The sequence below is a fragment of the Triturus cristatus genome, chromosome 2_1, assembly GCF_964204655.1.
Source record: "Triturus cristatus chromosome 2_1, aTriCri1.1, whole genome shotgun sequence".
Taxonomy (NCBI): Eukaryota; Metazoa; Chordata; class Amphibia; order Caudata; family Salamandridae; genus Triturus; species Triturus cristatus.
In genome coordinates, this window is record NC_140581.1 from 762,271,475 (window position 1) to 762,343,563 (window position 72,089).

Here is a 72,089-nt window from a genome sequence, read left to right on the forward strand (position 1 = left end):
TTATTACCAATTCAAAGTACTACCACTGCTCCCAGGGTATTTACCAAATGTCTGGCAGTAGTCGCAGTACATCCGAGAAGACAACACATCCATATCTTCCTAAACCTCGACGACTGGCTCATCAAAGCCAGCACTTACCAAATGTGCCTCCAAAACTCTCAAACCACTATTCACTTACTTCACTAACTAGGGTTTACAGCGTAGCCTCTCCCAATACAGCCAGGATTCACAGTATTCGGTCCCTTCTCACTCCATTTCAGCCCAACTAATCATTACCAGCAAAAGTATTCATGCAACTGCTAGGGATGATGGTGTCTTGCATTATAATTGTTCCCCACGCAAGACTTCACATGCGCCCTCTTCAAGAATGTTTAGCAAGTCAGAGGAACCAGTCACAGGGTCAATTGACCGATCTAGTGTTAGTAGATGGCGCACCCATCGCTCTCTGCAGTGGTGGAACCCACATAATTTACCCAAAGGGCTGCTTTTTCTCGACCCTGTTCCACAGACAGTGCTAACAGCAGACGCATCACTCTCTGGTTGGTGCGCTCACCGACAAAGTCACACTTTCCAAGGATTATAGAGTCTAAAGTGCAAGAGTCTCCATATAAATCATTTGGAGCTAATAGCATTGTTTGTAGCACTCAAAGCTTTTCAAACTCACCTAATAGGCAAAGCTGTCCTAGTCTGCACAGACAACTTGACAGCTATGTATTATATACAAAAACAGGGCGGGGGGCACACTCACTCCAACTGTCACGCCTAGCACAAGCCATATGGAAATGCGCCGTACATCACAGAATGCATCTCCTAGCAGACCATCGTCTAGGAGTAAACAATGAAATTGCAGACCTTCTCAGCAGACAGATACAGCAAATACACGAGTTGGAACTTCATCCCCAGATTCTTTTCCCCTACTTTCAGGAATGGGGATTTCCTCACATAGACCTGTTCGCCACGGTAAACGGCGTTTAGTTCGCATGCTAAACCACGCATGCATAACGTGGTCGTTAAAACAACCGCGTTATTTCACATACCGTTACAATGCAAGTTGGAACAACGACTTGGGTTAGGGGGCAGAAGGTGTTGGATTTAAAATCCAACACCTTCCCTAGTGTCCGCACAGACTGGAGTTGGAATAGTAAATTATACTATACCAACATCCAGCGCCCCCTAAAAGCAAGTCGTTGTTCTGACTTGCGTGGTAACGGTAAGCGAAATAATAACGCAGTTGTTTTACGACCGCGTTATGGCACGCGTTGTAAACGCATGCGAAAAAACGTCCTATACTCGTTCACCACAGCTCAAAACGAAAAAATGCCAAAGCTTTGCCTCCAGGTTCCTACACCGGCTCTCCAAAGGCAATGCCCTATGGATGAACTGGTCAGGGATAATTGCCTATGCTTTTCTGCCTCTCCCACTCATTCCGCTGGTAGTTTGGAAGCTCAAGCAGTCATCGCTCAATCTCATTCTCATAGTTCCCACATGGGCACGTCAACCTTGGTTCACCACCCTGCTAGAGCTCTCAGTAGTTCCACACTAAAAGCTGCATCTCAACTCCAGTCTCCTTACTCAGAGCCATGGAGGAATCGGGCATTGGGAGATTACTGCTATATAATCTATGGAAAGCATGTGATCTACAGCTCACATGCCTCGAACGGATAATATTACTTACCCAGTAAGCATCTGTTCTTGGCATGTAGAGCTGTAGAGTTACGTGTGCCCCCCTGCCTCCTCAGGTACCTATACCTGTTGTAGTTTTCTTACTTTGCATATATACGCATGAACATCTCTAGTCTACCATTTCTAACTCCATTTCCACCCTCTGAGGGAAAACAATCTAACAATGGAGAAGATGCCCATGCGCACCATCACCGAAAGGAGGAGTCACCTACCTTCGGACTGAAAAGACTTCTTCGAAGAAAAACAACTTGCAAACATCTGGACCCATCACTAGATGGCAGGAGTATGCAAAGCATGTGAATCTACAGCTCTACATGCCAAGAATAGATGTTTACTGTTGAAGTAACATCCTTTTCTGATACCAGAAGATTATGTCACAATAATGCAAGGAAAATGTGTGACTATAGTCACATTTTGAGGTTTGCATGGCATTGTGAGTAAAAAAGAGTTGTTGGGATCCATGAGAAGCACACCACCCAGTACTCCCCATTTATTTTAGTTTACAAAAATATCTAAAGTTGGTAGATTTTCCCTAGAGACTAACTACACCTTAGCACAGAAAGACAGACTAGACAAATATAACAGCCTATCTATCTGTTCCTCAAGTACACACACATACTGGTTGGATTTGGCACGAGGGTGAGTGAAAGGTTCAAAATGTATATTTTATTAACAAGAGATTTCACAAAAAGGAAATACACTGTTAATAATTAAAAGGTTAAAAACTTAAGCCAATGGCTCACAGCTCATGAGCTGTAAAGCCACGTCAAGGCACCAACCTCTTTACAGGCCATTCTCACACCTTTTATACTTGACAAACACGTTCACACCGCCAGCCGCGGGCCCCGCACATTACAACATTCACATCAACAGACAGTGCCATTCCAGGGCCCATCACTTTCATACGCCCACATGACTGACACAGCAATCACAACGGCTGGCGATTGATGTAGTGTGTGCAGTGGTGTTTTGCTAGCAGTGTGTGTAAGGACCAGCAGCAAGTCACTACTCACACACTGCCAGTCAAGCGCCAGCCCACGCACACTGCCAGTCAAGAGCCAGTCCACGCATACTGCTAGCTGAATGCCAGTCCATGCACACTGCTAGCCAAATGCCAGTCCACCTACACCGCAAACCAAATGCCAGTCCACCTACACTGCCAGCCAAGCGCCAGTCCAACACTGCCAGCCAAGCGCCAGTTCACGCACACCGCTAGCCAAACGCAAGTCCATGCATACCACCAGCCAAGCGCCAGTCCACACACACCACCAGCCAAGCGCAAGTCCACGCACATCTCCAGCCTAACACCAGTCCATGCACACCGCCATCCAAGCACCAGTCCATGCACACTGCCATGCCAAATGGCAGTCCACGCACACCGTTGTCACTTTTTTCTTTTTAGCAAGAAAGAAAACCCAAACCAATTGGGACTGGATACAAAACTAGAACTACAAATACAACATCAGTAACTAAATACATCATTGTAATGCCAACCGTGAAACAGAACTACAAATATAAAACCACACAGACCACGCAGTTCACTATTAGATTCACGGTTGCTCTAAAAACCTCTTTTGAGTGTGATACAATCTGAAACATGTAGGCACACTAAGCCCAGGATTAGAAGGACTATCAGCACCGTGCATACGACTCTCCTTCCGCATACCTCTTTGCAAACAGACTCTAGATCTCATACAGGGATTGTTTTTTTGGGCATGGGAGGAATTAAATTGGTAAAGTGGCGATCTTTCAATCTAACCACATCCTCCACCACTCCAACTCTAGGAACACTTGCTTGTTCCACTACAACAAGGCTGCCTATCACACCCTCCTGAAACTGAACAAAAGTCATCCTTAACTCTGGAGAGCACTCCTTGAGCACAACAAAAGCATTAAAGGTTGCTAAGTTGAAGAGATGGATGGCCAACCTCTTATACCAAATGTAAGACTTCGAACATAAGTGTAAGGTTCCAACCTCTGATCTACGCTATCTACACCACCCATGCGCTTATTGTAGTCTACAATGCACACAGGTTTGCGCACTTCAGCAACCTGACCCAAAACAGTCACAGGTGAAGTACTTTCATCATAGATGGTAGTCAACATGTAGACATCCCTCCTGTCCACAAATTTCACAGCTAGCAGTTCATCACTACGCACTGTCCCCTCTGAGCTTTTTGCAAACAAGCTCTTTTGGGTAACCTTTATGGTTAGAGCGGATTGTGCCAAAAGCAAGAGTGTTCACTTTAAACAATTCCTTAAACAATTGCACAGCAGTGTAGAAGTTATCTAGGTACAAATGGTGACCTTTGTTAAAAAGTTCCTAGCCAGTTCCCACCAAATTTTCTCTGAAACTTCTAAATTAAATGAACCAATAAGGGGGGGGGGGGGTCAATAGTGGACTCCCTTCCAGTGAACACCCAGAAATTATAGACCTATCATGTCCTACTCTCAGACAACATATACATCTTAATTCCCTAATGTGCCCTCTTGCTAGGAATGTATTGCCTAACAACCAAATGGCCCTTAAACAGGACCAAAGCCTCATCAACAGCAATTTCTTTCCCTGGAGTATAGATCTCTGAAAATCGATCTACAAAGTGATCAAGGACAGGCCGAATCTTAAAATGGCGGGCACAGTCAGGGTGATCTTGTGGCAATGCCGAAGCATTGTAAACAAAATGTAGCATCCAAAGCAAAAGTAAATACCGATCACTACTCATAATTGCAGGAATTATGGCCGTTGCCATCAAGGGACTGGTAGACCAATATGAAGCCAGGGACGGTTTCCTTATCAAGCCCATCAAAAAAGTTAAACCCAAAAACTTCTTCATCTCATCCATATTTGTTTGAGTCCACCGGGTAGCTCTAAAGCAGAGGGTACGTCTGGCACTGATGTCCCTCAAATACTGTTCAGCATAAAAATTAGTCTGCTCAACAATCTCAGACAAAAATACATCATCCATAAACAATTGAGAAACCTTTATAGACAAAAAGAAAAACACAATTCACTCTACACCCTGCATCACTACTAAAGGCAGGCAACACCGGCTGCACCATGTTTGGATCAACCCAGAGTCCAGCACTTCGAATGGGAAGCCTTTCAGCCCTAGGCTGCAATCCAGATGCCTTTTGCTGCACCCTTGACACATCAGTGTCCTCCTCTAAAACAGGCACGTCATCCGCACTGAGAGTAGCTTCATCCTCAGATAATTCCTCATGGACCGAAATCTCAATGCCAGAATCTTGCACTTCCTCCTCAGACGCACTGCCGGGCTCATAATCATGGTCAGAGGAAGATTAAAAAAAATCATACCAACCACCTTCTGAGCAGTAATTCTGCGGCTAGCCATAAATCCTTACTAATAAAGGTAACGTGTCAAACAAGTCAGCAGCAACAAACACTATATACTTCACAACAATTCCACTCACTTGCCAGAAACGGCTAGACTCACCACAATCTACTTTGCACAGACACAGCAAGGACCAACAATATCCTACTAAAAACAGAAAAAAGAGTGGGGCGTGGCCAGCTGTCGACGGGAATGGCTGCACGGTACCTGAGCTCGGTCGTGCCACTCCCGGAAAATCCGTCTATCACCGTCTGCCACGGCCCGATCTTCACCCCAGGCACCTACATGACCTCTGGTGCCTTCACCCGTGGTGTGGAGTAAGTTTTGGACCTATCGGGGGCCGCCGGGGTTGGACGCTCCTAGATCCGAACTCGCCAGCCAGGTCCGTGCCTACCAGAAGTGCACCCCTGCGGCGGTGGACACCTACTTGACGCCGTGGATGTGGCCTGATCCAGCGTGGTTGCATGGATGCCACCTGTCCTGTCCCACGCTCGGAGCTTTACCGGGAGTGCCTGACCACCTGCTGGGGCACGATCGCTGGCTCGAGGACCCTGCATGAAGACTGCAGCCACCTCACCTTTACGCTGCACCGAGCTGCAGCGCTTCCTCATTCCCAGCACGTCGCGGGGCCCTTTGTTTATACGGTCCCCACCAGCTGCTTCCCCTGCAGGTGATGCCATCATGGAGGGGGCCTGGACAATACGACACTCCTCTGCCTTGGGGATGCCCACACCAACGTTGCCGTGGGCCCCTCGTGCAATCAGTCTTTTTTTCAGATCCTCCCCATGTTTATCATAGTCTTTAATATTCGAACAGTTACGTCGAATACGCAAGAATTCTCCGAAGGGGATGGAATCTTTTTGGCTATTTGGATGATAACTTGCGTGTGCCAAACATGGGGAGGATCTGAAAAAAAGACTGATTGCACGAGGGTATCCTAGACGCTTGATCAGATCAGCTTATAAGAGGGCACGATATTACAACCGTGATGCCCTGTTAGTAGGCAACACGCGTCCGAAGAACGACAAATTAGTTTGCGTAGTGAATCACTCAACTCTTAACTTCAAACTGAAAAAAGTATTGAATAAAAACTGGCACATTCTCAATGCAGATGAGAATCAAGAGACCATCCAAAAGCCTATCCTTGCATTTCGCAGAAATCGCAATATTAAGGATAGTCTGGTCCATACAAGGCCCAAACAGAGAGAAGTTAACTCGCAAACTACACTAGTAGGACCACCAATCCTAGGAAACCACAAGTGTGGCTCATGCGTTGCATGTGAAAGCGCGCTAGTCACTGAGTCATGGAATTACAAAGGAAAGGCAGGCAGATTGCGTGATTTCACAAATTGTAGAAGTTCTACTCTTGTCTATCTCATTCTGTGCCCCTGTGCTCTCGGATATGTAGGGGAAACAGGACGTGAGTTTAGAATTCGGTATAGTGAGCACAGATCTGCCATAAGAACTAAAAAACTACTCAGCCCTATGGTTCAACATTGCATAGATCTGGGCCATAATGAAAATGAGCTAAGATGGCTGATTCTTGAAAAAGTAAGAAATATCTCGGGCAAAGAAACACAAAAAGTGAGAAAAACTCGTGAGAACTATTGGATTTACACCCTAGACACAGTGAAAAATGGTCTAAACGAGGAAATAGTGTGGCATACCGGTTAAGGATGATAACAACTGATGCTGGTGGTGAGTATGCTATGGACCAGTCACTGTCTATATAATGTATGAGAAAATTAGTGTGGTAAGGGTAGGTATTGGACGCCATTTCACAGGATGTACATAAATATGTTCCTGCACATTAGGTACAATTTGAAATTACAGCACGAGTATATACCTAGGCATTGTAAGTTAAAATACATCATCTACTCACATATATCCTTGTTCCATCTACCCCGACTTAGGAACTTGGAGACTAGTTTCGAATTATAAAAGGGCGTTTATGTTCCATCTGGAAGATTGTAGTAGATCCCAGCAAACCTCATTTGAGGTTTATACACACTAATAAAACCTAACTAGGTTTATCAATAAACCCAAAAAAGATACATTCCCTTTGGCAATGGAAATTTACTCCAGCACTGATAAAGAGCGGCCAATAAACATTTTTAACTCGGTTGGTATTTGGTATAGATACCTGCTCTTACAATATCTCATTGCAATCAGATTTGCAATATATATTCCCACGTTTCCTATGGTAGTCAGTATGTCGATTTAGAGAAGTCTTACTAATACTCGTCCTGTAGTATGTACCGTGATCGACCCTTTCCAATATGGCGCTAAAAGTTTAACAGATAACAAAATAGGGAATGTTTACATTTGGGCCGCACGACTTGTAATACATTTCCTGTATTTATCATACTTAATTTTTATGTCAATTTAGATACGTGGCATAACCATGTATGAGATAAATATATTGGGATTGACCCATTCCAACATGGCGCTATCACTTTTCCGACAAAAACAAAATAAACGTTCATACTTGGTTAGTCGGATAGAATTAACACGGATATTTTGATCTATTCCAACATGGCGCCTTCATTTTTCCGAACTAAAACAAAAACAAAATTAACGTTCACACTTGGGTAGTCGGATAGAATTTTTACCGACATAATCCCTAATAAATATAATATACATAATTTCGTATTTCAGGTTCCATAGTGGAATATGGCAGACAATAGCTGAGATTAGCCCAAACTTGTAATAGGGCTTTATATATTCAAACACCACTCCAAGATGGAGTCTATTCTAGCAGGACAACCCTATGAAGCACACACACATCGGAAAATGACGTATAGATTGTCGGCAAGAGAGCCGCAGGTGTCTCGTATCTACCAATTATCCCTAAATTGGGCCGAGGTGAAAGGTATAAAAAACGGCAGTCCGAACTGAGATTTGCATGGAGCCGGACCACGCCAAGATTCCCTGGAGAACGCCGTACAGCATCGAGTAATAGGTGAGAAATCGTCACACGAATTCGTGCGTAACTTTGGGGCTGAACCAAGTTTCGAGGTACTGGGAATTTAATCTATCACAAAATCATAGCCCGGAATATCGTACCGAGACGCAGTGTACTGATAGAGACATTAAACTTTGAGGTTTGGGAGTGGATTATCACATTGGAAGGTAGTAGCGCACCAACCCTAACCGACGAGCACTAAGTTGCCAGGCAGGGGTAGTAGCATCAGGATAATACACATCTTGACATGTTTGTGGGCCATAAGCAACGAGATTGGAATTGACAGGATAATTAAACCAAGAATCTTCTGTTCAAACAATCTTACTTCGGGGCAACAAATAATAACTATAGCTAGTTTGATTCCCTTTTTTCCATTCTAACTTAACCTATTATTTTTTCTACATCAGCGGTCGTAATGGCTTTGAGACTCAGACGCTGAACTCTGACTAAAGAAAGTCCCAATCGACAAAGGAATACAAACTAAGACTGATCGCCACAACAAATACTGAGGACAGCATTGAAAAAGTAGGTGTAGCCTTATAAATAGTCTGTATTATCTCTAAGTAGGCACAACCTGCCCACTTGATGACTATGAGCAATTGCTTAGGTAATAACCACCAGTTTCTATGACTATACACAGGTTCAATGGGATATCGTGAATGAAATCAATTCCCTTAAATAAAGATACGGCGTAGTGATAACGTGTTAAACCGACGGCTCCATTAAACAATTTTCAAAGTGATTTAAACTTATATGAGGTATGTTGGATAATGATTTATTGGACAAATATGCGGTCATATAATTCAGAAATAGATGACCCTTTAATTATCTTCTTTCAGCAATAGCCATAATCAAACCAATATCACATGATTTCCAGATGACCATACGTCCCCGCATCACTGTCAGTGAGCCCACCTGATAGCAGGTAGAGTCACATATGTCTCTCTCGCATCCATCTAATGTAGTAGGTGTAAAAATACCTCAGAATGTGAAAGTAGAAGCCAAGACTATATATTCTATCCATCTTCTATCAACTCTGTTCTTCTAAACTTTTTCTTCTTTTCTCTATTTAAGTATACCAACGGTATCTTTTTAAGGGCAATGAATTCAGTAGCGTTTTTGCAAACCTGAAATGGGTCATTTAAACTAAAATATGTATTGGAGATAAATTGTATATTCTCCGGTAGGATTGACACATGGTACTTGCGACTATACAAAACTATGTTTAGTAATATTTTCCTATTGATTTTTAGATAATTCAGGCCCCCACCCTTGCCCGTGATTAAACACACGCAGCAACAGGTCCTGAAGAAGGTGGTATTTGAAGAGTGTTAGGCCACCGAAACGTGCGTCGACCAGAGAGTTTGAGACACCCCATCGTTTAACAATCCATCAGAGGATCCAGCAGCTTGCCCTGTTGGACAAGCGCTAATTTTGCTGTCTTTCCTTGTCTTTGGGGTGCTGTTTGTAAGGTGTTGTATGAATGTGATATGTATGTAGATACTTTAGAGGTATGACTGGTGTGGGGTTATTCTTTACTTTGCTGTTGTGAATCATTAATGAAATTTACAGGGTATGACTATTGAAAAGACGTTTGTCCACACTCTGTATTTTATAAAAAGATAAAATCTTTTACAAAAGAAGCAATGAATTGTATTGTATAATGTGAAAAAGCAACTGATTATGAAGAAATAATGTATAAATAACTAAAAATACAAATAAAAAATCTTTTTTTTTTATATAAATGCACACATAGCAGTGGTATTTATCTCCATGTGTCTCCACATTAAATAAAATAAGATAGGTCTAGAGGGATACTGCTCAGTATAGTTGATATTTTCCTTGTTCCCCCTGTTCCCTGACCTCAAATTAACCTTTTAGGGGGTTCTCCTTTTTCTGTATGACTAATTGTGGTTGTTTAATCACAGGTATTCACTTTGAGAGTCTCACCCACCTGTTAAGGTAAGCAAAAGCGCTCAGTAATTGGATGCTCTTTAACTCTCACACATTTTTTCTACTGACACATATTCAGTGTTTTCTCTTAGAACTAAAGTCACTCACTCAATTTTCCTATAAGCACTCATCCTTCCTCTTTATGAGCATATTTATTGTCTTAAATATTAATTCATGATAATTTGGTTTTTTTGCAATCGCATCTTATTAATTGATTTTACATTAGTGGAGGCAAGGATAATCATAGCACTCCCGGGTAAATTGTGTGTACTGTGACAATGGAAGCTCTACAAACTTTTGGCTTTACGGATGCTGACGTTATAGCACTCATTGGCAATACCGGTACCACCAATCAGAGTATCTCGTCAGTCAATGTGGCCAATAATGAATGGCACACACTGTTGAACCTGAGGAAGAAATGTAAAAGAATGGAATCCCATGCTACATTTATGCTTGAGTATCTGAGGGCAGGAGTTATCCCATCGGGTCTACGGGTCCGCAATGTCCCTACGTTATTTGTGGAACTACGCAAATTGTTGGAGAGATGGTCCCATATTAGTAATAGGTGTTCAAGAGATTGGATGATTTTAATCATCGAAACAGCAAAAGAACTTGTTGCAGCTCTCAATGTACAAATTTTGGAATTAGAAGACAAACTAAAAACTAATACAGCCGTAGACGAGGCAAAGGAAAAATTGGAGAGTTTGAAAGGTGAACTACATGATTTCGAAGAATATATCATAAAGAAAAAAACGGAAAAATTGAGGAAGGATATAAAATGGTTCACCCAGGAAAAGGTATACCCATACCTCAGAAGTAACTATTACCAGGAGTGGCAAAATGAAAATGAACCATACACCCATGCCAACAACAATAAAAGAAAAGTGGTCACATTTTCAGATACCAACTCATCTGAATCTGAAGGAGATGTGCCCAATAACTACGAAGACCCTTATCAAGGTCAACGACCATATAGAGGCAGAGGTGGAGACCACCAATCCTATTATCAAGCTCCCCCTCCTTTTTTAGGGAGAGGCCGAGGCCGCAACAGAGGCAGATTTACGAAGTCAGACAGGAGAGGTTACCAACATATGGACCCTCAACCTCCTCAAATGTACATGAGGACCCGCAACCAACAATATTGGAAGAACTGAACACTGTAGCCAATATAGACACCATACCTATTTTTAACATCTCCACCCACATATTGAAACCAGAGGAAGAAGCCATTCTAAGCAGAGGATTATCCTTTGTACCGAATACATACTGCAATAAGTTTAAACTTATGCAGGCCATTTTCTCCTTTTTTAGGAAAATTCGCCTAAAAAAATTTTTTTGGGGCAAAGACGATGGGGACCTTGAGACCAATCTATCAGGTTGTAAGTTAAAATCCATGTTTACACCTACGTTAGAAATGGTGGGCCCTGAGGTCGCCATTTTCGAAAAATTGGTGCTAAATGATATTAGCAAGATTATGAAATATAATCATCAGAGCAAACCTAACCTTACAACCTCAGAAAGAACTGCTCTTTTAAAACTCCAAAATGCACCCGAACTTACAATTAAACCTTGTGATAAAGGTGGGGGCATTGTCCTGATGGATACTCACAAGTATGACGAAAAGGTTCAACAAATGTTAAATGTGGCTGAGCACTACAGGCCCATCAAAGCAGGAGCTCTGACTAAATTGAAAGAACTTGTCAATCGTACTACCAGTAAAGCCTTTGCAGATGAAATTATATGTGAAAAGGAATTTTTGTTTCTTAACAAAACCAATGCTATTATTCCAGCACTGTATGGGGTGCCTAAAACACATAAGAACGTGTCGGATCCTCCATTAAGGCCGATTGTCTCTTCCATCAATTCCATAACCGAACCACTATCGAAATATGTGGACACTTTCTTATGCCCTCTTACAACTCAGTACAAATCCTATATTAAGGACACACGAGATATCATCAACAAACTCGAACATGTGCCCTATGACCCCAATAATGAGATCTTAGTCACGCTTGACATTGAAGCGCTTTACACTAATATACCACAACAACAAGCGGTGGAAGCAGTCAAGTCCCTCCTAGAAAGAACACAGGGAGAAAGACCAAATGACTTTATATTAGAATGCCTTGAAATAGTGCTAAAAAACAATTATTTTGATTTCAGAGGGGATCTTTATCACCAAATCAAAGGAACTAGCATGGGGGCTTCCTGTGCCCCCAGTGTGGCCAATATATATATGGGAGAGTACGAATTTAAACATATCTTCAATGAAATAGCCCCTTTTTATGAGAATGTTTTAAAATGGCATAGATTCATTGACAATATCTTTTTCATTTGGCGAGGAGATGACGAAACTTTAACCATGTTCATAGAATGGCTAAATGTCAGTGACAAAAATTTGAAATTCACTAGCCATAGAAGCACGGTCTCAGTGGAATTCCTGGATATAATGATACAATCAGATGATGGCAAAATCTCGGTTAATTTTTACAGAAAACCAACTTCTAAAAATACAATTTTGGCACACGCAAGTTATCATCCAAATAGCCAAAAAGATTCCATCCCCTTCGGAGAATTCTTGCGTATTCGACGTAACTGTTCGAATATTAAAGACTATGATAAACATGGGGAGGATCTGAAAAAAAGACTGATTGCACGAGGGTATCCTAGACGCTTGATCAGATCAGCTTATAAGAGGGCACGATATTACAACCGTGATGCCCTGTTAGTAGGCAACACGCGTCCGAAGAACGACAAATTAGTTTGCGTAGTGAATCACTCAACTCTTAACTTCAAACTGAAAAAAGTATTGAATAAAAACTGGCACATTCTCAATGCAGATGAGAATCAAGAGACCATCCAAAAGCCTATCCTTGCATTTCGCAGAAATCGCAATATTAAGGATAGTCTGGTCCATACAAGGCCCAAACAGAGAGAAGTTAACTCGCAAACTACACTAGTAGGACCACCAATCCTAGGAAACCACAAGTGTGGCTCATGCGTTGCATGTGAAAGCGCGCTAGTCACTGAGTCATGGATTTACAAAGGAAAGGCAGGCAGATTGCGTGATTTCACAAATTGTAGAAGTTCTAATCTTGTCTATCTCATTCTGTGCCCCTGTGCTCTCGGATATGTAGGGGAAACAGGACGTGAGTTTAGAATTCGGTATAGTGAGCACAGATCTGCCATAAGAACTAAAAAACTACTCAGCCCTATGGTTCAACATTGCATAGATCTGGGCCATAATGAAAATGAGCTAAGATGGCTGATTCTTGAAAAAGTAAGAAATATCTCGGGCAAAGAAACACAAAAAGTGAGAAAAACTCGTGAGAACTATTGGATTTACACCCTAGACACAGTGAAAAATGGTCTAAACGAGGAAATAGTGTGGCATACCGGTTAAGGATGATAACAACTGATGCTGGTGGTGAGTATGCTATGGACCAGTCACTGTCTATATAATGTATGAGAAAATTAGTGTGGTAAGGGTAGGTATTGGACGCCATTTCACAGGATGTACATAAATATGTTCCTGCACATTAGGTACAATTTGAAATTACAGCACGAGTATATACCTAGGCATTGTAAGTTAAAATACATCATCTACTCACATATATCCTTGTTCCATCTACCCCGACTTAGGAACTTGGAGACTAGTTTCGAATTATAAAAGGGCGTTTATGTTCCATCTGGAAGATTGTAGTAGATCCCAGCAAACCTCATTTGAGGTTTATACACACTAATAAAACCTAACTAGGTTTATCAATAAACCCAAAAAAGATACATTCCCTTTGGCAATGGAAATTTACTCCAGCACTGATAAAGAGCGGCCAATAAACATTTTTAACTCGGTTGGTATTTGGTATAGATACCTGCTCTTACAATATCTCATTGCAATCAGATTTGCAATATATATTCCCACGTTTCCTATGGTAGTCAGTATGTCGATTTAGAGAAGTCTTACTAATACTCGTCCTGTAGTATGTACCGTGATCGACCCTTTCCAATATGGCGCTAAAAGTTTAACAGATAACAAAATAGGGAATGTTTACATTTGGGCCGCACGACTTGTAATACATTTCCTGTATTTATCATACTTAATTTTTATGTCAATTTAGATACGTGGCATAACCATGTATGAGATAAATATATTGGGATTGACCCATTCCAACATGGCGCTATCACTTTTCCGACAAAAACAAAATAAACGTTCATACTTGGTTAGTCGGATAGAATTAACACGGATATTTTGATCTATTCCAACATGGCGCCTTCATTTTTCCGAACTAAAACAAAAACAAAATTAACGTTCACACTTGGGTAGTCGGATAGAATTTTTACCGACATAATCCCTAATAAATATAATATACATAATTTCGTATTTCAGGTTCCATAGTGGAATATGGCAGACAATAGCTGAGATTAGCCCAAACTTGTAATAGGGCTTTATATATTCAAACACCACTCCAAGATGGAGTCTATTCTAGCAGGACAACCCTATGAAGCACACACACATCGGAAAATGACGTATAGATTGTCGGCAAGAGAGCCGCAGGTGTCTCGTATCTACCAATTATCCCTAAATTGGGCCGAGGTGAAAGGTATAAAAAACGGCAGTCCGAACTGAGATTTGCATGGAGCCGGACCACGCCAAGATTCCCTGGAGAACGCCGTACAGCATCGAGTAATAGGTGAGAAATCGTCACACGAATTCGTGCGTAACTTTGGGGCTGAACCAAGTTTCGAGGTACTGGGAATTTAATCTATCACAAAATCATAGCCCGGAATATCGTACCGAGACGCAGTGTACTGATAGAGACATTAAACTTTGAGGTTTGGGAGTGGATTATCACATTGGAAGGTAGTAGCGCACCAACCCTAACCGACGAGCACTAAGTTGCCAGGCAGGGGTAGTAGCATCAGGATAATACACATCTTGACATGTTTGTGGGCCATAAGCAACGAGATTGGAATTGACAGGATAATTAAACCAAGAATCTTCTGTTCAAACAATCTTACTTCGGGGCAACAAATAATAACTATAGCTAGTTTGATTCCCTTTTTTCCATTCTAACTTAACCTATTATTTTTTCTACATCAGCGGTCGTAATGGCTTTGAGACTCAGACGCTGAACTCTGACTAAAGAAAGTCCCAATCGACAAAGGAATACAAACTAAGACTGATCGCCACAACAAATACTGAGGACAGCATTGAAAAAGTAGGTGTAGCCTTATAAATAGTCTGTATTATCTCTAAGTAGGCACAACCTGCCCACTTGATGACTATGAGCAATTGCTTAGGTAATAACCACCAGTTTCTATGACTATACACAGGTTCAATGGGATATCGTGAATGAAATCAATTCCCTTAAATAAAGATACGGCGTAGTGATAACGTGTTAAACCGACGGCTCCATTAAACAATTTTCAAAGTGATTTAAACTTATATGAGGTATGTTGGATAATGATTTATTGGACAAATATGCGGTCATATAATTCAGAAATAGATGACCCTTTAATTATTATCTTCTTTCAGCAATAGCCATAATCAAACCAATATCACATGATTTCCAGATGACCATACGTCCCCGCATCACTGTCAGTGAGCCCACCTGATAGCAGGTAGAGTCACATATGTCTCTCTCGCATCCATCTAATGTAGTAGGTGTAAAAATACCTCAGAATTTGAAAGTAGAAGCCAAGACTATATATTCTATCCATCTTCTATCAACTCTGTTCTTCTAAACTTTTTCTTCTTTTCTCTATTTAAGTATACCAACGGTATCTTTTTAAGGGCAATTAATTCAGTAGCGTTTTTGCAAACCTGAAATGGGTCATTTAAACTAAAATATGTATTGGAGATAAATTGTATATTCTCCGGTAGGATTGACACATGGTACTTGCGACTATACAAAACTATGTTTAGTAATATTTTCCTATTGATTTTTAGATAATTCAGGCCCCCACCCTTGCCCGTGATTAAACACACGCAGCAACAGGTCCTGAAGAAGGTGGTATTTGAAGAGTGTTAGGCCACCGAAACGTGCGTCGACCAGAGAGTTTGAGACACCCCATCGTTTAACAATCCATCAGAGGATCCAGCAGCTTGCCCTGTTGGACAAGCGCTAATTTTGCTGTCTTTCCTTGTCTTTGGGGTGCTGTTTGTAAGGTGTTGTATGAATGTGATATGTATGTAGATACTTTAGAGGTATGACTGGTGTGGGGTTATTCTTTACTTTGCTGTTGTGAATCATTAATGAAATTTACAGGGTATGACTATTGAAAAGACGTTTGTCCACACTCTGTATTTTATAAAAAGATAAAATCTTTTACAAAAGAAGCAATGAATTGTATTGTATAATGTGAAAAAGCAACTGATTATGAAGAAATAATGTATAAATAACTAAAAATACAAATAAAAAATCTTTTTTTTTTATATAAATGCACACATAGCAGTGGTATTTATCTCCATGTGTCTCCACATTAAATAAAATAAGATAGGTCTAGAGGGATACTGCTCAGTATAGTTGATATTTTCCTTGTTCCCCCTGTTCCCTGACCTCAAATTAACCTTTTAGGGGGTTCTCCTTTTTCTGTATGACTAATTGTGGTTGTTTAATCACAGGTATTCACTTTGAGAGTCTCACCCACCTGTTAAGGTAAGCAAAAGCGCTCAGTAATTGGATGCTCTTTAACTCTCACACATTTTTTCTACTGACACATATTCAGTGTTTTCTCTTAGAACTAAAGTCACTCACTCAATTTTCCTATAAGCACTCATCCTTCCTCTTTATGAGCATATTTATTGTCTTAAATATTAATTCATGATAATTTGGTTTTTTTGCAATCGCATCTTATTAATTGATTTTACATTAGTGGAGGCAAGGATAATCATAGCACTCCCGGGTAAATTGTGTGTACTGTGACAATGGAAGCTCTACAAACTTTTGGCTTTACGGATGCTGACGTTATAGCACTCATTGGCAATACCGGTACCACCAATCAGAGTATCTCGTCAGTCAATGTGGCCAATAATGAATGGCACACACTGTTGAACCTGAGGAAGAAATGTAAAAGAATGGAATCCCATGCTACATTTATGCTTGAGTATCTGAGGGCAGGAGTTATCCCATCGGGTCTACGGGTCCGCAATGTCCCTACGTTATTTGTGGAACTACGCAAATTGTTGGAGAGATGGTCCCATATTAGTAATAGGTGTTCAAGAGATTGGATGATTTTAATCATCGAAACAGCAAAAGAACTTGTTGCAGCTCTCAATGTACAAATTTTGGAATTAGAAGACAAACTAAAAACTAATACAGCCGTAGACGAGGCAAAGGAAAAATTGGAGAGTTTGAAAGGTGAACTACATGATTTCGAAGAATATATCATAAAGAAAAAAACGGAAAAATTGAGGAAGGATATAAAATGGTTCACCCAGGAAAAGGTATACCCATACCTCAGAAGTAACTATTACCAGGAGTGGCAAAATGAAAATGAACCATACACCCATGCCAACAACAATAAAAGAAAAGTGGTCACATTTTCAGATACCAACTCATCTGAATCTGAAGGAGATGTGCCCAATAACTACGAAGACCCTTATCAAGGTCAACGACCATATAGAGGCAGAGGTGGAGACCACCAATCCTATTATCAAGCTCCCCCTCCTTTTTTAGGGAGAGGCCGAGGCCGCAACAGAGGCAGATTTACGAAGTCAGACAGGAGAGGTTACCAACATATGGACCCTCAACCTCCTCAAATGTACATGAGGACCCGCAACCAACAATATTGGAAGAACTGAACACTGTAGCCAATATAGACACCATACCTATTTTTAACATCTCCACCCACATATTGAAACCAGAGGAAGAAGCCATTCTAAGCAGAGGATTATCCTTTGTACCGAATACATACTGCAATAAGTTTAAACTTATGCAGGCCATTTTCTCCTTTTTTAGGAAAATTCGCCTAAAAAAATTTTTTTGGGGCAAAGACGATGGGGACCTTGAGACCAATCTATCAGGTTGTAAGTTAAAATCCATGTTTACACCTACGTTAGAAATGGTGGGCCCTGAGGTCGCCATTTTCGAAAAATTGGTGCTAAATGATATTAGCAAGATTATGAAATATAATCATCAGAGCAAACCTAACCTTACAACCTCAGAAAGAACTGCTCTTTTAAAACTCCAAAATGCACCCGAACTTACAATTAAACCTTGTGATAAAGGTGGGGGCATTGTCCTGATGGATACTCACAAGTATGACGAAAAGGTTCAACAAATGTTAAATGTGGCTGAGCACTACAGGCCCATCAAAGCAGGAGCTCTGACTAAATTGAAAGAACTTGTCAATCGTACTACCAGTAAAGCCTTTGCAGATGAAATTATATGTGAAAAGGAATTTTTGTTTCTTAACAAAACCAATGCTATTATTCCAGCACTGTATGGGGTGCCTAAAACACATAAGAACGTGTCGGATCCTCCATTAAGGCCGATTGTCTCTTCCATCAATTCCATAACCGAACCACTATCGAAATATGTGGACACTTTCTTATGCCCTCTTACAACTCAGTACAAATCCTATATTAAGGACACACGAGATATCATCAACAAACTCGAACATGTGCCCTATGACCCCAATAATGAGATCTTAGTCACGCTTGACATTGAAGCGCTTTACACTAATATACCACAACAACAAGCGGTGGAAGCAGTCAAGTCCCTCCTAGAAAGAACACAGGGAGAAAGACCAAATGACTTTATATTAGAATGCCTTGAAATAGTGCTAAAAAACAATTATTTTGATTTCAGAGGGGATCTTTATCACCAAATCAAAGGAACTAGCATGGGGGCTTCCTGTGCCCCCAGTGTGGCCAATATATATATGGGAGAGTACGAATTTAAACATATCTTCAATGAAATAGCCCCTTTTTATGAGAATGTTTTAAAATGGCATAGATTCATTGACAATATCTTTTTCATTTGGCGAGGAGATGATGAAACTTTAACCATGTTCATAGAATGGCTAAATGTCAGTGACAAAAATTTGAAATTCACTAGCCATAGAAGCACGGTCTCAGTGGAATTCCTGGATATAATGATACAATCAGATGATGGCAAAATCTCGGTTAATTTTTACAGAAAACCAACTTCTAAAAATACAATTTTGGCACACGCAAGTTATCATCCAAATAGCCAAAAAGATTCCATCCCCTTCGGAGAATTCTTGCGTATTCGACGTAACTGTTCGAATATTAAAGACTATGATAAACATGGGGAGGATCTGAAAAAAAGACTGATTGCACGAGGGTATCCTAGACGCTTGATCAGATCAGCTTATAAGAGGGCACGATATTACAACCGTGATGCCCTGTTAGTAGGCAACACGCGTCCGAAGAACGACAAATTAGTTTGCGTAGTGAATCACTCAACTCTTAACTTCAAACTGAAAAAAGTATTGAATAAAAACTGGCACATTCTCAATGCAGATGAGAATCAAGAGACCATCCAAAAGCCTATCCTTGCATTTCGCAGAAATCGCAATATTAAGGATAGTCTGGTCCATACAAGGCCCAAACAGAGAGAAGTTAACTCGCAAACTACACTAGTAGGACCACCAATCCTAGGAAACCACAAGTGTGGCTCATGCGTTGCATGTGAAAGCGCGCTAGTCACTGAGTCATGGATTTACAAAGGAAAGGCAGGCAGATTGCGTGATTTCACAAATTGTAGAAGTTCTAATCTTGTCTATCTCATTCTGTGCCCCTGTGCTCTCGGATATGTAGGGGAAACAGGACGTGAGTTTAGAATTCGGTATAGTGAGCACAGATCTGCCATAAGAACTAAAAAACTACTCAGCCCTATGGTTCAACATTGCATAGATCTGGGCCATAATGAAAATGAGCTAAGATGGCTGATTCTTGAAAAAGTAAGAAATATCTCGGGCAAAGAAACACAAAAAGTGAGAAAAACTCGTGAGAACTATTGGATTTACACCCTAGACACAGTGAAAAATGGTCTAAACGAGGAAATAGTGTGGCATACCGGTTAAGGATGATAACAACTGATGCTGGTGGTGAGTATGCTATGGACCAGTCACTGTCTATATAATGTATGAGAAAATTAGTGTGGTAAGGGTAGGTATTGGACGCCATTTCACAGGATGTACATAAATATGTTCCTGCACATTAGGTACAATTTGAAATTACAGCACGAGTATATACCTAGGCATTGTAAGTTAAAATACATCATCTACTCACATATATACTTGTTCCATCTACCCCGACTTAGGAACTTGGAGACTAGTTTCGAATTATAAAAGGGCGTTTATGTTCCATCTGGAAGATTGTAGTAGATCCCAGCAAACCTCATTTGAGGTTTATACACACTAATAAAACCTAACTAGGTTTATCAATAAACCCAAAAAAGATACATTCCCTTTGGCAATGGAAATTTACTCCAGCACTGATAAAGAGCGGCCAATAAACATTTTTAACTCGGTTGGTATTTGGTATAGATACCTGCTCTTACAATATCTCATTGCAATCAGATTTGCAATATATATTCCCACGTTTCCTATGGTAGTCAGTATGTCGATTTAGAGAAGTCTTACTAATACTCGTCCTGTAGTATGTACCGTGATCGACCCTTTCCAATATGGCGCTAAAAGTTTAACAGATAACAAAATAGGGAATGTTTACATTTGGGCCGCACGACTTGTAATACATTTCCTGTATTTATCATACTTAATTTTTATGTCAATTTAGATACGTGGCATAACCATGTATGAGATAAATATATTGGGATTGACCCATTCCAACATGGCGCTATCACTTTTCCGACAAAAACAAAATAAACGTTCATACTTGGTTAGTCGGATAGAATTAACACGGATATTTTGATCTATTCCAACATGGCGCCTTCATTTTTCCGAACTAAAACAAAAACAAAATTAACGTTCACACTTGGGTAGTCGGATAGAATTTTTACCGACATAATCCCTAATAAATATAATATACATAATTTCGTATTTCAGGTTCCATAGTGGAATATGGCAGACAATAGCTGAGATTAGCCCAAACTTGTAATAGGGCTTTATATATTCAAACACCACTCCAAGATGGAGTCTATTCTAGCAGGACAACCCTATGAAGCACACACACATCGGAAAATGACGTATAGATTGTCGGCAAGAGAGCCGCAGGTGTCTCGTATCTACCAATTATCCCTAAATTGGGCCGAGGTGAAAGGTATAAAAAACGGCAGTCCGAACTGAGATTTGCATGGAGCCGGACCACGCCAAGATTCCCTGGAGAACGCCGTACAGCATCGAGTAATAGGTGAGAAATCATCACACGAATTCGTGCGTAACTTTGGGGCTGAACCAAGTTTCGAGGTACTGGGAATTTAATCTATCACAAAATCATAGCCCGGAATATCGTACCGAGACGCAGTGTACTGATAGAGACATTAAACTTTGAGGTTTGGGAGTGGATTATCACATTGGAAGGTAGTAGCGCACCAACCCTAACCGATGAGCACTAAGTTGCCAGGCAGGGGTAGTAGCATCAGGATAATACACATCTTGACATGTTTGTGGGCCATAAGCAACGAGATTGGAATTGACAGGATAATTAAACCAAGAATCTTCTGTTCAAACAATCTTACTTCGGGGCAACAAATAATAACTATAGCTAGTTTGATTCCCTTTTTTCCATTCTAACTTAACCTATTATTTTTTCTACATCAGCGGTCGTAATGGCTTTGAGACTCAGACGCTGAACTCTGACTAAAGAAAGTCCCAATCGACAAAGGAATACAAACTAAGACTGATCGCCACAACAAATACTGAGGACAGCATTGAAAAAGTAGGTGTAGCCTTATAAATAGTCTGTATTATCTCTAAGTAGGCACAACCTGCCCACTTGATGACTATGAGCAATTGCTTAGGTAATAACCACCAGTTTCTATGACTATACACAGGTTCAATGGGATATCGTGAATGAAATCAATTCCCTTAAATAAAGATACGGCGTAGTGATAACGTGTTAAACCGACGGCTCCATTAAACAATTTTCAAAGTGATTTAAACTTATATGAGGTATGTTGGATAATGATTTATTGGACAAATATGCGGTCATATAATTCAGAAATAGATGACCCTTTAATCATTATCTTCTTTCAGCAATAGCCATAATCAAACCAATATCACATGATTTCCAGATGACCATACGTCCCCGCATCACTGTCAGTGAGCCCACCTGATAGCAGGTAGAGTCACATATGTCTCTCTCGCATCCATCTAATGTAGTAGGTGTAAAAATACCTCAGAATGTGAAAGTAGAAGCCAAGACTATATATTCTATCCATCTTCTATCAACTCTGTTCTTCTAAACTTTTTCTTCTTTTCTCTATTTAAGTATACCAACGGTATCTTTTTAAGGGCAATGAATTCAGTAGCGTTTTTGCAAACCTGAAATGGGTCATTTAAACTAAAATATGTATTGGAGATAAATTGTATATTCTCCGGTAGGATTGACACATGGTACTTGCGACTATACAAAACTATGTTTAGTAATATTTTCCTATTGATTTTTAGATAATTCAGGCCCCCACCCTTGCCCGTGATTAAACACACGCAGCAACAGGTCCTGAAGAAGGTGGTATTTGAAGAGTGTTAGGCCACCGAAACGTGCGTCGACCAGAGAGTTTGAGACACCCCATCGTTTAACAATCCATCAGAGGATCCAGCAGCTTGCCCTGTTGGACAAGCGCTAATTTTGCTGTCTTTCCTTGTCTTTGGGGTGCTGTTTGTAAGGTGTTGTATGAATGTGATATGTATGTAGATACTTTAGAGGTATGACTGGTGTGGGGTTATTCTTTACTTTGCTGTTGTGAATCATTAATGAAATTTACAGGGTATGACTATTGAAAAGACGTTTGTCCACACTCTGTATTTTATAAAAAGATAAAATCTTTTACAAAAGAAGCAATGAATTGTATTGTATAATGTGAAAAAGCAACTGATTATGAAGAAATAATGTATAAATAACTAAAAATACAAATAAAAAATCTTTTTTTTATATATAAATGCACACATAGGAGTGGTATTTATCTCCATGTGTCTCCACATTAAATAAAATAAGATAGGTCTAGAGGGATACTGCTCAGTATAGTTGCTACTCTGCCGGCCGCCATCTTGCGGTGGGGAGACTGTCAATTTGCCAGGGTTAAGGCTTGTCGTGGATCTCTCTGGGCCTGAATGCTGACTCACCATTTGTCCTGTGCCCTGCTCACGGCGCCGGAGCCTCCACCTTTCTGAGTCCTGATTGTGTCACTTGATCTACACCCTTGCGGGTTTCAGCGGGGAGGGAGACACAAACGACAGGCCGCGTGGGGTCTCCTGCGGCAGCTGGCAGCGACTGGCTCCTGCATCTCACCCCTTCGTGGCCTTCCTCCTGCGGAGGCGTCATGGCGACGGGCCAGAGTGGGCGCAATGCGGCACAGGCCAAGCTGGAAAAGTTTGCGTGCAGAGGAGCCACGAGGACAAGCAGGGCACCGCTGTGACTCCCGACAGTGATTCAGAACCCACCAACAAAGTCCTCCCGGTGGCAATAACCACGGTGCGGACCTCTTTGGTGCACAAAATCGACACGGTCACAACAGAGGTGGCCCTCATCTGAGAAGACATGTGAAAAGTGGCTGACAGTGTCTCGACTGTCGAGACCACCACATCGGAGTTGGTCACCGACACCACCCTCCTCAAGAAGCAGGTGGCCGAGCAGTTCAGCTTGATGACTATGAAGGTAGAATGCGCCGCAACAATATCCGCATTCTAAGCATTCCGGAGCGGCCTGCCGCTGATCCCTATATTGAGGAGCTTATCCTGAAATGTCTACAGCCTAGGGGTATCTCCAAGTGTTTTTGGATTGAACGTGCCCATCGGGTGCCTGGTGGCAACTCCAAACCAGGGGCACCCCCCTGCCCGCTCCTTGCCCGGGTGTTCAACTATAGGGACCGAGACTTGATCCTTCAAACAGAAAGAGTAGCCCCGTGTGGCTGATTCTACGTTTACATGGACTTTGATGCACAGGCTTTGTCACCCGCCCTGTTTTCGTACTACTTTCATAAGGCTGCACTATGTGTTTTTTGCTTGGGGCGTTGGGGCCGGGGAGGGCGTTTGTTTCATTGTATTCTGCTTTAGGGAGTGGGGCTGTACACGTCCCCGAAGTTGTTGTGGGTGGGCGACAGGTGCTCTGCACGTTTGGGGTGGCGGTTGGTTTCAGGCCCATATTGCAGGGAGGCAGGGTGGGGGGGCCGTCTGGGGGGTTGGGAGGATTGTTGTTTGGTTTTGTTCTGTTTGGTACCAGTCTTTATTAATGTCCACCTCTTCACTCTTACACCCGTATTTGCTGCCACTGACATACGTGATACTGGCCTCAGCCATTCACAGCCATGCTTTCTTACCCGCACTCATTTGATCCCCATTGAACCGACGTGATGGCACGGGGTCTGACACTCAACATGTCTACATGGAACGTTAATGGTCTGGGAGACAAAATAAAGAGAGGAGTGGTGTTGCAATACATCAGGCGTAATGAGCTTGATTTAGTGCTCATGCAGGAGACTCATCTGGTTGGGAATTCCTGTGGCACCTTGAACAGGAAAGGGTACAAAATGGTGGTCCACTCCGGTAACTCCGGGGAAGTGGGGGTCTTGCTTCGCAGGGGTTGTCCTTGTGTCATTCATAGCACCTGGACTGGTCCCCAGGGTAGATACGCCGCGATCTCGGGCTCCTGGGAGGGGCGAGTTGTTAATGTCGTGTCTGTATATGTGTCCCCCCTGGATTGTAGCGCTCAACACTGCGTGACCTGGGTACCCTGCTTATAGAGCTGCCACTTGGGGTGTTGGTAGGGGATCTCAATCTTACGATGGAGGGCTCTCTTGACCGCCTCCCTCCCCGGGGGGACCCTCCGAGAGGTTCACACTTGTTGGAGTTTGCGAATGCCCTGGGGGGCGTGGATGTCTGTCGGTGGTTCCATCCGTCACTTGCCCGTTTTACATTTCAGTCAGGGGTGCATGGCAGTCAATCGCGAATTGACTATATATTTACTCAGGCTCAGGGCGTTCATCCTTTCACCACGGCCAGTTGCCTGGCCCGTGGGATCTACAATCACTCTCCCGTCCTGGTGACTTTGAGTTTTTGGCGCGGGGGTCTCCCCACCACCATTTCCATACACCCCTGGGGCGCTATAAATTCTGTACATCAAAGATGCTCTCCGTAAATACACCGAATATTACTTTACTGAAAACACTGGCTCTGTTGACTCTGCAGTGACATTGTGGGGGGCCTTCGGGGCAGTCATAAAGGGCAGGGCTTTAGCGCTCATGGTGGGACACAGGGCAGAATGTTCCAAGAGAGTGCAGGAGCTGGAGGTGGATGTCTCTGCTCTGGAGTAGTCGGTGGCTCAAGATCCCGACCAGGCCACATGTCATAGCCTGGTGATTAAGAGACAGGACTATCGGCAGCTTCTCTTTGATGACGCTGCGGCCCACTCCCTGGCCTCCAAACAACGGATATACGAGCAGGGCGAGTGAACGGATAAACTTCTGGCGTGTCTTGAACGACGGGAGCAAGCTACTAGGTGGGTCCGCGCGATAGTGAATACTGTAGGCAATCTTTGTACTGGCCCTCAACAAATCGCTGACACTTTTGCTAGTTATTACGTGGATGTCTACACTAGCTCTCCCACGTCCCAGGCCTCCCTGTCGGCAGACCTCCTGGCTACTATTGATGTCCCCACTATTCCCACACATGAAGGGGAACTCCTGGAGACAGACATTACAGTACTTGAGGTCCAAAAGGCCATACAAGACGTCCGTTCAGGGAAGGCTATGGGACCCAACGGGCTTCCTATCGAATTATTTAAACCCATGTTGAATCTGTTGGCTCCCCACCTGTTAAATCTCTACAATGAATGTTTTGAATCAGGGGTCCTCCCCGCCGAGATCTGAACTGCGGCCATCGTGGTTATTCACAAACCAAACAAAGCTGTCGAAGAGTGCAAATCGTATCGCCCCATATCCCTTTTGACGGTCGAGGCCAAGATCCTGGCCAAACTCCTTGGGAATCGACTTTTCCATTATATTACCAATCTGGTTCACCCGGATCAATCAGGGTTTATGCCAGGGAGAAACACGGCTCGTAATCTGCGTCGTGTCCATGGGGTCCTCGGCAGTCTCCATACTATAGAGGAGGATGCGATGCTGTTATCCCTGGATGCCTCCATGGCATTTGACACCATTGAGTGGGACTTCCTTTTTGCGTGCTTGATCGCCTGGGGTTTGGGCCTAAATTGATACGCTGGATCCGACTATTGTATACTCGCCCAACGGCTCATGTCGTGGTTAATAATCATCGCTCCGCCACCTTTGAGCTTCACCGGGGCACGAGGCAGGGTTGCCCCCTGTTGCCGTTACTCTTTGCTCTTGTTTTAGAAACCACTTGCGGTGTGGGTCCGGGGTGACCCCGAGATACAGGGGCTCAAGTGGACGGCGAGTCATGAGGACCATATCTCGCTTTATGCGGATGATATTCTCCTATACTTGGCTTCCCCTGCGCGATCGCTGTGGCGGGTGCTTCATATTTTCCATATCTTTGGCGCCCACTCTGGATACCAGATAAACTGGTCCAAGTCCCAGATGTATGCGCTATGGGGTCACCCTGGCGAGTCCGCGGGGTTATGAGATACCGGTGGCTCCCTGGGGCTTTCGGTATTTGGGCATCTTCGTCACTCCAGACGCCGATCTCTTTTTCAATACCAACCTACTTGGCCCTCTTCAGCACTTTAAATCCGATGCCGCACATTGGCGCTGTCTTCCCCCGACACATCTTAGGCGCGCGTCCCTGTTTAAAATGCTTGCCCTCCCGCGATTTCTCTCTGCTCTGCAAAATACCCCCATCCCAATCCCAGATTTGTACTTTTCCCAAATCGACGGTGTATTGCGAGACTTGTTGTGGGAAGGCTGTACGCCACGTATAGCAATGACTAAACTCACTATGGGTTGGTTTGATGGGGGCATCGGCCTACCTGATCTCCGACTGTATTACCAAGCTTCCCAGTTGATCGCTGTCAATAGATGGGTGTTCGAACTACTCGGCGAGCCGTAGAGCACTCTACGCCGATCCCTGCAAACTCAACTTAACTGGGCCTACAGCGCGTACGGTCGAGATTTGGCACAGTGTCACTAAACGTTTGGGATGGCACAAACGGCTGACGAGAGCGTCCCTTCTCTGGGAGCCTGAAGTTCTCGGCCGTCTGAGCTCTTGTCCCGGGTTTGACAAATGGGAGTTAATAGGTATTTCCACGGCGGGAGACCTCTGGGTTAAAGGGAAACTGGCCTCGTTTACGGAGCTCCAGGCTAAATACCAACTGGCTCCATCCGAGACCTTTAGATATCTGCAGATTGCCCATGCTGTGTCCTCTGCCCTGCCGAGGGAAGGCCCCCTCCCCGATTCGTCCCCCCTAGAAGACCGGCTATTATTGGACCCCATGGTTCGGAAAGCTATCTCACTCACATATAGGAAGTTGGTCAACAACCACACTCACCGGATGCTGAAATTGACGGGGGGTGGGAGAGGGATTTGGGAGTGTTGGAGGATGACATGTGGCGGGATGCCTTGGCCTTGCCCCGAGAAGTCGCCATCCCCATGCGGCTCCTCCAGTTTAAGATCCTCCACCAGGCATACTTTGATGCCAGATTGTTGTCCAAATTAGGCAGATGCCCTGACCCTCTCTGTCTCCACCACTGTCGCCAAGAGGGCACTTTCATTCATTTTTTATGGGACTGCCCATGAATTCAGGATTACTGGGGGAGGGTTGTTTGCCAACTCAAGAGGGCGGGGGGGGGGGGGCAAACCCATCGGGCTCTCTCCCCAGTTGTGTTACTTAATGTTTGGGAGGCGACGGACCTTACACACGCAGAACAATCATTGGCCTCTATGGGTTTTATTATAGCGAAACGAAATATTGCGCGGAAATGGGGGGTGGAGGCAGTCCCGCTACTAGTGGACTGGGCAAAGGATATGGACATCGCCATGGTCACTGAAAAGTCTGTGTTCGAGGCATATGAGCTGCAGATTACACACTTTTGCATAGATCGCCATCTGGTGTTGGGCCCGGATGTTTGCAGTTTGTTTTTCCTCTTGGAAAGTCTTTGGAAGTCACGAGGTCGGTGACTCCTCCTTTGGATCGTATTGCGCATGGGCTTCGGCTCCATCCTCAGATTGTTTTTTTCCGCCATCGGGCTCAGATGTGATACTTCGCGCTCCGGTTCCGAACAGCTTCCAGTTCGACGATCGACGCACAATCCTCACCCCAATCGCTATATTGTTTCGATCACAATCTCTTCAATCAACGCGCCTTCTCATCTACACAAACCTTCGGTTCCAGTCGTCAACGGCGGCTTTCGGGCCTACCCAGGCTCCGGTCCCGGCTCATGGAAAGAACTCCATTTAAAAAGTGCCCTCGATGTGGGTCCAAATTTCCCCACACCGATCTTCATGAGGTATGCAACCTTTGCCTCTCCCCAGAACACGAGGCTCGAGACTGTCAGGCCTGTAAGTCTTTCCGATCTAAAAAGACCATTCGGGACCGAAGAGCTAGAAGGAACATGGCACACTCCTCGACGTCCATTCCAGTCGATATCTTCGGAGACGACATTGACGATCCGGAACATCATCGTACCGAAGAGGACCTAGTCAGCGCTTCCGAGGCCGACGAGTCAGATGTGGAGGACATCACCGCAGCGCAGAGGGTCGTGAGTACCAATCTACCCCCTCCCACACCCGCGCCGACACCCAAAAAGGCTTCGGTCACGCCTTCGCCTCCGGGCCTAGGCAAGACCAGAGACACTGCTTCACACACCCCACCTTCGGGCCCGGTGAAGAAGCCAAGTAAGCCTTCCGGCAGCTCGGGCTCGAGCCAGCCTGCCAGCGGTGCCGAGAAACACACCGAAAAAGAAGACGGCCTCCACCTCGACACCGAGCTCCACACCGAAGCCCTCTGGGTCGAAACCCAGCCGTTCGGCACCGACGCCATCTTCGGTGCCGACCAAACCACACAAGGCCACCGGCACCGACATTCCCAAGCCGAAGCCTATCTTGGCGCCGACCAAGAGACCGGAGGGTCCCAAGCCGGGTTCTAAACATCAAACCGGCACGGAAAGACCTAAAAAAGCATCGGCCCGACGCCTTCGGACCAAATTACCTCACCAGAGCTATTTACACCGGATCCCTTGCAAAAAACTCTTACCAAGGATCCAAAAACTGGACATTTGACACTCTCTACTAAGAAGAGACATTTGGAGAAGCCTGCTCCGCCTCCACCTCCAAAGAGGAAGGACTCTGCTACCTCTCCATTCAGAATACCTTCCCCTCCTCCTCCACCTCTTCCTCCTTCCCCACCTCCACCCCCTCCACCCTCCCCACCTCATCGTTCTCCTACTCCATCTCCAGACGATGATGATCACGGGGACCCATATTATGATACAGGGGATGTGCCACAAGACCCCACCCCTACAGGATCTCCAGATCCATGGGACGATTACCATATACCAGATATCCCCAACGTCCCACAAGAAGATATTTACCCTTCTAGACCATCTCCACCACAAGATTCATTAGGGTTTAACCATCTTCTGCAAAGAGCAGCACATTATCATGGGGTGGACATGCATAATGACCCTGTGGAGGAATATTTCCTCCTAGACACATTCGATACTACACAGAGGTCCACCTCCATACTGCCCATGCTCAAAGGGGTGGTAAAGCATGCAGCAGAAGTTTTTAAAGACCCAGTTAGAGCCAGGGTCCTTAACGCACGTATCGAAAAGAAGTACAAACCTGCTCCCTCAGATCCCTCTTACATCAGAGGACCAGCGCCACTAGATTCCTTAGTGGTCTCTACGGCACGTAAAAGGGCAAACTCACAAGCGTCAGGTGATGCACCGCCACCTGACAAGGAGTCAAAACTGCTAGATGCTTCAGGCAAAGCACAGCATCCCAGGCCGCCAACATATGGCGTATAGCAAACACTCAGGCACTGCTGGCCAGATATGACAGAGCTCATTATGACCAATTAGAGAGCATAATGCAACAGCATAATGCAACATCTCCCTGAAAGATATAAAAGTAAAGCCAACGAGTTGATTCAAGAGGGTAAAACAATCACAAACACCTCTATACGTTGTGCCCTAGATGCAGCAGACACAGCCTCCAGGGCCATTAACACCAGCGTCCTTCTCCGTCGTCATGCTTGGTTAAGGGTATCTGGGTTTAAACCAGAAGTACAAGCCTCTATCCTTAACCATCCCTTTGACCAGGAACATCTATTCAGGCCAAAGGTGGATGAGGCCTTAGAAAAGATGAAAAAGGACATGGATACCGCAAAATCCATGGGGGCCTTACAGTCTCACCCGCCCAGACGCTCCTTTCGACGCTCATCCTTTCGGAGTGCATCCAGAGGCTACTCCTCAGACACAGCGTCCACATTGTACAAGTCCCCTACTCAGACCACCTTTACAAAAGGTTACCAAAGAGGCGGCTACATGGGTAACAACAACAAGGGCAGAGGCAAAACAAACAACGCCCGTTCTGCCACACCTACTACCCAATGACTTCCCCCCCCGCTGCCCCCAGACCATTCCACTCCAGTCGGGGCAGACTCACAAATTTCCTTCATGTCTGGGAGACCATCACCTCAGACAAATGGGTGACCCAAATAATTCGGTCAGGATACTGCCTGGAATTAACATCTACCCCCCCAAATATTCCACCCAGGCAACGCCCAATGTCACAAGAACACTCAACATTGCAAAAGCAGGAGGTAATCTCCCTACTTCAAAAACAGGCAATAGAACACGTTCCTGTCAATCAGCAAAATCTGGGGGTCTACTCCCTATATTTTCTAATACCAAAAAGGAACGAGACTCTACGACCTATTCTAGATCTCCGGCCCCTAAACACATACATACACTCAGACCATTTTCACATGGTAACGCTTCAGCAGGTACTTCCGCTCCTTTCCCAGAACGACTTTCTCACCACACTGGACTTGAAAGACTCATACTTCCACATTCCAGTACACCATGCTCACAGAAAGTACCTCAGATTTGTAGTGGACGGACAACACTACCAATTCAAAGTGCTCCCGTTCGGAGTCACAAGAGCACCACGGGTATTCACCAAGTGCCTAGTGGTGGTGGCGGCACACCTCAGAAGACAGCACATTCACGTCTTCCCATACTTGGACGATTGGCTGATAAAAGCTACTTCATACAACCAATGTGTACACCACACTGCTACCACAATCCAACTACTTCACCAACTTGGCTTCACGGTGAACCACCAAAATTCCCAGCTAACACCATCCCACATAAAACAATACCTCGGTGCCACCATAGACACCTCAAAAGCAATAGCCTACCCCAATCCGGCCAGGATTGCAAGCATTCAGGCTTTGCGACAAAAATTCATACTTCAACACTCCCTTCCAGCACGAGTGTTTATGCAACTGATAGGGATGATGGCCTCTTGCATTTTTATAGTGCCCCACGCAAGACTCCAGATGCGTCCACTCCAAGAGTGCTTAGCACGCCAATGGAACCAGGTCCAGGGGCAACTGACAGATCTGGTGTTGGTAGACGGTCGCACTCATCGCTCTCTGCAGTGGTGGAACACCACAAACCTTTCCAAAGGTCGACCGTTCCTGGACACGGTTTCCCAGATAATACTAACAACGGACGCATCGCTCTCCGGCTGGGGAGCTCATCTATTACACCTCACAGTGCAGGGCACATGGACGCCACAACAAAAGTTACTCCATATCAACCATCTGGAGTTACTGGCAATCTTTCTAGCCCTGAAATCTTTTCAAACACAGATTTCAGTCCTCATTCGCATAGACAACATGACAGCCATGTATTATATTCAAAAACAAGGCGGCACACACTCTCCACAGCTCTCTCAATTAGCACAGAGCATATGGAGATGGGCAATTCCCCACAAAATCTTTCTCCTAGCTCAATATGTCCCAGGAGTCCAAAACACCGCAGATCTGCTCAGCAGACAGACACAACAGATCCACGAGTGGGAACTTCACCCACAGGTTCTTCATCCGTTCTTTCAAATGTGGGGGCATCCACAGATAGACCTCTTCGCCACCCACGAAAACACAAAATGCCCAAGCTTTGCCGCCAGATACCCACACCCATTGTCCAAAGGAAATGCGATATGGATGAACTGGTCAGGCAAATTTGCGTATGCTTTTCCGCCTCTCCCACTCATTCCATTAGTGGTGCGAAAGCTACAACAGCACTCCCTCACACTGATCCTACGAGCTCCAACGTGGGCCAGATAACCGTGGTACACCACGCTGCTGGAACTCTCAGTTGTACTGCACTAAAAGTTACACCTCTCACCATGCCTCCTAACCCAGAACCATGGAGAGATCAGACACCCGGACCCAGCTCAGCTCAACCTTGCGATCTGGCTCCTGAAATCCTAGAATTCGGGTACCTAAACCTTCCCCCTGACTGTATGAACGTCATCAGAGAAGCTAGACGCCCTACCACTATAGCTTGCTACGCTGCCAAGTGGAAAAGATTTGTTGTTTATTGCCATAACAACACCATCAATCCTCTAGAAGTGTCTATACAACACATCATATGCTACGTACTCCACCTACAAAGGTGTAATCTAGCCTATACATCCATTTGGCTACACCTCGCAGCAATTGCAGCTTACTTACAAAACAGGCAGCACCTATCGCTTTTCAGAGTACCTGCCATTAAAGCCTTCATGGAAGGCCTCAAAAGAATAATTCCCACCAGAGTACCACCCTCACCTGTGTGGATCTTAAATATCGTTCTCACAAGGCTGATGAGGCCTCCCTTCGAACCTTTGCATAAATGCGAACTGCAATTCCTCACATGGAAAACAGCTTTCCTTGTAGCCATCACTTCCCTTAGAAGGGTCAGTGAGATACAAGCACTTACCATACAAGAACCTTTTCTTCAAATGCACCAGAACAAGGTTGTTCTCCGTACCAACCCAAAATTCCTACCTAAGGTCATTTCCCCTTTCCACATAAACCAATCTGTAGAATTACCAGTATTTTTCTCGCAACCTCAGACCGTTGCAGAAAGGGCTCTGCACTCGCTAGATGTCAAACGAGCCTTACTTTACTATATCCAGAGAACACAACCTTTCCGAAAGACCAAACAACTGATTGTCTCTTTCTCTCCACCACACAAGGGCAACCCCATCTCAAAATCAGGGATAGCTAGGTGGATTGTAAAATGCATCCAGATTTGCTACCACAAAGCAAAACGAACGCTTTCCGTTCCCCCTAAAGCACATTCTACACGGAAGATAGGGGCTTCCATGGCATTTCTAGGGAACATCCCACTAGATGATATCTGCAAAGCAGCTACATGGTCAACACCGCACACTTTCACTAAACACTATTGTGTAGATGTGCAAACCAAGCAACAAGCTAGTGTGGGCCAGGCTGTACTGAAAACACTATTTCAAACCACTGCAACAGATACCGGTGGTCGCCGCTAAGGTTGGGAACTGCTATATAGTCTATGCAAAAGTGTGTAATCTGCAGCTCATATGCCTCGAACGGAATATGCTACTTACCAGTATGCATCTGTTCTTGGCATGTAGAGCTGCAGATCTACACACGCCCACCCGCCTCCCTGGCTACCTGTATCTGTTCCAGTCTATCTTATTTAGATACAACACACATGGGTTTCTTCACTGTGGTTACTACGCTCCATCTTTCCCTGCTGGCGAAAAACAATCTGAGGATGGAGCCGAAGCCCATGCGCAATACGATCCAAAGGAGGAGTCACCGACCTCGTGACTTCCAAAGACTTTCCAAGAGGAAAAACAAACTGCAAACATCCGGGCCCAACACCAGATGGCGATCTATGCAAAAGTGTGTAGATCTGCAGCTCTACATGCCAAGAACAGATGCATACTGGTAAGTAGCATATTCCATTTAAGGGACGGGGTTGCCCCAAGAAATGGGATCAGAAATGAGGGAAATGGAACAGGTATAGAGGGGAAATTTACATCTCCCTGACTGTGGAATGCAGAGAGAACGGCGAACTTTAATGGACCAGCTGACGGCGGAAGTGCTGGCTTCCCCCCCCCCTTTAGACATGATGCTCGTGAACTATGCGGACCGGACCACCTGCTGCAACATATTCATCTTTCTTAGATAGCAATGTCTCTAATTGCTCCCTGTAAATGGTGTGACCTGTGTTGCTATGTGTGCCTTCCTACCTTATCAAGGGGGAACTGTCACTATGCTGATGTATGTAGTGGAGAGGGGATCTCTTTCAGTGAACTGGTTTTACACATGTACCGGTACCCGGTTGTTGTTTGTACAAAATAAAATAAAAAATGTTTAAAAAAAAAAATGCAAAAAAGAAAAAAGAAAATTACACATAAGACAACGCAATATAATCGTGCACAAATCCAAAAAGAATTTCACACTCAAAACAAAAACTAAATATGCTGCTATTATGACACCACTTACAAAAAATGTTTTCATATATGACAATAATACTCATTTGGAGTAAACACGACAAAAATGTTTTTCTTACCAAATACATGCAACTACACAAACTGCAGATCAACCACTGCTGAAACTGTGGAAATATGGATTTTTCTGATCAGTTATGTCCCCTATCTTGGACCCCAACGGTTTCATGTATGAATCACAAGTACATGTATGCTCCCTCCAGTTCCAGTTATGAAGACGCAAACACATGTGCGTCCACCGTCAACATGTCCTCTTTCAGATCCGCCATGAATAGGCCGGATATTCCATTCTTAAGTACAAAAGGCCACCGCCTTTATATGGTTTACTTATGCCATTTTACAGTCCAGGCAAGTAGGCCCTGATTCTGTCATCAAGCTTTTCTTGCTTTCTGCCTCTGAAGCTCCAGTCTGAGCCTGCATCTGTGACCATGAACTTTGTCTCATTCCCTGCGCGGCTCACGAAGCCTGACAGCCTGTTGCCTGCCAAGAAACTATATTTCACCTTCGAAATTATCTGCTCCGTTCCCTGCCCAATGCATTCCTGTCTAGTAGTTTAAGTAAACATTCTTCCAGCTACCGAGCAAAGGCCCGGTTTCTCTGTCTTCATGCAAGTAATTCATAGCCCTGTTACTATGGAAGATTCCTGCCCTCGCACCTAGTGTAGACACTTAGACGCTTGTACACGCACTCACAGTCAGTATAGTCAGTATAGAATAAGATTCTACTCCAAGAAGGCATCTCTTCTGGATAACATAGTTCTTTAAACATAGGATGTTAGATATGATTTGGGATTAGGTTGACTTGACCCTCCAGACTTCTGTCGCCACATGTAGAGCTAAATGTCAAGTCCCCTTCACCCCCTAGTTGCACGTCAATTACACGTCATACTGCCGCGCGCGCATCTCTGCCAAGTATTTCTGCTGACATTGCGAAATTATTTCATAGGTCCACCCATATGTGACATCACAACCAATGACGTTTCCTTGTTACTCCCAATTACGCCTCTTTCAGCTACGCATGTGAAATGTTATCTTTGCTATCAATTGTTACGCCTCTTGCATTTACTTCACTGTAATGCCTATTGTATAAAAGTGATTAATTATCAATAATGTATGTACTTCACTTCCTGAACCTCCGTGGTGATGGAACTTGGAGGCCACGATTTCGAAATCGTCCATTAGAATAAAGCCCATTCCGAACCTCTAATACCACGGATTCTGCCTCTTATTTACTGAGCTATTTTTATTATGTTCTGTATCAAATTAAGTCCCGGTAATTAAATTATTTACCACATAAATGGCGCCCGAACAGGGACACTTTCTCATCTCACGCGCCGGCGGTGCGTTGCAGGCCCGGTCTCCTGCCACAGCTGGACGGACAACAACGCGTACCAGCAGGATTTCCTGTATCTCCCTCCGGTCAAGCGGGGGCGACTGAGGCTGCGATCAACACCCAGACGAGGCGGTGAGAAGTGCGAAGTATCCCGACCAGAGCCTAGCTGAGAGAGCAAGATCCGAGGTATACAGAGGCCCACCAGGTTTCCGATGTCCTGACGTGTCCGAAGTTTTCGAGTCGAGTCGAGTCGAGTCCGGTCCAGTTCAGTTCAGTTCCGTTCCGAGGCCTTCCGTTCCGAGCTACCCGGTGAGTACCATTACTGGGGAGGCGTTCTGGCGTGCACATAAGTTGTGCCGGTCCAGACGGGTTTGGGTACACAAATCCGGTCTGCACTGTTTAGCAGTGTATCTGTACTGTTTAGCAGTATATCTAGTATATCAAGTATATAAATCCAGAATAATTTCCGTTAATATCGAGAATTATGTTTTATGATTAAGTTTCCTTAGATCGTATCATCATTGTGCTCACTTAAATGTTAAATGTGTTAATACGTTCTGCATATTGTGGTATGAATGACTGTTCATTATCGTGTTTATTGTATTAAGCTTGTTCAAGATCAAGTATCAGATCAGTTCTCAATATGCCGCTCTTTTCGAAATTAAGACAGATCACAACTAGAAAAGGGGTACTCGAAGAAGCTGTTCCTATTCCTCCTAGGGACACTCCAGGGTACTTCATGTATCATAAACACGGCCTAGACGCTATATTATTTCTTGATCTATGGGTAGACTACACTAAGGAATTACCAGAAAGTCAGAGGTGGCCCGCGGCTGGGACCTGGGATGCAGAGTGCATCGTGAAAGTAGAGGAAGAATTATGGAAAAAGAAAGCTAGACAATCACAGAAAGACGCCATTGAATTATGGCGTAAAGAATCGTATAGACGTACAGAAAAAGCACGTAGACAGGAAGAGAAGAGTAAAGAAAATTCAAATAAAGTTCAAGAGAGTCCATTAATTGAAGAAGGTACACGAGTGAAATCAGAACAAGTAGACAGACAAAGAAATGCCCTTATGAAGGGTATGTATCCCCTTCTGGCCGAGGGATTACCTAAGGCTACTGCGAGGATACCAAAAGACTTGCCACCCCCATTATTTCCAATAAAAGTACATCCCAAGGGGCATCCTAGAACCGCAGAAGATGTTTTTCTTTCCTCATATTTAGATGACGCAGCTCCCGAGTATGCTAACCCCGCCCCACACAGACCGTCGGCCGGGGAGGTTCAACGCCAAGATCCTGTATCTGTATCCTTACAGCACCAAATCCTGACACAAGTTCCGGCAAGCACATCTGTTTCCACATCTGTTCCTACAGCTACTTCTACAGCTGTGTCCACACCTATAGTTGCTGTATCGCGTTCAACGAATCCTTTCACGCCCGATACCCCAGACGGGGCTACGGGAGGTGCTACCAACATTTTTTCTACGCCACCCAGAATAAATAAACTTACTTTTCAAGAGTCAGCACATCCACGTACCCCCAAACTCATAAATGCACGCACGCTTAAGGAACTTCTTATAGATTGTAGATATGACCCTGTGCCCGGCAAAGAGGACGAAATGATCATGGCATCATTACGTATCAGACGAGCCGCGGTGTATTTAGGGAAGTTACCAGGAATGACTATGCATCTAGATAATATATACCATTTTGTCCAAACAGGGCGAGATTCTGAATGTATTAACAGAGCTATGGAATACCAGAAAGTGGAGATACAAGGGGAACTGTTACGTTTCCTTATAAATTGTGTGATCAGAAATCAAGACCGACCGGGGGTAGACCCGGAAGCAATGCAAATTCTTACCAGATGGAGCCAGAATATATCAGAAGGGAGACATGATAAGCAAAACTGTATAATAGCCATGTGCCGAAAGATCCGTAAAGAAATAGAACGCCTACACGAAGAGAGATTAGCGGTAGACCAGTTCGAACAAAGCGAGGAGGAAGGATCAGGACTGCCCACAGGACAGTCAGAAACCATAGCCTATGTAGGTAGAGGAAGATCTTGTAATAGTACTAGATGTTTTACTGACCCGATACGTCCGATATGCCCAGATAATAACAGGAATTTCCAAACACCTATAATAAATATAAAGTCCCCCGAGCATTCGTTCCAAGCCACTGACAAATTACTCCGAGAACGAAGGGGTTATCATTTTCTCGATTCTATGGATGAACAAGAATTAGCCAGGTCAGCCGTTCATTGGGTTGACAGTCCCGGAAAGTATGATGATGATACAGTAGCACACACATTTTTGAATCTCACCCCAGATGAACAGCGTTTAGCTGGGATTTATATGATTCAACAACTTCTAATACTATATAAAAGCCAACATTCAGATCCTGGTCCCTTACCTGATATATTGACTGAATTACTCACGAATAGATGGAGAGGTTCAGGTACTAAGCTAATTAAAGAAATACTAGAATCAAGAAAGCAGTACATTCTTTTTGTATGTCCAGAACATGTCTCACTGCCCATCAAGGAAAGACCGATGTATTACATGGACAGACAGAATCCCTTACGAGAAGTACACCCAATAAAGGGCGAGGACAATCAGTTTAAACGTGTATATGTATATACGCCCATATCGAAAATAGAATTGTTGGAAATGAAGAAAGTGGTACCCAGTCATGACAAAGACCCAGCGGGTTTCCACCGAGAAATTAAAGACATGTTACTCATGGGAGAGTACACCTATCCCGACATTATGACAATATTAAAGGTATTGATGCCTGCTGGCATTTATGAAAAACTCAAGGAAAAAGAGTGGGAGGTGGGAGACCAAAAGATAGACTGGACAGCATTAGAAAATGAAGAAAAGGCCCGAGGTCCAGGTTCGGGGCTTGGGGACAAAACTAAAGCACTACCAGGTTTACTAGTACAGGTACTGCCACGTTTACTAACCACGAAAAAGGAAGACTGGGGTGCAATCTCAGCCTGTAAACAAAAGCAAGATGAAGATACTAGTGATTTCTATGCCCGATTCGAAAAATGTTTTGGTATAAATAGTGGTATAAAAGCAAGTAGCGAGTCATACCCACATCTGTTTGTGACAAAATTAGTTGAAAATTCCTTGCCCCAAGTGAAGAATAGAGTATTAAAATTCGAGAGTACCTGGCAAGGTAATACCCCATCACAAATGTTACAAATGTTACAGTATCATCACAATAGAATTAGAGAGGAACAAGATCATGAACAAAGACGCATGAAAGACACGAAAATGAAAATGCTAGTCTCCCAGACCGTTCCAGCTGAAGGACATAAAAAGGGTACGACACATTCCGGTGAATCAGCAGGACCTGTAAAAGGGACATGCAACTACTGTAAACAACCAGGTCATTATATACACGATTGTCCAGTCCTGAAGCGTAATATCGCCACAGGTATTACAAAAGAAAGACCACGGCCACTTAGACAGGATCAGAATGAACAAGGAGCACCGCAGCATGCACAGGCCATGCCAGCTCCACAACAGTCTATACAGTTTGTGCCGGCCGCACCAGCGTTGCCTGCTGCTGCCACACAAACCACGACACGACAGCTGTACCAGACCGCACAGTACGACTACCCTGATTATCAACGATATGCATGAAACAGCCTAGAGAGGGAAGTTGACTTACCCCTTATCGAGGTCCCTGTAGACCAAGAAGGACCTTATGTACATAGTGAATTATTAGGTCAAGACAGAAAATTTTTACTCGATACAGGGGCAAGTCGAACAACTATAAAACGTAGTGAAGTTCCAGGGGCACCCCTCTCAGGCTCACAGAATATTTCCCTTGGTTTTTCAGGAAAACCTATTGTTAATGAAGTATCACAGCCTCTTCCACTGACGATAGGACCCTTGACCAGAACTACAGATTTATTGCTTACTAAATCATGTCCAGAAAACTTGTTAGGTATAAAAACACTGAAAGCTCTAGGAGCTATAATATGTTGTTCTCCGGAAGGAGTAAGATTGTTTTTACGTGATTTCAAAGGTCATTATGTGTCTCGAGACATGGATCCCCGACTGCAGACTTTACCTACACATCTATGGGCACAAGGCCCTACTGACGTTGGTTGCATGAATATTACACCATATCGAGTCACACTAAAGGCAGGAGTGGTACTACCACGAATGCGACAATACAAGTTACCACCAGATGCTGTAGTGGCTTTACTACAAATCATTGACGAGCTCATTGCCCAAGGAGTGGTTGTAGAAACAGACTCCAATGTATGTAATTCACCGATAATTCCGATTCTTAAACGAACAGATCCAAAGGCCCCGCCAGTATATCGATTGGTTATTGATCTGCGCGAATTGAACAAATGCATTGTGCCACAATTCCCTGTGGTCCCAGATATCTCGTCATTACTGACAGCTATTGATTCTGAAGCAACATTCTTTACTGTAATTGATCTCAAGAATGCCTTTTTCAGCGTCCCTATAGATCCGGAAAGCCAATATTTGTTCGGATTTAGTTTAAATGGACGTAGCTTTAAATTCTCACGCGCACCTCAAGGATTTACAGAAAGCCCCAGCATCTATAGCCAAGCACTGAAACGAGAACTCGACAGTATCCACATGCCAGTCAACACTGCTCTGCTTCAATATGTCGATGATCTGCTGATCACCGCTAGAAGCGAACGTGAATGTGAGAAAGCATCACTGACAGTTTTACAATTTCTAGCCGAAAAGGGGCACAAGGTGTCCCCTTCTAAGCTGCAATTCTGTGTCCAGCGAGTTGTTTATCTTGGACACTCGCTGTCCAAGGAGGGAAGGCAGCTTACACCCGACCGCATTCAGTTAATAGCTAACATGCCAATACCCAAGACACAAAAGGAGGTGCGGGCTTTTATAGGCCTCACTTCATATTGTAGGCAGTGGATCCCTCAGTATGCATTTCTAGCAAAACAACTCATTCAGTTGACAACACAGGAGACAGCCACATCGACTGTCCTCCCTTGGACTCAGGAACACACACTAGCTTTTGAAAGCTTAAAGAAAGCTTTATGCCAAGCACCTGTTTTAGCAACACCATGTTACAATAAACAGTTTACACTTTTTGTTACAGAACGCGAAGGTACTGCCTTGTCAGTACTCACACAGGAACAGGCAGGATCCCACAAACCATGTGCTTATTTTTCTAGTACATTAGATCCCGTAGCTCAGGCTTTGCCTGCATGCCTGAAATCGGTGGCAGCAACAGCTTTAGCAATAAGACAAAGCGATGCCATAGTGTTAGGACATCCATTGACAGTTCAAGTACCACATGCAGTAGAGGTTCTCGTGAATCGAACGCAAACACAACACTTGACTATAGCGCGACTTACAGGGTATGAATTAACATTGTTCCAACCACATATAGAAATCAGACGTTGTAACACATTAAATCCTGCCACACTGTTACCAGTAAACGGAACAGACCCACTAGCTCATGACTGTATTGACGTTATTACAATCACGACGAAACCCAGACAAGACTTGACAGATGTCCCATTGTCAGACCCAGACCTGACGTTGTATGTAGATGGTTCATGTATGAGAACAAATACAGGAGAGTTAGTGGCCGCTTACGCAGTCACAACAGACACTGAAATCATTGAAACAAATTGTATAAATACCTTGTCCGCTCAAGCAGCAGAGCTCGTCGCTCTGACACAAGCCTGTATTCAAGCCGCAAATAAAAAAGTCAACATATACACTGATTCACGTTATGCATTCGGAGTTGTACATGACTTCGGCGTGTTGTGGCGAGAGAGAGGGTATTTAACTTCTCACGGTGCCCACATTCAGCACGGACCCCTCATTCATGCCTTATTAGATGCAATACATCTACCCACTGCAATATCAATTATGAAATGTAAAGCTCATACGAAAGTTACTGATATCATTTCTCAAGGCAATGATCTAGCTGACAGAACAGCTAAACAGACTGCTCAAACTCAAACATCCGACATGACAAAGACAATAGTCCGGACACCAACACATTGTATGACGATTAAAGATCCCGCTCTTGACGTAATTGACATACAGACACATGCTACACCAGACGAAATAAAGAAATGGACTGAATTAGGAGGGATTCAAACGGACCAAGGATGGATGACGAAGGAAAAATCTGTGTGGTTCCTTCCTGATTCAATGGTCCAAGTTATTATTAACACTATACATAGTCCAGCACATCTAGGAGAAAAAGCTATGCTAGACAGCATCCAACATATCTGGTTCAACAAACATTTACGAGCAGCAGCTAAACAAAAAGTTCGTACCTGTATGATCTGTTGTCAGTTCAACCCAGGAAAAAGCGTTCCCGTAGAACAGGGTGGATTTCAGCCTCCTGATCACCCTTTTGAAATCCTCCAGATGGATTATATCCAGATGGAACGATGTCGAGGATTCAAATATGTTCTCGTAGTTGTCTGTGCTCTTTCCCGTTGGACAGAGGCATACCCGGTTTCAGATTACACTGCCCCGACTACTGCCAAACAGTTAGTTCGAGAATTCTTCCCACGATACGGTTTACCACGTGCTGTCTACTCAGATAACGGCCAGCCGTTCTCATCCGAACTAATGAAACACGTTTCACTTTTGTTAGGCTATCAGTGGAAATTCCACTGTGTCCGACACCCCGAGGCAGCAGGTCTCGTAGAAAGACATAATCAGATCCTGAAAATCAGATTGTCCAAAATATGCAGAGAGAAAGGTGTCGACTGGGTAGTAGCATTACCAGTTGCACTCTTTTACATGAGAATGGTAGCACACTCTCGAACAGGGCTATCTCCGTATGAGGTGATCTTTGGCAGACCACCAAATATGTGGGGGACGCCTATACCACGTAAAATAACTGATATTGACTGTAATATGCTGACAGATTATTTGGCTTCCTTGATGTCTGCACTACAATCTTGTCGTTCACAGGTAGCTGCAGCTTTTCCTGACAACACTGAAGTGAAACCCCATGACGTAATTCCGGGGGATCTCGTTTTAGTAAGGAACTTTGATCGAAAGACTCAGCTGGATCCTAGGTGGAAGTCACCGAAATTGGTCTTGCTCACCACAAGGACAGCCGTGAAGATCGAGGGCAGAAAAGGCTGGATTCATTCAAGTCATATCAAGAAATTTCATGGACTACCAGCGGATGTGAATACCACACCTCGTGTGTCTTCACCCATTGACTCGAAACTTCCTTTTGTTGAAAAGAGTAATTCCGAACTTTATAAACTAAAACTCAGGTCCAATCAGTCAAGCAATTTGATTGTTTAAGTCCTCTCCGAGGTGAAGCGGTTGAATTGTCTCTGACATGTATCCCTTGGACCTGAATAGAGAATGCACCCGAAAAATGTTGAAACGACAGGCGTACTGTAAATCACTGCGTAGTCATTGTACAGTGACGTTATTAATTTTGTTTTCCTTAAGTCTTTTAATAATTACTGCAAGTATATTGTTGCATATATATTATCCTATTTTTAGACACATTTATAATGTTACTGCTGAACATTCTTTTAGTGAATTACCTCCGCTTGAGTTGTCTTATAGATTTGCGCTGCGCAATAACACGTTTATTAGTATGTTACATCATTCCCATCAGGTTAGCAATGCTACAAATTGTTGGGTATGTGGCCGACTCCCTCCCTATCAGAATTATAAAGGAATTCTACCTCTCTTTCCATACCCGTTCACACAACGGCTCCTGTGGAGCATGGTTTAGCTTAATCAATTCCCTAGATTCGAATTCTGCAGTTTATCAAGATAACTGGGTATGGGGAAATTTGAATTTAGTTTTACTTAAGGTCTGCTATCCTAACAAGGAGGGATTTCCCCAGAGAACAGGAACTGATCTAGAAAATGAAGTGTATGGATTAGGTAATTTTACGCTTAATCTTATGATCCTAAATGTCGAATCCGAAGCTACTCCAATTTTGCCCGCTATGTCAATATTTCCAGTAAAAGGTGAATTATGTGTAAGAAAGAATGGTTCCATACATATGGGCCATAGTAGATGCACCACTGTAGTAGAATTTAGTGATCAAGGCAAGTCTACATTTAGAGCTTCCCGCCATTCCTATTTCATATGTGGTCAGACGGCCTATGTACGTTTGCCTCTAGATTGGGATGGTACCTGCTACATTGGATTTCTTTTGCCACCTGTTTTTCTAGCTCCTCCTGATTATCACAGAAATACTCATTTAGTACACAATGGAGAAAGGAGAGATCTCCCAATTGTCGATTACACTGAAACAGCATGGGAAAAATACACAGATTTCAATAAAGGTCTCTTTCCCTATATAGGTACCGTTACCAATAGTAAGCTGATACGTAGATTAACTAGAACCCTTGAAGCAGTAGTGAACGAAACTATTTCCGCCTTAGGCAATTTAACAGAAGAGCAGTCTGCTATGCGGATTGTTGTGCTTCAAAATCGTCTTGTCCTTGACGTCATCTTGGCCGATAGGGGCGGAGCTTGTAGGGTCATCGGATCAAGCTGCTGCGTATTCATACCAGAAAATTCGCCATCTGTATATAAAGCTATAACTCGCCTTCATAAGATTGTAAGCCAGATACACCAGAATCCAGGCACCTGGACTTGGTCCGGTTGGTTTTGGAATGTATTATCTACCTTTGGATGGAAGGTCCTATCCTTCCTAGGTATTGGCTTCCTCATACTATTCAGTTGCTGTCTATGCCTACAATGTGGACCAGCGATTTGTGGTCTGTGTGCCACATCGTGTGTCCCATCACCAAGATTTCATTCGTCCCAGAAGAAAAAAGAAGAACAAATGATACTATATGAACAGATCAATGGATTGATGAAGATTGATATCTCTTGACGGGCAAGTAGGGGACAAGGAGGGAATGTGGAAATATGGATTTTTCTGATCAGTTATGTCCCCTATCTTGGACCCCAACGGTTTCATGTATGAATCACAAGTACATGTATGCTCCCTCCAGTTCCAGTTATGAAGACGCAAACACATGTGCGTCCACCGTCAACATGTCCTCTTTCAGATCCGCCATGAATAGGCCGGATATTCCATTCTTAAGTACAAAAGGCCACCGCCTTTATATGGTTTACTTATGCCATTTTACAGTCCAGGCAAGTAGGCCCTGATTCTGTCATCAAGCTTTTCTTGCTTTCTGCCTCTGAAGCTCCAGTCTGAGCCTGCATCTGTGACCATGAACTTTGTCTCATTCCCTGCGCGGCTCACGAAGCCTGACATCAGCCTGTTGCCTGCCAAGAAACTATATTTCACCTTCGAAATTATCTGCTCCGTTCCCTGCCCAATGCATTCCTGTCTAGTAGTTTAAGTAAACATTCTTCCAGCTACCGAGCAAAGGCCCGGTTTCTCTGTCTTCATGCAAGTAATTCATAGCCCTGTTACTATGGAAGATTCCTGCCCTCGCACCTAGTGTAGACACTTAGACGCTTGTACACGCACTCACAGTCAGTATAGTCAGTATAGAATAAGATTCTACTCCAAGAAGGCCTCTCTTCTGGATAACATAGTTCTTTAAACATAGGATGTTAGATATGATTTGGGATTAGGTTGACTTGACCCTCCAGACTTCTGTCGCCACATGTAGAGCTAAATGTCAAGTCCCCTTCACCCCCTAGTTGCACGTCAATTACACGTCATACTGCCGCGCGCGCATCTCTGCCAAGTATTTCTGCTGACATTGCGAAATTATTTCATAGGTCCACCCATATGTGACATCACAACCAATGACGTTTCCTTGTTACTCCCAATTACGCCTCTTTCAGCTACGCATGTGAAATGTTATCTTTGCTATCAATTGTTACGCCTCTTGCATTTACTTCACTGTAATGCCTATTGTATAAAAGTGATTAATTATCAATAATGTATGTACTTCACTTCCTGAACCTCCGTGGTGATGGAACTTGGAGGCCACGATTTCGAAATCGTCCATTAGAATAAAGCCCATTCCGAACCTCTAATACCACGGATTCTGCCTCTTATTTACTGAGCTATTTTTATTATGTTCTGTATCAAATTAAGTCCCGGTAATTAAATTATTTACCACAAAACTGCAAACAAGAATCAAAAACTTTGCACTAGAATAAAAAGGAGAAAGAAAACATTACAATCGCATATGCAAATAATGCACCAGTCCACACACAATATACCAGCCAAGCTGGGTCGCAGGTGGGCCTAAAAGCCTAAGGCTAATCTGCCCCTAGGGGGCAGAAACAGCCAAAATAATCACCCCCTAAAAGATGAGAGACCCTTGCCCAAGGGGCCACTACCCCTAATCACAGAAGTAGATTTTGACAAAATCCCTGGTATCTAGTGGTATCTGTTCCCCTTGAGGGCAGATTGGCCAAAATATGTAAGGCCGATCTGCTCCCTTAGGGGTGCAGAAACATCCAAACTATTCACCCCTGTAAAAGTGACCCTTGCCCACGGGGCCACTCCCCAACATCAAAAAAAGAATAAAAAGAAAACCCTGGTGGCCTAGTGGGGTGACACAAAATTCAAATGATCTGCCCATCTGCCCCCCAGGGGGGCAGAAACGGACAAAATAAATGCTTCCCAAAAGGGACCGACCCTTGCCCAAGGGACCGCTCCCCGCAAACACGTAACCGATTTACAAAAAATATCCCTGATGGCCTAGTGGGGTACACAAACTAATCAGCTGATCTGCCCCCCAGGGCGGCAAAAATGGACAAAATAATTACTCACCAAAGGGGAGTGAGCCTTGCCCAAAGGGCCGCTCCCCGCAAACAAACTGATAAAACCTGATTGTTCAGCAGGAATGCTTAAAGAGACATCGGAGAAAAGGAAAACCCTTACCTTTTGTCTGATGCCTCTTGTTTTAAAACCCCCTCCCTCCCCAGGGAGAAACTGACCTTCTTCCTCTGACGCGCTGGAAGCAAATGGCTTCCAGCGCGTCCGGTTGCCTCTAATGACGTCGTCCCACGGTGCGCGCTGACGTCATTCGATGATTTGGAGGTGGGGCAGCAGAAGGGCTTCCGCTGCTGTCCCTGGAGGGGGCCTGGTGATAGGTGGCCCACGGGGGGAGCACCAGCGCTTCCCCTGTGGGTGGGTGCTAGGACAGCTGGGAGCTGTCTAACACACACCCACCGTGATGTCAGGTGGTTCCCGGCCACCCGACGTGGGCAGCAGGTTAAACAAATAGAATTCTTAAAAGAGAGTGCTGTTAAATCACCTCATAAATAGCGTGCATAAAATAAAGCTGCTAAACTAGTCCACATTTCGGGCTTGTGTGCTGTGACAGAACTAAAAGCATTTCATCTCTCCAAGAACATGTAGACATCCTCTGTTACTGCACATAGTTGTATCGATCTGTGCCCTCCACACCAAACACCCCCCTGATTTGCCACTATAAACACAGCCCAAACTGCTCAGACAAAACAGATAAATTAGTGTAGCTGGGAGGTCATGTTTCAAGCTCTAGCGTAATGTTTGCACTGGCATTCGATTGATGTGGCTTAGCACTGAAATAACATCATCACTTCTGAGGTTGAGGCCTGTAAGATTTGATGTAACCTGTCTGCTTTGAATCAGTCACTCACTCCAACAATCCATCCATGCACTCACTTATCAATTAATTATCCATGCAGGCACTCATTCATTAATCTGTGCACTCACTCAACCCTTTCTAACATTCAACCATTCATCCACCCAGGCACTTACACAACATTCAATGAAAAAAACTATTTCACTTAAGCAAATAGGCAGAGCTATTGGGTTTGCCAATGTAGTCTACCTAGCAAAATGTCTACTGGATAACGTAGTGTTCTGTAAATAAACAAGTTAAGTGCTCATGTGAGGATTTTGAAACCCAAGTATAAGACATATCTGTGTCTTGTTGAATGTATGTGCTGTGTTCGGTCTTCTATTCCGATGCATATTGCATGACAGTGTGCATTGCTTTATGAACGAATACAATCTGGTTATATATTGATATTAATACACTTAAAGCTCATTCCTATATGGAGGGGCTGAACCTGGGGTTCCTCTGCTTTCTTACTGTCAATGGCCGTTATGAACCAATGTGGAAATAAGGCCCTATTGAATGCCAGTTCTACCACTAACCCCCATAGGACAATGTGTTTCCATAAGTACACAGCCACATTTGTAAAAAAAAAGTTAACATTTATTTTTTATTAAAAACAAGGTATCACAGGTAACAAACAATGTATAGGCATGCCTGTCAGCGGTACATCCATCTGCATTGTTCCCCCCACATACACAAATCACCAAGTGCAAAACATTGCACCTTCAATCTGAGTGAGATCACGCTACTCTGACTCGTGCCTTTGTCTAGCCAACAGTGGTTCACAGATCTCTCCCCTGTAACAGTTCCATTTGTTCCATATTTGTGTCCACTTGTTGGGGCAGCCTCTTGATTCATACACTGTCTTTTCGTTGAACATACAATGATCAATATCGTTTTCTCAAAGTCTCAAGGTCGTCTGTTCTTGTGCCCCCCACAATTTTGTAAGATTTTGCTTAGAGATCATCATCCCCAATGACACCCATATTTTCTCCTTGGTGTTTAAATCAGTGGGACCCCAAATATTTAAAAGGCACAGCTTTGTATTGCACTCAATTGTGACGCCCATTACGTCTTCCATACAACTAGTCACATCCGCCAACTATTCCTGGATAGCTTGACATTCCCAGAGCATCTCTTTATGCAGCCTGCGTCAGCCCTATAGCCCATCTTCACAATCGTCGGCCCTAAAAGGTATATTCTGTGAAGTATCTGAATTTGAATTGAATTTAAAAACATTTATTAAGCGCACTTATACCATGCGGTTTCATGGCGCTTTAAGTGGTGCAGTAGCAGTCGGCAGTAGAGGCTAGACAATGTAGGCTTGCTCAAATAACAGGGTTTTAAGATCTTTCCGAAACTGTATATATGAGGGAGAAGTACGGAGAGCGGCAGGAAGAGAGTTCCAGAAGAGCGGGGCGAGAGAAGCGAATTTCGCTCCGCCAGATTTCTTTTTCTTGAAGCGAGGAATGGTCAGGAGAGCCATGTGGGCAGAGCGGAGTTCGCGACCTGGGAGGTATGGTTTTATGGCAGCGCAGATGAACTCGGGGGCTGTACCCGATCTTGCCTGAAAAGTGAGGCAACCGAGTTTAAAAAGAGCACGCTCCCTCACCGGGAGCCAATGCAAAGCTTTAAGCAGGGGAGTGGCACGATGGTATTTGGGTAAGCCATAAATCAAACGAGCCGCTTGATTCTGAATGAGCTGCAAGCGATAAAACGCATAGGCTGTAGCTCCATTGTAGATGATGTTACCATAGTCAACTCGCGACAACACCATGGCCAACACAATAATTTTTAAGGCAGAGAGGGAGAAAAAACGGGATACTTTCCTAATTGAGTCTTAGTGAAAAAAAACAAGCAGAAACCACTGAACCAACTTGTGAGTGGATAGAGAGTTGTGAGTTAAGAAAAATCCCAAGAGTTTTGACCTTAGGGACGGGAAGAGGGGTGACACCAAGTGACAAGGGCCAGTGGGAGGAGGTCCATGGACTGCAACCACCTCCGGTCAGGACTAACTCAGTCTTGTCCGGATTGAGTTTGAGGTGGTTGCAGTTCATCCAGTCCTGAATGAATGTCATTACAGTCTGAACATTGGAGGCAGATGAAGGGGAATTAGAAAGGTTAAAGATTAGCTGGAGATCATCGGCGTAATTGAACACCGTGACCTCCATCTGCTGTAACGAAAAAATGAGGGGGTGGATGTATAAGTTAAATAAAAGGGGGGAAAGTGATGAGCCTTGAGGGACCCCGCATTCCACCTTACGAAAGTCCGCGGTGAAATTGGCCAGATGGACAGCTTGGGCCCTCCCTGTGAGGAAGGACTCAATCCACGAGAAGGCTAGGCCTTCTATGCCCGCCGCCCTGACACGATTGAGGAGAATGGAGTGATCCACCGTGTCAAAGGCGGCGGACAGATCTAATAAAATCAAGGCTTGCGGGAGGTTGGTGTCAATGCCTTCACGTAGCGCGTCCATTACCGAGATCACCACTTTCTCGGTGGAGTGCAATGGACGAAAACCGGCTTGACGGGGGGAGAGACAGTGATTGATTTCGACATGAGTACTTAGGGTGGTTGTGACATGAGTTTCCAGAATTTTTGCTAGGTAAGGCAGTAGGGATATGGGACGATAATTGGAGGGGGAGGAAGGATCAGCGTCAGATTTTTTAATAATGGGTATTACAACCGCTGATTTGTGTATGCCAGGAACATTTCCTTTCCTTAACGAGTCATTAAGGAGGGTCAGAGGGGGAATGGGGCAGGTTAAGTAGATTTCCCTAAGGATATGGGCTGGGGCAAAATCTAAGGGGGAACCAGATTTGACTCGGTGAAGTAATGGGAAGAAAGTGTCCTCAGTTAGTAGTGGGATGAGATTGAGTTTAGGGACAGTGGGCGGAGGGGAGGGATTGACGAATGTGAGGGAGGGTGGGGGAATGTTAAGTTTAATTTTGGCTACTTTGTCAATAAAAAACTCATTGAGCGAGTTACAGAGGGACTGAGAGGGGGGGATGGTAGCCGTGGTTCTACTGGATAGCGCTAGTTCATGGACCGTGGTAAAGATTTCCTTTGAGCGAGACTCAGCTGCCATAATCCTGCTGGTGTAGAATTCAGTTTTAGCCGCAAGAATGCCCTTTTTATAAGTTTTTAGAACAGACAAATACATTGTCTTTAGCTCTGGACTATAGTTTTTCCTCCAGGCTCGCTCGGCTCTTCTGGCTGCTAATTTCTGTTCTTTTAGTTCTGAAGTGAACCATCGATTGGCTGCATGGGCCCGCTTAACAGTGAGTCGCCTCAGGAGGGCGAATTCGTCGCCCGCCAAAGTCAGCCAGTTGTCAATGGCGGCCAGTTGAGAGGTAGCAGTGAGGTCTGTAAGATCGGGAGCGGTTTTGGCCAGGGTAGAACAAAAAGAGGGCATATCCGTTTTTCCCCATTTCCTGACCCAGGTGTTTTTGGGAAGAGGAGGTTTGACCAACGCGGTCAGTGCAAGGGAAAAAGAAATGATAGAATGGTCGGACCAGGAACACGGGGAAATTATAGGGGAGTAGATGGAATGTTTAATGCCCAGATTTGATCCAACATGTGACCGTGTGTATGTGTGGGGCCATGAGTGAGCAGTGAGAAATTTAAAGAAATCATAAAGTCTGTAAATTCTTTGGATTGAGGGCTCTCAGCAGGTTCATTGGGCCAAAAGTTGAGGTCCCCTAGAACTAGTACCGATGAGTTGTTAACCACCAGGGTGGCTAAGAGAGCCTGAATGCTAGGAAGGAAGGATAGGGTAGGCTGGGGAGGACGGTAAATTAAGACAAAAGTGAATGGTACCTGATGGAGGGTTGAACGAGCTACAAGGTAATCCACCTCAGGAATGGGTAGGGATGGGAGAATCTGGAAGCTGAAGTCGGTCCGGGCTATTAAGGCTACTCCACCACCCCGTTTGCCCTCAGGCCGGTCTGCTCGAATGGCAGAGTATGATGGGGGCAGCGCGGCTAATACGTTGGGTAGGGAGTCAGCCTTGAACCAGGTCGCAGTTAAAAATATAAGGTCTGGGTTATGAGTGTCAATATAGTCAAATAGATCGTATTGATGACAAACCGCGGATCTATTGTTTAGAAGTATTGCTGAGGTATTGCAAATTGGTGCTGGAGGGGCTGATGGGGGCAAAAGAATACAGGATGGTGTTTTGGGTGAAGGAACTAAGTGTGGACCGATAATGGGAGGACAGTGAGGTGGGGGGGGGAGTATAAATCAAGCTGTCTCAGGTGGGTACTGATCAGAGGGTCAAGCGCTCCGGGGACCCAGTAGGAGAGTAGTAGGGCTGGCGAATACATAAGTAAACGAGTTGCCTTTCGTGCCCCTAGCCCCGGTCGGCCGCGGACGGGCGCAGACGGGCTTAACTCTGGCGCAACTCCGGCGCGCCTACGTCGCGCCCGCTGCGCTCGTCCGCTGTGCTGACACATGCTGCACGATTAAGTAGGGGCGGGGCGGTGGAGGAGGGGCAGGGCTGGGAAGGAAGGCAGCCCAATCAAAGATGGCGCCCGCTGCTGCTAAGAGCCCGCAAATACGCCAACCCTCCCTGGCAGCCCAACTCTGAAACCCCAATAAGGTGAGAGACCTGCACAAACTTTAAAAACAGTTAATAGCAGTGAAATACAGTACAAGTAAACATCGCCTGCGCTAGTAATCAGCGGGGGCGGAGAGCAGGGAAATCGCGACCAGTTATCCAGCGTTATACCAGCCAGCCCACTGCCACCGGGCTACTAGCAAACACGATATGAGAACAAGTCCAAGCTCTTAAGTAGGGGCGGGGCGGTGGAGGAGGGGCAGGGCTGGGAAGGAAGGCAGCCCAATCAAAGATGGCGCCCGCTGCTGCTAAGAGCCCGCAAATACGCCAACCCGCCCTGGCAGCCCAACTCTGAAACCCCAATAAGGTGAGAGACCTGCACAAACCTTAAAAACAGTTAATAGCAGTGAAATACAGTACAAGTAAACATCGCCTGCGCTAGTAATCAGCGGGGGCGGAGAGCAGGGAAATCGCGACCAGTTATCCAGCGTTATACCAGCCAGCCCACTGCCACCGGGCTACTAGCAAACACGATAGGAGAACAAGTCCAAGCTCTTAAGTAGGGGCGGGGCGGTGGAGGAGGGGCAGGGCTGGGAAGGAAGGCAGCCCAATCAAAGATGGCGCCCGCTGCTGCTAAGAGCCCGCAAATACGCCAACCCGCCCTGGCAGCCCAACTCTGAAACCCCAATAAGGTGAGAGACCTGCACAAACTTTAAAAACAGTTAATAGCAGTGAAATACAGTACAAGTAAACATCGCCTGCGCTAGTAATCAGCGGGGGCGGAGAGCAGGGAAATCGCGACCAGTTATCCAGCGTTATACCAGCCAGCCCACTGCCACCGGGCTACTAGCAAACACGATAGGAGAACAAGTCCAAGCTCTTAAGTAGGGGCGGGGCGGTGGAGGAGGGGCAGGGCTGGGAAGGAAGGCAGCCCAATCAAAGATGGCGCCCGCTGCTGCTAAGAGCCCGCAAATACGCCAACCCGCCCTGGCAGCCCAACTCTGAAACCCCAATAAGGTGAGAGACCTGCACAAACTTTAAAAACAGTTAATAGCAGTGAAATACAGTACAAGTAAACATCGCCTGCGCTAGTAATCAGCGGGGGCGGAGAGCAGGGAAATCGCGACCAGTTATCCAGCGTTATACCAGCCAGCCCACTGCCACCGGGCTACTAGCAAACACGATAGGAGAACAAGTCCAAGCTCTTAAGTAGGGGCGGGGCGGTGGAGGAGGGGCAGGGCTGGGAAGGAAGGCAGCCCAATCAAAGATGGCGCCCGCTGCTGCTAAGAGCCCGCAAATACGCCAACCCGCCCTGGCAGCCCAACTCTGAAACCCCAATAAGGTGAGAGACCTGCACAAACTTTAAAAACAGTTAATAGCAGTGAAATACAGTACAAGTAAACATCGCCTGCGCTAGTAATCAGCGGGGGCGGAGAGCAGGGAAATCGCGACCAGTTATCCAGCGTTATACCAGCCAGCCCACTGCCACCGGGCTACTAGCAAACACGATAGGAGAACAAGTCCAAGCTCTTAAGTAGGGGCGGGGCGGTGGAGGAGGGGCAGGGCTGGGAAGGAAGGCAGCCCAATCAAAGATGGCGCCCGCTGCTGCTAAGAGCCCGCAAATACGCCAACCCGCCCTGGCAGCCCAACTCTGAAACCCCAATAAGGTGAGAGACTTGCACAAACCTTAAAAACAGTTAATAGCAGTGAAATACAGTACAAGTAAACATCGCCTGCGCTAGTAATCAGCGGGGGCGGAGAGCAGGGAAATCGCGACCAGTTATCCAGCGTTATACCAGCCAGCCCACTGCCACCGGGCTACTAGCAAACACGATAGGAGAACAAGTCCAAGCTCTTAAGTAGGGGCGGGGCGGTGGAGGAGGGGCAGGGCTGGGAAGGAAGGCAGCCCAATCAAAGATGGCGCCCGCTGCTGCTAAGAGCCCGCAAATACGCCAACCCGCCCTGGCAGCCCAACTCTGAAACCCCAATAAGGTGAGAGACCTGCACAAACTTTAAAAACAGTTAATAGCAGTGAAATACAGTACAAGTAAACATCGCCTGCGCTAGTAATCAGCGGGGGCGGAGAGCAGGGAAATCGCGACCAGTTATCCAGCGTTATACCAGCCAGCCCACTGCCACCGGGCTACTAGCAAACACGATAGGAGAACAAGTCCAAGCTCTTAAGTAGGGGCGGGGCGGTGGAGGAGGGGCAGGGCTGGGAAGGAAGGCAGCCCAATCAAAGATGGCGCCCGCTGCTGCTAAGAGCCCGCAAATACGCCAACCCGCCCTGGCAGCCCAACTCTGAAACCCCAATAAGGTGAGAGACCTGCACAAACTTTAAAAACAGTTAATAGCAGTGAAATACAGTACAAGTAAACATCGCCTGCGCTAGTAATCAGCGGGGGCGGAGAGCAGGGAAATCGCGACCAGTTATCCAGCATTATACCAGCCAGCCCACTGCCACCGGGCTACTAGCAAACACGATAGGAGAACAAGTCCAAGCTCTTAAGTAGGGGCGGGGCGGTGGAGGAGGGGCAGGGCTGGGAAGGAAGGCAGCCCAATCAAAGATGGCGCCCGCTGCTGCTAAGAGCCCGCAAATACGCCAACCCGCCCTGGCAGCCCAACTCTGAAACCCCAATAAGGTGAGAGACCTGCACAAACTTTAAAAACAGTTAATAGCAGTGAAATACAGTACAAGTAAACATCGCCTGCGCTAGTAATCAGCGGGGGCTGAGAGCAGGGAAATCGCGACCAGTTATCCAGCGTTATACCAGCCAGCCCACTGCCACCAGGCTACTAGCAAACTTAAGCTTTTCAAGTTCGTATTCTTCCTTCAGTTGGGTAAAGGAAATTCTCCCCCTCCTCTCCCCCCCCCCCCGCCCCCCCCCCCCCCCCCCATTCCATAGGTCCCCGACTGTGGAGGCACAGCCACATGTGAAGACAAAAACTGGGCCCCGAAAAAGAAAACTAAATTAACTTGGCACCAACCTAGGTCACTGCTTGAATCTCAGCAACTCAGCTGGACAACAAAAGCAAAGGGGTATAGCAGAAACACAGAAGGGTGAAGAAAGAAAGGAGGCTGGCACAGACCACAATTCAATTCTCGTAGCTGAGTAATTCCCATGCAGTTTAGGTCTGGCGTTAGCCAAGACTTTCTGATTTTACTAAAATAATATGTATAACATACTTACCTAAAGGGGCTTTCAGCATACAGCATGTGGCATTGGGCCAGCCTACTTAAGGTTAACGTCACTTTGAGGGACTGCATTTTGTTCTTTCACAAAGTGACTATCCACACACAAGGAGTTCCCTTTAGTCCCAGTGTTGCCTGATGTGGCAGCAGGACACATTTGAAGTGAGCACAGGTCATATTCCAGGTTTGTTAGTTCCTGTCTCTTTCCAGTGCTGTTGTAAATCCCCTTTGAAGTGGACTGCTGCTATTTCACAGCATACCATATTATGTTCCTGGTCTCGGTTTCACCAATGGTTCTTTGATAAACTTTGCTCAGGAAGAAAAACAAGTGTTATGGTGTTTCATTTGCAGCAAGCTTGTAATATTTTTATGTAAACATAGATGAGGTGTAATTTGGGTTCTACTATTTTATACTGTGAACCATCTTTACTTTTTTCCTTCTTTCTTTTTTGACTACTTTTTTCATTCTTTTTTGTCTACGTTCCTTCTCTTCTTTTTTGCCTTCTCCCCTTTTCCTTTCCTTCCTTCCTTCCTTCCTTCCTTTTTTCTTTTCTTTCTTTGGGACCTTCTGTCATTCTTTCTCTTTATTTTGCATTCTTTTTTGCTTTCTTTCCTTTTGATTCTTTCCTTCCTCCTTTTTTCATTATTTCCTTCTTTTTTTCCACTTTCTTTATGTTTTGCCTTCTTTCTTTCTTTTGGTCTTTCTTTTGTTCTTTTTTGTCTACTTTCCCTTTTCTTTCCTTTCTTTTTTTTTGGACTTATTCCTCTTACTTTCCTTCTATCATTTACTTTTTTGCACCTTTATTGCCTTCCTTACTATTTTCCCTTTTCTTCACTTTTTTTATTTACCTTTTTTCATTCTTACTAGAAAAAAGCTGTACCTGGATTTGCAGCCCTATTATGAGAGTTTAGCTCCCTTAAACTGTCCTGTTCAATGTTAGTCTTTAAACCACGCCACTTTCAAAGATCACCAGCTGCCTCCGGAAACATAGGGGTTAACTTAGAGTTCAGCAGTAATTAAGTATTTGCCAAGGTTTGGCAAATGTCCAGTCAGCAAAACTCTCATTTACCCTACCTCATTTAGTGGTTGATGGAAGATGGCTTTCCTGATGGCATATTTGCCACTGCCTCGGTCATTGGGAAAACCATTGTGTTGACCAGATGCTGGAATAAATGGAGTCAGAGGAGCTGCCCTATTCAAAGTGCCCTTCTACGCCATGTCCACCTTCTTTCTAATCTTGGAACGCAAGTTAAACCATTGAGATCCATGACAAAGAAAGTACAGCAATTTTCCCCATGTGCTAGGGGAAGAATCCTAGCATCTGGGCGACACTGATTCTGTGATTCCTGTAGATGAACCCCCAAACTGCGGGGTTGATTTTCATAATCCCCAAACACTTTCACTGTTGAGGCATCAACTAGTACTATGGCTCGATTACATTGGGGCGGTGATGATCTTATGTGGATTTCAAGAACGTACCCCAGATGCAACTTAAGTTATGTTTCTTCTGACTTGTGTATTCCTATCTCTGGAAAAGAGGCAAACGAAAATCAAAGCTTCTTTCTTGTGCTCTTCATCATGCCAGTTTCGACACCGTGACCATTTGAGTCAGTTTAATTCTGTTCAAATGTCCCTTTAATGTGCACAAATAATCTATTTGTTGTTTTCTCGGAGGTGAGCCAGGGGAACCTTTAGGAAGGTTAAGTCTACCTCAGACATTACAAATGTATTGCCATATTTCATTCATGCCCCTGATAGAGCGTAATATGATTCTGAAATTTGTAGGGGTGCATCATATTCACCGTTAGTCAGCACCCGCATATTAATCGATGTATGTTAAGAAGTGCCATAGAAATGTATTGTTAGAACTTATATAACATAGGGGTGTTAGAAACGTAATAATGCTTTTGTGAAGCTCTACATTGCAAGTTATCATGAACGTATTCAGTAATATGCATAATGATTACTTTTTGTGCAATGTAATGTATTAGTTAAATGCGTGCCATATTAAAGTTACACGTATAGATCGCTTATTCACGAATATGAGAATAATGAACTAATGCTTAGAATGTGATTTAATAGTGTGTTAATTTTGTAAAGGCCTGATCGCATATACGTTGGAAGAGAAAGGCCTGTTCATATTCTTATGTTAGCTAATATTGTAGGCCGAAAATGATTCCCTTGGTAAAGGCTTTGGGTTGCAGGGAAATGCAAAATCTTAAAGACGTGAAACGGTTTTCTCGTTCCCATGTTTCTGTTGCAGGTGCAAGGACATCTAGCTCATTAGTGAGAATAGGTCTTTGTTTTAGGAGTTAGGATGCTGTGAGAAGCCTACAGGGGAGTACGTTGGAATGTGAAGATGATACTTTCAGCTGAGAAGGTGCCTGGGACCCAAGGTCAAGCTAACCGTCGTTGGATGCCAGATGAGAACTACAGGAAAAGTACTGGGAGAAGACCTGGCTGAAGAGGTGTGCCGAAGGGCGTGTTCTATGATTTTGGGGTTTTGTATTAGGGACAGTGCCCCGTGGGTTGAGCAGTTGAGGTTGAGACGGGAAGCTAGAAGGAGCATCTTAGATCGAGCTCTGACTAAGTGAATGTACTTCTTAGGAAGTCTTCACTACTGACACCTTTTTATTCTCATGCCTGGATGGGGAATGCTAAGTAGGGATGTCATCTTAGAGCTAGTGAAGGGATAGATTAACGTTTTTTTTTCCTTTTCCCTTCGTTGACTAATGCTTCCTAATTTAGATATCGGATTAGTTATTAATTTCTTGATGATTTTAGAGTCAGTAATTCTCTGTGTCTTGTGTCGGATGAGAATCCTGCGCAGACTTGCCTTTGTTTGAGTGCCCATTTATCTCCTACACCTTGTATTGAGGTGTTTGTATGTTCAGCTGTTTTTGGTTGTCATAAAATCTTATAAATTTCAGAGTCAGTGGTCTTTTCCAAATGAAATCTAATTTTGGTAAATATATTTTGATAATTGTATTCATCCCCTCTACGCTATTTGGCAGATAAAAAGATCCTGGCGACCTGTGAGGATTCTTGGAGATAACCAGGTAGGCAAGAATCTGGTCCTATCACCCCTTCAGAAACTATGACTTTTTTAGCCAATTTATATTAAAGTTGAGTTGTTAAATGCACAATTTTGCCCTGTTTTGTTAAAAAAAATCTAATTCGAAAACTCCATTGCCCCTAAGTACCCATAATGGAAGTCAGGCTCTCTATCATTGCTCACGTTGTCCAGTTTGAGGCAGATGTTAACATCCTACTGCTTTTAAAGTTCACTAAACCTGCTGTCCTGACATTGGGGAACCCTTCTGGTAAAACCCGTTTTATATGAAAGAAAAGGAAGGGCTACTATACTGTGCATAGCCATGGCTCAATTAGCTGAGGTGGCAAGGAACCAGAGCAGTAGATGGTATAGCGTTTATGATCATGACGCCTCGTGGATTTTCAGTCTTCTTTTCGGGAAACAACCTTTACAATGAGGTGTTTACTTTGTTGTGCCCTTACCACGCATTTATTAGTACACATATTTTTACCACGTGCATGCCTTTACAACGCATGCCTTTACTACTTATTTATGGTAAGTTGGGGTGTGTGTGGGGGTTTCCCCACAAATACATTGTTTTGATATATAAAAACAAGCATTTGCAATGCAATAGGTCTCGCATTTGCAAAAGTTTAAGCTATTGGCATTGTTCATGACAATGCCTTTTTCTAAATCTATTTTATAAAACAAACACATAAATAAATGCAATTATCATTTACAATGCCAATAGCTAGTGTTGCATTATTATTAGCAATGCCAACTGCTCACACTTTTATATTGCGAGACCTATTGCATTGGGGGCCGGGGGAGAATCACAAACAAAGAGTAAATACACTTGGTACATAAAACTATTTGCATATTGAATTGTTCACCTCACACCTGCATTACATACCGAAGTCAGGATGTGTTGCCTCTTTTAACAGTACATGCTTTTTTGTATCCCTTGACAGCGCTCGACAGCATGAGACAGTCCTTACCATCCCATTAGGTTTTTTTTTGATAATTTGAGACGTCTTACACCAAGAATGCAGTCGTGATCTTACAAAGACTTTGGAGACAATGTTTGTTTCGTAGAGTGTCTATCTCTAATGTGCTAACACTCTTTCACCTTGTGTCAGCACTTTCAACCCAGACCTACTGGCATTCTAAAGGCATATTCTCATTTTTGATTGGGTACTTGCTGTAGGTGGCAACTATAAAGACAATTTATTGGAGACAAAATGGTATATCTGCTCATTGCTTATAGGATATCACAGCCAGAGCCTGCCCAGTACCTTTGTTGCATTAAAACTCTCTTTCCTCTGATAAGTGTTGATGTTTACAAGATTTCTCCTTCTATTTAAAGGGGTTTTCAGTGTGCCAATGGAGTTATTTTTTAAATCTACTTTTATGTTTCTCTCCTACCTTTTGGTGTGCGGTTATAGTTTGTCACATTTTTTTATTTTCCTTTTGTGTGAACCTAAGATTTGCCTGTTTTACATTTCTTTTCAGGTTGGTACATCTTTAGTTGAGGATCATTTTATATGTGGAATGCTCCACTGGGAATAGTTGTGAACATCCACAACATTTCGACCTGTTATTCACACTTCAAGGTCCACTTATCTGCCCTTATCCTGGAAACACCAGTTTCACCATCCTTAATCCTCAATTCACAGTGCTGTAAAAATCTAGTGCTTGATTTGTGCTGGGTTTTCTAGCGAGTGTGTGTTCTTTCATCAATGCACTCTGACCAAAAGCAAGAAAGAAAGGGACAATCAAGAGGAAACCAAAGCATAGGAAGCATTGAAAGATATAAAGAATGGATAAAAACCTGCAAGTGACATTAGGAGCCAGGAGGTGTAGGGTCAAACAAAGAGTCATTGAAACCATGAAGTGCAATCTGGACTAGGCAGGCTTGGTGTACTGCAACCGCAGCCTTCAGCAGCATCAGCAGCGTGCTCTGAAGGAAAACTTTGCGCCTCTGGACTTGCGCGTTTTTGGTTAAGTAAACACTGCGTAAAATCGAGCATACTCTCGGTTTTCCTCCACTGGAAGAGCACTTTACCATCTTAAACTTCATTTTAGATCACAAATTACTACTAGCCCCAAGTTATGCTTCGGTGCACTGAACCCTCACAAGAAGGCAGCTTTTCCTAGCACTATTATTAATTACACTGTATATATTGCTCCGTAATGTAGTGAAGAATTCAATGACGTTCCATACGAGTCACAGAGAGGTTTCGCGACACAGGAGTCCAACGGGACAATTGCTGCATTCTAGCAGTCAATGGAACAGGCATCAATTTTGCTTTAAAATGAACTGTATGGGGGCGTGGCCAAGATGGCGGGGTGAGCGGACGCTTCCTCCTGTAGCTCCTCCGGCCCGGCCAAGCTAGAGCCCTTTTCTTATGCTTTTCTCCCCCCGCTGAGGCTCAGCGCGGGAGAGGAGCGTGGCGGAGCATCAGGGGTGCACATTGGTGCTGTTTTGGTTCGGATCGCCTCGGGGGAACCCCCCCAAAAGTTCGATCGAGACCAAGGAACGACGACGGCGAGCCCGAGGGGCGGAGCGCATTGGAGAGCTGTCCGGGCGCCTCGGCTGGGCCTGGTGCTGAAAGTTGCGATCTGGAGGGGATCTGGCCCGCCGTTCGACGGTGACTGAAGGAGCCTTGCGGGAAGGGACCCGACGGTGTGGAAGGCTTGGGACGGGTGCCCCGGCACTCAGACTGGTGACGGCGACACCCCGCACTGCGGAGGCCCTAACCCCTAGCCGAGGTACAGCGGACTCCCTGATGGGGTTGGACCATCTAGGCCCCTGTGCGTGACAGACGGGGGCCGGTGGTGGAACTTATTTTACTGTGGGGTGCCTCGGGGGGCCCGGTGGTGTCGTCGGGCCTGGTCGTTTTGGCTTGCTCCGCCCGGCCGCCATTTTGTCCCCGAAGGTGCAGTGGTGGCAGCCTTCGCCGGAGTCCTGGCTGCTGGATGCAAGCGACCCCCGCTGCTGCCGGGCTGATTACCGGAGGGATGTGCTGATTAGACCCCTCTGCTGCGGCCCCCTTGGTTGTCTCACACAAGCTCTTGCGGCTGACGGTGACCGGACTGGGCCGCCATTTTGTCACCTGTGACGCAGCGACCTCACTCGTGGGGGATACCCAGGTCGAGTGCTAGCCGGCGGCTGAGCATCCCTGGAGTGCCTGGATCGGTGCCCGACTGCGGAGCTAGCGATGTCTGGAAGAGGAGGCCCGAAGAAAGGGGACCGTACCCTGCCGGACATGCTTGGCAGGGCCCAGCACTTGCGGGACAGGACGCAGCCCTCACCGGGGCCCTCCCGGGCTCCGGTGGATGTGACTGGAGGGGAGCCACCCGTCACGAGGGCCTTTATGGAGGAACTGTTCAGCTCCCTCAGGGAGGACTTCCAGACACTGAAGCAGGAGGTGGCCAGCGAGGTCCGAGAAGTGCGCAGGGAGGTGGAGGGCCTTGGCGAGCGTGTGGAAGCGGCGGAGACGGAGGGCCAACAGCGAGCGGAGGAGATAGTCCACCTCCAGCAGGACGTTCTTCGCCTCCGGGAACAGTGTGTGGAGCTCCAGGCCCACTCCGAGGACCTTGAGAACAGATCTCGGAGGAACAACATCCGAGTGCGTGGCGTGCCGACTGCGGACGAGGGGTCCGATCTGGGGAGCTACCTGCGGGCCCTGTTCCGAGAGATCCTGGGGGAAGCTGCGGACTTTCCCATCAGCATTGACAGGGCGAACAGGGTTGGCCGGCAGCGCCAGTCATCGGCGCCTCCACCGGACATTCTGGCCTTCCTGCCCGACTTTCCACTAAAGGAACGCATCATGGCTGAAGCCCGCAGGAAACAGCCCCTGACTTTCCGGGATCGGCCGGTGGCGCTTTACCAGGACCTCTCCGCCATCACTCTGCAGAAACGCAGGTCCTTTAGGATTGCCACTGACTTTTTGCGCGAGCATGAGACGCCGTACTCTTGGGGTCACCCCTTCCGCCTGATTTTTCGGTGGAACGGAGTGCTACACCAGCTACGCTCCTTGCAAGACATTTGTGGGGTCCTGGGGCTCACGGCGGCGGAGGAGGAGGGAGCTACGCCGTCGTGGAGGTCCTCGGAGAGACGGAACCGGCGGAGGTCAACGAGGCGGCGCTCAGCGACCAGTGTGGGGCGCCCGGACTCCCCCACCATCAGAGCGGACATGGCCGACGCCCTGAGGGTGGCGGCCGGGGACTCGACCGGCTCCTCTAGCGTGGCCTTGACGGCCTAACACACACTCCGGGGGGAGATGTCTTTAGCTTCTTTACATGCTTGGTACGGGGCGGGGGGGTTGGGGGGGAACGGTTGGAGGTGAGTGGCTGGACGTCCACTTTGCTCTTTTCTATGGACTTGCCCGTTTTGGGGCTTGACTGAGACTATGGGGTGTTTGAGTTTGTGGGTGGCTAGTTGCCAGGGTTGGGTTTTGGGTGGGGGAGGGGGTTGTTTGGGGTTGGGAAGGTCCCGTCCGATGTTGTATGCCCGCTTTGTTTTGGCTTGTCCTGCGCTGTGGCCCCGCGCGCCCCACCCGCTGATTCCCTGCCCATTGCATGGCGCTCCCGACCCCTGCGAGGAATGCCGGGCCTAAAGGTAGTGACCCTTAATGTTCAGGGTCTGAACAACCCGGTGAAGCGCAGAGCGATCCTGTCGTTGCTGGAGGGGACGCAGGCGGACATTTGCCTTTTGCAGGAGACACACTTATTGCCCCGAGATTGCCATAGGATGCGCTCTGCTAAGTTCCCTACCCAGTTCTTTTCCTCGGCAGCGAACAAGACGGCGGGGGTAGCCATTCTCCTAGCGAGCTCCTTTCGGGGGGAGGTGTTGCATAAGTGTGCTGAACAGAAGGGGAGGCTCCTTGCGTATCGCATGCGCCTGGGAGGCATAGCATTTACGGTCGGTTCAGTTTATAGCCCAAACGATCACCAAGAGCGCTTCCTAGATTCCGCGCTGGTGGATGTCACTGCTTCCCCCGACCGCCACATTATCTTGGGGGGAGACCTCAACATTGTCTTTGACTCTGCGATGGACAGATCGGCGCAGCGCTTCCCGCAGACGGGGGAACTGTCCCAGGCTGGGAGGGCCCGGATTGCGGAAATGGATCTGCACGACCTCTGGCGCTCCATGCACCCCACGGATAGGGACTACTCTTACTTCTCGCACGCACACCGAACCTACTCACGGCTGGACTACCTCCTGGTGAGTGGACCGATGCGTGCCGCTGCCACGGCGGCGGACATCGGGGTCCTGACCCTGTCTGACCACTCCCCAGTCACCGGCGTTTTCCAGTGGCCGGCGGCCTCCCCCTCTCGGGGGGTGTGGCGCCTCCGGGATACACTTCTACACAAGAAGTCGGTGGTGCAACGCATCGGGGAGGTCATACAGGACTATCTCACCCACAATAGCAACACTGACACCTCGCGGGCGACACAGTGGGCGGCATTGAAGGCCGTCCTCCGGGGGGAATTCATCTCTATCTCCGCAGCTGAGAATAGGGAGCGGCAACTGAAGAGGGATGAGCTGACAGCTCAAGTCCGGGAGCTCGAGCAGGTCCACCGCCGTACGGGGGCGCCGAGGGTGTGGAGGCAGTTGAAGGCAGCGAGGAAGCTCCTGTCGGCTCTGGATCTTGACAGGGCGGAGTATGCCGCCCTACGCTTGAAACATGCCTACTACACTGGGGGGGACAGATGTGGCAAGCTCCTGGCCCACCGGCTCCGGGTCGCGCAACAGCGCAGCGTTGTGAAAGAATTGGTGGGCGCGGACGGGGGGGTTGTCTCCGGGGACGCGGAGGTAGCGGAGTCTTTCCGCGGCTTCTACGAGGCGCTGTATGCTGAGGAGCCCTCCTCGCCACGGGATGCCGACGGCTATTTGGAGTCGGTGACCCTCCCGGTGCTGGATCCGGCTCAGGCTGACCACCTGGAGCGGGACATCCATGTGGAGGAAGTGATTTCCGCTATCGCGCGGCTGAAACATGGCAAGGCCCCGGGCCCGGACGGGTACACGTCGCTATTTTACAAGACTTTTTGCACGGCCGTGGCCCCTGTCCTTACTCGGCTATTTAACTCTTTCTCCGAACCCGGAGCCATCCCTCCGGATCTCCTGAGGGCGACGGTCGCGGTAATCCCGAAACCTGGGAAGGACCGGGCCCTCTGCGGCTCGTACCGACCCATCTCGCTTTTGAATGTCGACCTCAAGCTGTACACGGGGATCCTCGCGTCCAGGCTGAGTCCACACCTCCCCGACCTGGTGGAGGCGGACCAGGCTGGTTTTGTGCCCGGCAGACAGACGGTTGACAACACTAAGAGGGTGACGCATGTTCTGGAGAAGGCCTCAAGGATCTCGGGGGAGCGGATGTTGCTGTCCGTTGATGCGGAGAAGGCCTTCGACAGAGTTCACTGGCCGTATCTTGAGCTGGTCCTCAAGAAACTGGGAATCGGCGATAAGTTCCGCACCATGGTCTTTAACTGCTATAAGCATCCTTCAGCGTCGGTGCGGGTCAACGGGTGTAGCTCCGGTGGCTTTGCCATCGAGCGCGGCACGCGGCAGGGCTGCCCTCTTTCGCCGCTCTTGTTTGCCCTCTACATGGAGCCGTTTGCTCAGAGGATTCGTAATAATCCGGATGCTGTCGGGGTCCGGATGGGCCAGTACGTCCACACCGTCAGTCTCTACGCGGATGATGTCCTGCTGACTTTGGACGACCCTAGGAGGTCGCTGCCTGCTTGCCTCCGAGAGCTGGACGCCTTTGCGGGGGTGGCCGGCTTCAAAATGAATATGAGCAAGTCGATGGCATTAGACGTGTCCCTGGCTGCGGAAACCAGGAGGGATCTTCAGCGGCTCTTCCCCATGCAGTGGTCCTCGTCCACGGTGCCGTATCTGGGGATTCTGCTGGCGCCTACATTATCGGGGATGGTTACGGCCAATTATGCCTCCCTCAGCAGGAAGATCAAGGACGAGCTTGGCCGCTGGAACAAAGGCCTGCTGTCCTGGCTGGGGCGAATCGCGGCGGTCAAGATGACGGTGTTGCCCCAGATACTATATCTTTTCCGGGCCCTTCCGCTCCAACCCCCGGCGGGCTGGATACGACAAATGCAGGCTGACATCTCCCGCTTTGTCTGGCAGGGCCGCAGGCCACGCATGAAGAGGGTCCTCTCCACGCTTGCTCCGGCAGCGGGGGGTCTCGGCATTCCGGACCTCCGTAAGTACTTTCAGGCGGCACAGCTCCGCTATCTGGTGGAGTGGAGCAGGTGGGAGTCCGACAAACATTGGCTCTTCCAAGACCAGGCAGTGGCGGGCCGCACCTTACAAGAGGTTCCATTCCTGCGCCGCGCGCATCACCCCCCTAATCTTTACGCTTCCTTTGTTACGCGGGTCCCCCTGCGGGTGTGGGACGCGGTCTGTGAGGCCCGGGGCCTTACCACCTTCCCTTCGCCGCTCACGCCCATTGCGGGCAACCCGGACTTCTCCCCAGGGATGGAGCCGGGGGTTTTCTCCCACTGGGTGCGGGCGGGCTGCAGGGCACTCTTCCAGATCTATGGCCCGGAAGGAGTGGTTCCTTTTCAGCAACTCCGCCAGGAGTTCGGCCTGACGGAGCTGGACAGATTGCGCTACATGCAAGTTCGGCATTGGGCCCTCCAGCCCCAGGTGCGTGCCACCGCCGCCCGTCCAATTACACCGTATGAGAGGTGGTTGGCTACTCGGACCTCCGACGCTAAACTGATCACCGATCTGTACAAATACCTACAACCTCCGCCGTTTCACTATTACAACCCGGGGAGGGAGCGTTGGCACAGGGAATTGGGTAGGACACTCAGCCACAAGGAATGGGACAAAATTGCGTATCGGGCGCGGCACTCTGCATATCACACGGGCCTTACGGAGACCTTTACTAAGGTATCCACGTACTGGTACTACACCCCGGAGAGACTGTATGAAATGCATAAACACACTGACAGGGGGTGCTGGCGGAGCTGCGGGCAGGAAGGTACCCTTACACACATTCTTTGGGATTGCCCAGTGCTGACCGCCTACTGGAAGGAAGTCTTGGACGAGGTGGATAAGCACTTTGGGATAGAGCTACCGCGACTCCCGGCGTATGTCCTGTTGGGCCTCCCCAATGACCTAATGTACCCACTGAAGTCCCGTAGGGGTAGGCAGATCGCAATCGCGCTGGGGTCTGCGGTTGAGAACATTCTAATCCACTGGTGCACAACCACCGTCCCCTCCATCACCGGTTGGTTGCATAGGCTCTGGCATGTGCTGGGGATGGAGAAGCTGTCGCTTACGGTTGCGGGGGAGATAGACCAATTTGAAGAGCTGTGGCAACCCTTTCTAGCGCTGCTGTCCACTGAATTCCGGGAGCTCACCTGCCCGAGGTATCTTAGGCTGCTCAGGCTGACGCCGCCGGTGACCCCGGCGGACTAGCTCACATGTGAAACGGGGACCCCCCGGGGAGGGGGGGGGGGTGCGGGGCTTCCTGGTTAGGATTACTCTGATGCGGGACCATAGGACGGGGGGGGGGGGGGGGGGGAGTGTTGTTGTTTAGTTACTGGGAGGATGGGGGATGGGAGGGGGGGGATTGTGTTCTATTGAGGTGTTGATGGGGGGGTTTTTATTGTTTAGATTTGGGGTGTCGGATAAGCGTGCGGGGATTTCACAGCTTGTATTTCTAGCCTTCATTTACTGTGTTTTTCCCCCTGACCCACCGCGCTACCTATTGCCAACCCTCTGGAGTTGCACCCTTTTTCTTTGATTGTATTCCATGTATCCTGCCCTTCTATCCCCCTCCCCCATGGTTTGTTTTGTCTCAATAAAAACGTTTTAAACGTAAAATGAACTGTATAAAAATGTACTTTTTTTTTTTAAAGAGGGGCAATGCACAAAAATAGAACATTTCAAGCTTGGACATCCACAAGCGATGATCTAACTCCCACCACAGACAATACCAAGACAGCAGCGACATATGCCTTACGACTCATCGACGTAAAGCCCGGACTTCTGTCCCAAGACAAAATTAAGTAACAGAGGTCTCCTCCTTAGAGACTTTCAAAGAAGATGCACTAGCCAGTGGGACGTTTTAGAATATCGCCCCCACCTATTGGCTAAAGTAATTTTCAACCAATCCTCTTCATTCAATAAATAGAAACTAAGCATGCTGGGACCTATACGTCCTAGCATGCTTAGTGATGTCCGATGAACACCACGGCTACATAAAACTCGCACAGGTGACATTTGGCCACTCTCTGCGGTAATCTGTGTATGATTCCAGGGTAGAATCACTCAATTGGTTAATGCACTGGTCATATAAATGGAAGAGGTAATACTACAAGTCCCAGCATTCTTAGTACAGCGGTCTGAGAACTAAAACCCGCTGAAAGTCATCGGTGTCACATGAAGCTAGCTGACAGCTAGGAGCTCACAGTTTTACTCAAGAAAATGTTGCCAAGTAAGATGTGCCAATGTGGACCTGCCGAAGGGTGCAGTTCAAAATAAACTTTGCAAAAAGGCCCGGGTACTGATGGACTGTGCCAGAGAGACTGAGAAGCGGCCTCTGAAAGGCCTGTCGGGCTGGGGCAGGGAGCCTCCGCCAGATGTCTTTCTCCACCCTCGTCCCTAAAGCCCTCGTGTAACAGGCACACAGCTGGTGACAACTGTCCCAGAACGACCTCGCCCGTGCTAGGCCTGGGCGATATTCTATTTGCGCTAGCGAAATTCTCAAATTTCAACTTACGCGAAATTTGCTGGTTTTCGTGATTGGCAATTTCATGTCATTGTTGTCCATTAGATATTGCTCTGACCAGAAAGTGTCTCTGACCAGAAAGTGTCTCAGCAGAGTCATTTTTTGTTGCAAATTAGATTTTTTCATGTGAGCTGCACACTCACGTAAAACCAGCCACACGAGATTTGGGCAAGCCACATGGCATATGTAGGGCACCAGGGCACTTCGGAGCCTGCCAGGCCCGAAGCCAACTCTCGGCCGTCCTCTGACGCCAGGCTGCCCAGAGCAAGTGAAAGTAAGGGGCAGGACAATAGAAAGAGACACGTGGTTGTAGAGCCAAGGATGGGCCCTATCCACATAAGATATGATGCGGGCGGGAGGGCCAATGCAATGAACGATGTAAATTAAGAGATATAGGTAAGGGGGCGAAGGAGAGGGGGTGGGGGGCTAGATAGAGACAGAGTAGTTCAAATGTCAAAAAAGAAACCCCCTAAACATTTTTCTCCGTCACTCTGTGACCTGTTTATTTGATGCCTCTTTCCTGCAGACCCCCTTTCATTTACGTTCAGAGGGTGTGAGAGTGTCAGCACCGGAGAGAGACAGCTGCAGGACAAGGAAGAGTGAGCAGGGAGTGTGGCATAGGCAGAGACACGAGACTGCTTTCAGTAGAGTCAGATAAAGAAACATTATTGAGTCGAGACATATTCAAAGAGATGATTGACAGAGGTGGTAGAAGGAGAGAGAGAGTATCTTAAAAGAAAACCGCCAAAGAGACAGACTAGTCAAGGGGGAGAGTGGATAAAGAGCGATGGAAATAACGGCAGGTGCTGATGAAAAAGACGGCAGGCCAGATCAGTACAAATAGATAGCGAAAGAAGAATGGAAAGAGCTGGATAGATACAAAGCGTAAGAGACAGAGTGGTGAGCAAAGTGAGTGACAGAATAAGCAACAGAGGGAGACGGAAAGAGCCGAAAACACATAATTGTATGCGAGAAAAAGGGGGTGGGGGGAATAAAAAGACGGGAGAGAACATATAGTGCCCACTACAATTGAGAGATGCCTTTCTCATTTGCATAATATAGTCTGCGTGCTCGCCTAGGTTTTTAGTCCGAGGTCATTTACCATATTAAACTCTCATTGCATTTAGATACTCTTGACAGTTATACCGAGGACGAAAGTAATGACTGTATGCAAAACTAAAGTAATAGCGATCGCGATCAAAGCGAAAGTGATCGCGATCGCTTGGATGGGAGCGCTGTGTGGCAAGCACGTGAGTGGTGCGCGCGCAGCAGTGATTGGCGGCTGCGCGCGTGCACGCTCACGTGCACTCAAGCTTTAGGCCACAGGCAGCACTTGAAAATTCCTGACTACAAAATGTCTCTCCGAGCCAGCGCATGCGCTGGGCTCAGCGAGACCTAACAATAGAGCGTGGTAATGGCATGTGTTGTAAAAGCATGTTCGTGGTAAAAACATGCCTGCCAAAGGCATACGATGGCTGTACCTGCGTTGTACCGTCGTACAATCCTTCTTCTCCTGCCTTATGCTTTCCCACCTCTGAAAAAGGAAGGAAATTAAACGTGAATCCCTTGTGCTTCATTGTGCTAGTTCTGACATTCGGATCGTAGTGATGCACATCACTCATTTATCTAAAGTATTTTTAATTCTAGACAAATTACCATTTAATTAGCTCGTCCCAGTAGTTTGAGCAGTTGTCCTCCCTCGATAAACCAAGACAGATCAATTCACTGCAAGCTCTGACTTTTACACTGTGATCGTCATTGTCTTATTGGCTTCTTATCTGCATTTACACTTTGTAGTACACGCACTTCCCTTAAAAAGTCCCTTTCCTTTAATTAATTTTCAGTAGTTAATATTGACTTTATATAAAGTACGAGCAGAAAAAGCAAAGTTGAAAACACAGATCATGGTGAGTTGTTTTGAAGGCAATCTAAATTAAATCTTAAATGATGACTGCTGAAAGCTCACGACTCACAACTGAGAACAGTTTGAATTGCCGGAGTAGATAAGGTCACAGTAATTAAGGAAAGCACAGAGGCAGCCCCCGCTCATTGACTGACTCTGGTAGCTGGTAATAGTGACTGATCACCAAGGCTGCTCTCAGCAGAAGGAAACGCATAGCTGGCAACTGGCCCAAGTGGGGGGAGGGGGAGAGGAGGGAGAAAAGCAAGCTTTGGTTTATCACTTCATAACATAAACAAGCATACAAGCATTGACAAAGCCAGTGAGTCTAGATCTTTTTTTCTGTAGTCTTTTTTTATTTTTTTATAAGTTATCATATCATACGACATCTTGCAACACACATTGGCATAGTCAATGTACATACATGTATACCATATTCCTTCTGGAAGGGCTTGTGCACCATATTAGCAAAAAGACAATCTATAAACCAACAATTGGTGCAGTGTTATCACGTAGCCTCGATTATTGCCCTCCGATGTCGTGTGAGTAAGCGGATTTCTGATGGCTGAAAGTCTTTGACTGGAGCGTTTTGAAGGGATGGAGAAGGTATGGTGGATTAGGATAGGTGGAAGGGCCAATGTATGCAGAATTGGGAGCATGGATATACTGATGGGGAAGGGGGTTGCTGCATGGATTGATGAAGGGGCAATTTACTGGACGAATGTATGAATGGGAGGAAGAATGCAGATAGCAATTTGAAGGTCCCTCTGGTTTTTTTTGTTTTTTTTTTAAAGGCCAACCTGGTATTCTGTTTGGGTTTCGAACCAGTACTTTTAATAAGGGGTTCATGTTGAGAGATGTTAAAGACTTTAATTGTAAAGATCCATGTATAAATTGTATAGATTTGTATTTAGTGAAGCAGCAGCATTTTGAATTTTACGTGTGTGAGCGCATATTTGTCACGTTTTATACAGGTAATTCCTACTTGTCGTGAAGTTATTTGCTTGCAACAAAACATGCGTGGATATGAGAATGGAAATGAATTATGAAAGCCTATGACAGATAAAAAAAAAATTGGTGTAGTAGAGTCTCAGAATATTAAGAGCACTTGTTTGAGACAAAATACAATTCTGTGCCGGGGTTTTAAAACTTAAGGGACCTTCACAAGCTCTCTTTATTGACATTTATTCTATAAAGTTTCAAGACAAAAATTATGAACTCATTTGTAATGGAAGACGAATAGTATTGAAATATATATCTCTGTACTGTATCTTTACAATGGATGCTAAATAACCCTAAAAGTCAATAATAGCGCAGTAATTCGCAGGGAGTGTGATGAACTCCCAATCCTCATGTCCAAGTTGGGAATTTATCCCTGTGATATAGTCCCCGTTTCCTCAGTGGGTAGCAGGGGTCCCGTTGATGTTCTCCACCTACATGTTGGCCCCCAGAGGACGCCTATGAGCTGTAGCTGCCAAGAACCCTTCTCGCAGTACTAAGTGGCAGTTATCTCCTGCCTCTTTTCAATTTTCACCAGTTTCTTAACCATGGACGTCATTTAGGGGTCGTCGGGGGTCGCTGTTGCGACTCTTCGCTTGTCCCTTGCTACCACTGGCACTGGCTTTGCGACCCCTGGTTTCAGAGGCGGCAAAATCAGTGCCAAGAACACAGGTGAGTCAGGCTCTAACCTCGTTTTCTGCTAATTTTATTTACATTAACAGTAATAATATTTTATTATTAACTATTAGTGTAATAAAAAGCGGATCAGCAAGGTCTGGACCTTCACTGGCATCTTGGATAAGAAAAATAAAATGGTTTTAATGTATGTTGCGTGAGTGCATGTGGGTGAGAGTGAGTTTGGCTGAGAGGGGGTGTATATGTGTGAGCATGTATGTTTGTATATGGGATAGTGGATGTGTGTGTTGTCAAAATGAGTGAGTAAATTAGAAGATCCAGGATTGTGTTTTCATTTAGCTACTTTTATCCTGAAATCCATTGGTATTAGGAAATCTATGTCCACTTATTTTTGATACTGAGTCTATTTGGATTTCTTATGTACTGTATTATTGCATTTGCACTTTTGTCCCTGCCTAGTTACATCCCCCATAAAACCTAATTTTAATAGGCAATTTGCACTTACT